The sequence below is a fragment of the Patiria miniata genome, unplaced genomic scaffold (genome assembly GCF_015706575.1).
Source record: "Patiria miniata isolate m_02_andy unplaced genomic scaffold, ASM1570657v1 HiC_scaffold_25, whole genome shotgun sequence".
NCBI classification, from domain to species: domain Eukaryota; kingdom Metazoa; phylum Echinodermata; class Asteroidea; order Valvatida; family Asterinidae; genus Patiria; species Patiria miniata.
In genome coordinates this window covers 14,917,982-14,988,273 of record NW_024037064.1, presented here as the reverse complement: position 1 = coordinate 14,988,273, position 70,292 = coordinate 14,917,982, and the positions used below count along the sequence as shown (strand labels likewise).

At 48.1% G+C, this 70,292-nt stretch overlaps 2 protein-coding genes, 5 non-coding genes and 4 pseudogenes across 7 annotated transcripts in view; 9 read left to right on the top strand and 2 right to left on the bottom strand.

Annotated features, from left to right (window-relative positions):
• Positions 1 to 2,645: 2,645 nt before the first annotated feature.
• Positions 2,646 to 2,834, top strand: LOC119733525. Its single transcript, XR_005271890.1, has one exon. It is a non-coding gene; the product is annotated as a U2 spliceosomal RNA (small nuclear RNA).
• Positions 2,835 to 13,566: 10,732 nt separating this feature from the next.
• LOC119733481 lies at positions 13,567 to 13,759 on the top strand. The gene has a single exon (XR_005271851.1). It is a non-coding gene; the product is annotated as a U2 spliceosomal RNA (small nuclear RNA).
• Positions 13,760 to 19,128: 5,369 nt separating this feature from the next.
• LOC119733553 lies at positions 19,129 to 19,305 on the top strand (annotated as a pseudogene).
• Positions 19,306 to 26,140: 6,835 nt separating this feature from the next.
• Positions 26,141 to 26,333, top strand: LOC119733585. The gene has a single exon (XR_005271924.1). It is a non-coding gene; the product is annotated as a U2 spliceosomal RNA (small nuclear RNA).
• Positions 26,334 to 31,702: 5,369 nt separating this feature from the next.
• On the top strand, positions 31,703 to 31,879 carry LOC119733552 (annotated as a pseudogene).
• Positions 31,880 to 40,638: 8,759 nt separating this feature from the next.
• LOC119733555 lies at positions 40,639 to 40,815 on the top strand (annotated as a pseudogene).
• Positions 40,816 to 47,012: 6,197 nt separating this feature from the next.
• On the top strand, positions 47,013 to 47,204 carry LOC119733578. The gene has a single exon (XR_005271918.1). It is a non-coding gene; the product is annotated as a U2 spliceosomal RNA (small nuclear RNA).
• A 5,367-nt stretch (positions 47,205 to 52,571) lies between these two features.
• LOC119733551 lies at positions 52,572 to 52,748 on the top strand (annotated as a pseudogene).
• A 6,196-nt stretch (positions 52,749 to 58,944) lies between these two features.
• Positions 58,945 to 59,136, top strand: LOC119733576. Its single transcript, XR_005271916.1, has one exon. It is a non-coding gene; the product is annotated as a U2 spliceosomal RNA (small nuclear RNA).
• A 3,300-nt stretch (positions 59,137 to 62,436) lies between these two features.
• LOC119733123 (uncharacterized protein F54H12.2-like) lies at positions 62,437 to 63,744 on the bottom strand. Its single transcript, XM_038206699.1, has one exon. It carries the CDS (start codon positions 63,742 to 63,744, stop codon positions 62,437 to 62,439), a length of 1,308 nt encoding a protein of 435 aa, XP_038062627.1.
• A 5,296-nt stretch (positions 63,745 to 69,040) lies between these two features.
• The window catches only part of LOC119732776, a 4,701-nt gene continuing 3,449 nt past the window's right edge, over positions 69,041 to 70,292 (bottom strand). The window contains exon 3 of the mRNA XM_038206383.1: positions 69,041 to 69,665. Within this exon, the coding sequence (XP_038062311.1) occupies positions 69,173 to 69,665 (493 nt within the window). The 3' untranslated portion in view covers positions 69,041 to 69,172. The remainder of the gene's footprint in view (positions 69,666 to 70,292) is intronic.

Genomic DNA, 70,292 nt, shown 5'->3' with positions numbered 1-70,292 from the left:
CAGCCCACTTGGGCTGCCTGAGCTCGATGTGGCTCTACGTAGTATGGCCAACGGTAAGACTCCTGGTGGGGACGGCCTGCCCAAGGAATTCTACGTGAAGTTCTGGGATTTGGTCGGTCCCGACCTTCTCGGGGTCTTCCGTTGTGCCTTTTCTTTAAATAGTCTAGGTGATTCCCAGCGATTGGGAATCATCACACTTTTAGAGAAGGGTGGGGATCCGCTTGATCCTAGGAACAAGCGTCCTATATCCCTTCTTAATGTTGACTACAAGATCCTGTCGAAGGCCTTGTGCCTCCGCCTTGGTCGGGTGTTGCCCGACATTGTCGGTCAGTTTCAAACTTGTGGCGTCAAGGGGAGGTCCATCCATGATAATATCAGACTCCTTCGGGATCTGGTAGCATTCGTGGATGGGAAGAACCTTGACTGCCTTGTTATTTCCCTAGACCAGCAGAAGGCCTTTGACAGGGTCAATTGGGATTTTCTTTTTAAAGTCCTCGACCGTTTTGGTTTTGGACCTAATTTTAGGCACTGGATAGAGCTGTTGTACACAAACATATCCAGTGCCGTTTTAACTAATGGTTCTCTTTCAGAACCCTTTTTAGTCACGAGGGGAGTGAGGCAGGGTTGCCCCCTCTCCCCTCTTTTATACGTGCTTTTTATCGAGCCTTTTGCTCAGACTGTCATTAAAGATAGCCGTCTTGCCGGTCTGACAATCCCTGGGGCCAGTGGCCTCGAATGCAGGGTTCTGCAGTACGCAGACGATACAACCTGCATAGTTCGGGATTTCAGATCGGTGAGGCGGTTGTTTGGCATCATCGATGCATTTTCTCGTGCGAGCGGGTCTCGCCTTAACTTTGCCAAGTCGAAAGGCTTGGTTTTTGGCTCATGGCCCGACTGCCTTCCCGACGAGGTCCCTATCCAGTGGACCAGAGACCCGATTAAAATCAACGGTGTCTGGGTTGGCGGTGGGGACATGGGCCCTATGAATTGGAGAGAGCGGATCCCCAATCTGCAGTCCACTTTGGACATGTGGAAAGGGAGAATGCTCTCTCTTTTAGGCAAGGTGTTGCTGGTCAACACCTTGATTTTAACTCCGTTGTTTTTCTTGGCCCCGGTTTATCCTCTGCCGGTTTCGGTAGAGAGGGTTATTAACCGGGCCATTTTTTCGTTTATTTGGTCTGGCAAGACTGAACTTGTAAAAAGGTCAGTCCTTGTCCAGACTTTAGCTAATGGTGGCCTTGGGGTCACCAATATTCGTCACAAATGTGACGCTTTCTTTGTCAGTGGGTTTAGGGTTTTGTTGAGTGACGATGGTCCTCCTTGGAGATTTTTTTCTCTGTACTGGGCGGCCTCGTCACTCCTTGGGGTTCTCCCCCGTAACATCTGGAGGAATGATACCCCACACGCCCTCCAACCCACTGGGTTTTATCGCCATTTTTGCAGGCTGGTCCTGCTTGTATCTACAATTTCGCCGGATATTGACTGGGGGCCAATTACGGTCCGACAACTGTATGACCTGTTGTCAGGTCAGCAGCCGGTCCAGTGTCCGGCGGTTAGGTGCGATGATTTTCTTCATCTTTTTAAATTGTGTCACTCCTCCAATTTGAGTAACCGCTTGCGCGACTTGAATTGGAGGGTGATATGGGGAGCCTTGAAAACTTCCCAACGTTTAGGCCATTGGGGCATTGGTGACGGCCAGTGTCCTCGGGTTGGCTGTGCCGCTCCCGAATCACTGGGCCACGTTTTCTGGGACTGCCCTTTTGTTTACATTTTGTGGGCATGGGTCGAACACATTGGTGGTAAAGCCCTGGCCCGCTATTTTTCCCTGACCCGCTCCTGCGTTTTGTATGGGTCAGGGCTAGAGACCAGGCCAGACTCTCTTCTGGTCTGGTATTTGATTAGCACGGTGAAGTGGTTGGTTTGGTGTTCGCGCTGTGAGACATTGTATGATGGCTCACGGCCGGATGCCGACCACGTGCTTCACCGTGTCAAGGCTGCGGTCAAGAACCGCATTCGTTTAGACTTCGTCCGGCTGGACCGGGCCAAGTTCCGCACCATCTGGTGCGTGCGGGGAGCGGTATGTTTCATCAGAGACGACCAACTTGTCTTTAGGTTGTGATTTTGTTTTTTTGCACTATTACAGCCTTAAGACTTTCGCTCCTTGTTTATCTCGGGCCCCTTAGGTCCTTTTTTGTGGGAGCCTTTTGCTCCTTGTTTTTTGGGACCCTTTAGGTCCCCTTTTTGTGGGAGTTCTTTTGCTCCTGGTTTTGGGGCCCCTTAGGCCTTTTTTTACTAAGCTTGGCTTTTTGCTGGCTTTTGTTGTTTAAGGACCGTTTCGGTTCCTTAGGTCGGACCTGTGAGCGTTTTCGCTCTGTTGGTTAGGACCCTTTAGGTCCTTTTTATTGTATGTTTGCTCGCATGAGCGTTGTTGAGTCCGGAAGTTTCATGGTATAGTTTTCTGTTTGTATATTTTCCTGCCAGTCAGTTAGGGTCGTACCCTACCATGGTAATGCGTGGGTAGCGTGGCTACACAGACTGCATGTCTTGTCTTTGTCAAGTGTCTGTTTGTTCTTGATAGTAGGTAAAAGGGTAGGGAGGCTCGTAGCCTCACTTACTAAGGTGTAGTGTGACTACCCTATCCTGGGATCTTCTTTAGGAGGATCCCGAAACCAAAAAATTAGTATCTGTTCTTTTCAGCTTAATATCTGAAACGCTGTTCATTGAACAGCCAGTATATTAAACTGATTTTTGGATTTGGGCCGTGGAATAGAGGCTTTGTCCCGGCCACGGGTTGGCCCGGTATAGCAGTACATCCGGGATTCGGCCCACTCCCTTCGGGGAACATAAATTAATACAAAAACAGGTTCTGACTACGGTGCCCCGTCGTTAAAGGTTCGTTTTCTTTTGACGTTTTGGTGACAGGGCTTTCACATTGAATTACGGTAAATATTAGTAAGTGTGTAAAGTCTTGTTAAATTATGATGTTGGCGTTTCCATTGATTTCCGTTCAAGGTGTAAAAAAAAAAAAAAAAAAAAGGCTTGGCCACGACCCCTCTGTGTCTGGTTATAAATGTATTGTTTGAGTCTCGTTGCAATATGTTTCTAGGCATCTTCTTCCTTTTCTTATTTGTTATCCCTTTTCCCCCTTGTTTTGCTTCTGATTTGTTTGTTTCCCAGGATGAGTGCTCCTGCCACGATTGGTCGCCAGAGGGCGCCGTAACAGTTGATGGCTTCGCATGCTCATATCGCGTCCGCGCATGTCCTATAAGTTGCCTCGCCGGGGCTGGGATGGCCATTGAATCATCTACAACCGACTGAGGAGACACAAACATGTCTGGCCGTGGCAAAGGAGGAAAGGGACTAGGCAAAGGGGGTGCCAAGCGACACCGCAAGGTTCTCCGAGATAACATCCAGGGAATCACTAAACCAGCCATTCGTCGTCAACCTAGGATGCTATGCGCCGGCCTTAAGAGGCGGGGTCCGTTCGCTCAATCTGCACTCAGTTGTGATCACCGTTCATCAAACCATACCCTTGACCATGGCGCGCACCAAGCAGACGGCAAGAAAGAGCACCGGGGGGAAAGCCCCCAGGAAGCAGTTGGCCACCAAGGCGGCCCGCAAGAGCGCACCGGCGACTGGCGGTGTCAAGAAACCCCATCGGTACCGACCGGGAACCGTCGCCCTCCGTGAGATTCGCCGCTACCAGAAGAGCACCGAACTGCTGATCCGAAAGCTGCCATTCCAGAGACTTGTGCGTGAAATTGCACAGGATTTCAAAACTGAACTGCGATTCCAGAGTTCTGCCGTCATGGCATTGCAAGAAGCGAGCGAAGCTTACCTCGTCGGCCTCTTCGAAGACACCAACCTGTGCGCCATTCACGCCAAGAGGGTCACCATCATGCCCAAGGACATCCAGTTGGCCCGCCGAATTCGGGGTGAACGAGCTTGAGCACGTTGTGTGCGCAAAAAGAAATAAAACTAACGGCTCTTTTCAGAGCCACTACTTCTTCAAAGAGAGATTAAGTCCAATCCCTGAGTTTTCCTTCAAATAAAGAATAAAGGGCCGTTGATTTTTTTCCGAATTATTATTGTTGATATTCTGTCCAAATACATTCCACTTTTTGGGTTCTATACGTATGCCTCATCCGAAACGTGTTCCAGGCAAAATTGAATTGTTATGGGCATGGTAATAATGATATATATTTCCTATCTGTTTTGACAATTACAGGTACTCGTTCTCTTATTTTCGTCGGTTTTGCGTTACATTGTATGATTCATTATAAATGGATGGTGCATAAGGGGGAAACAACATTTAAAGAAGTATTGGTGCACTACGACATATTAATTCGCCCTCCGCTGGAGATGACTTTATTATTTCCCAGAAATTCAGTAGACAATAATATTTAAGAAGGACACTTATACACGTGTCAGTCTGAGAAAAAGGCTAAAAATACCCTTGCCGGGGAGGGGGGGGGGGTCGTGCCGTGCGTGCATTGTATAACTATGCACGCATACCGCTTTCTTCACGCATGGGTAAGCGGTCACTGGCGGGAAAGTGGACGATGCATGGGTGGTCAGAATCCAAGCTGTGCACAATAAAAGCCGGCCAAGACGTGCTGGTCTTTCATTCGATCTCACGATCCGATACATTCCAAGTCCTCCAATATGGCTCCCAAAGTTAGCGGAAAAGGTCAGAAGAAGGCCGGAAATACTAAGGGTCCGGTTAGCGCCAACAAAAAGAGGCACCGGCGTCGCAAGGAGAGCTACGGCATCTACATCTACAAAGTGATGAAACAGGTGCACCCCGACACCGGAATCTCGAGCAAGGCAATGAGCATCATGAACAGCTTTGTCAACGACGTGTTTGAGCGCATCGCCAGCGAATCTTCTCGCCTCGCTCTCTACAACAAGAAGTCCACCATCACAAGCCGTGAAGTGCAGACAGCAGTACGCCTACTTCTTCCCGGGGAGCTTGCTAAGCATGCAGTCAGCGAAGGCACCAAGGCCGTCACCAAGTACACGACTTCAAAATAGAAATTTTGAAGGCTTCAAAACCAAACGGCTCTTTTCAGAGCCAACACAGTTTCCAAAAAGAGATTTGCCAGTCAGCTCAGTTCGCCCGATCAGCCCATTTCTTAGGTTTTACAACTAACCTTTTTTTTATTCTGTTGTGTCCCTTTCACTCTCTCTCTCTTTTTTTTAATATTCTTTTACCCTTCGTGAGGCGAGGGGAGGTAATGCGATTAAAGTTAATCCCTGAGTCTTGTCGTCGTCGTAAACACATAATTTAATTTATGCCACAGCCTTTGTCAATTGGTCATTTCTTTCAATCTCCGGACGAGTGCTTGCATTTTGTTGAGTGGGTTACTATTAAAAAATAAATTAGGATTTCGTCTGTGGGATGTTACAAATATCTAGCAAGAAACCGAGGCCAGTTTTAACCGCCGCGTGAGAGCAACGAATCACTGCCATTGTGCGGAGGCTGGTCGAAAGATCATGGGACTTCTTCGGCGGAATAACAATAAAACGTCTTAAAATGGAGGTAAGAATGCTGCATGTTTCTGTGTTTTATCTAGTGATTCCATTACTTTGAACGACGATGACACAGTTGTAATTTTTTGTTCCCTCGTCCCCCGCGTCCAAAATGGATGCGGTGCACCCAACCGTGCGACGGGCACGCCCGTGTCGCGTGATTGGCTACTTGGCACGCTTCAGCCAATCCACCAGAACGCTATAACTAGTGTCGTGTTTTCCAAGTGGGTTCATTCACACACCACCTTTACTGCAGAGTACATTCATCTTCTGTCACTATACTGTCAAGATGACTGGGCGAGGAAAGAGCGGCAAAGCAAGAAGCAAGGCCAAGAGCAGGTCCTCCAGGGCGGGACTCCAGTTCCCCGTGGGTCGTGTTCACAGATTTCTGCGTAAGGGCAACTACGCCCAGCGTGTCGGTGCCGGTGCACCGGTCTACCTTGCGGCAGTGATGGAGTACCTTACCGCGGAGATCTTGGAACTGGCCGGAAACGCTGCACGAGACAACAAGAAGACGAGAATTAATCCCCGCCATCTGCAGCTTGCTATACGCAACGACGAGGAGTTGAACAAGTTGATGAGCGGAGTTACCATCGCGCAGGGTGGTGTCCTTCCCAACATCCAGCAAGTTCTTCTGCCCAAGAAGACCGCCAAAGTGTCAAAGTAAAGAAAAGAACTTACTTTGCATCCACAAACCCAAAAGGCTCTTTTCAGAGCCACCACAATCTTCAAAAAAGAGATTTGTCGCTGCCTGTCTAACTCCACCTCTACCTTCACTCATAGCCGAAATCAATTTCTCTAATTTTTTTTATAAACAATAGAACACTGTTCCAGATAGAATTCCCACTGTGTCCTTTAACTTAAGCATTATGCAAAATTTTACGCACTGCGTATGTGACCGGCCGGCCGGCTGAGTACATTAGCCATACATGTATGTATATGTATTGTCTTAAATGTTGCCTCATGTAGAATGTGAATGACTTATTCACCAAAGGTTACAAAAATGGACAAATAATGGTGCGTTGACATTTGTTTCCCGTTTGTTTCTTTTCTTTCTTTCTCTCTTCAATTAACTCCCCGCGGGACCGCATTGATATTGATACATAAGTATTATAAGCGCAAATGAAAACGGTATGACGAATGTTTTCTTTTCTTTCGAATTTTCTTCTTATAACTTCATGACGAAATAAACAATAAATCAATGAAATAAAATAGTAATTATTACAAAAAGGGGAAATAAGTAAGTGAAAAAATAACAAAACAAAAAACAATAACCAAGCAATTAAAGGAAAGCGGCAGGCTGGGACTCGAACCCACGGTCTATTACTTTCTACATGTGCTCTCTAACCACTCGGCCACGGAGCTTACTGACAAACTGAAGTATTTCCCCGCCCCTAATGTGGGACCCATTGGCAGGGCCTGAGAAATACCCAGATGGGAAACGCCGAGGCGCGATGACCGGGAGTGTTGAAGGGCGCCATCTATTGATATGCTTGTCCCGGTACATCGTACGTACGGCATTTAGTGCCGACGCTCTCGCTCACTGATGCATTGATCCCATTTTTTGTCTGGATTAATTTTTTCAACAAGATTTTGGGTGAAATATGATCGAGGTGTATGAAAATGCATGATAGAAATATTTTTAAGAATGTATATGTCTCTGTTAATCTGAGAAAGCCGGAGATTTCTTGCTCATCTCTCTCTCCCCTGGTTTCGTTGAGTTGCGGTGGACGCGCAGGAGTCTTTTTTTTGTTTTCACACCAGGAAACAAAAAAAGGCAAAAATAAATAATAAGAAGAACAATAGCAAACAGTATTTCAAGACGAATAATCCCTTTCCGCGCTATTGTTTTAATATTAATCGTTATCGCTTCTCGGCCTTTTGGCTAAGATCATCACGACTTCCCGAAGCTCCGTGTTTTCTTGAAGCGTAGTAAATCTTCAGAGCTTTTCTAAAGTTAAATTTTTTACCAGGGGTTTTGGTTATTTCATAGACGAAGTCTGTCTACTTTTCGTTTGAAATTTGTTGGATTTTGGGTGTATTTTTGAGGGTTTTGGGGTGGGTTTTTGTAGCTGGCTGAACACACAGTACAGTATTAGCCAGTGTATTCCTTTGTTCAGCTCTTCTTTTGTTCACGCCGGGCAGTGCACGGCCTTTCCTTTCTTCTGATTCAGTTACCCGTGGTGTTGCGTAACAGCATTCGTGTGCGTAACTCTACGGGATTTTGTGTTCTTGTTGTTTTTTGTCTAAGCGTAAAGGCAAAAAGCCTTGCCTTTTACGCCATTTTGTATATATAGGCTCTGTGCATTTTGCACTTGTATATTTAAATACCTCACTGATCAGCAATTTGCTGACCGTCCCTTTTTTCTTTTTGCTGCAGGGTGGCAGTTGCATCCTGCAGTAATCATTTTGGTAACTGGTCGGTGTTTTACCAGGAGTATTTACCGGCCTGTGCATTTGTTTTCCTTCGTTTTTTGTTTCCTTGTCGGAGATAGGCAAGATGCCATCTCTCCGATATAAAGAGTGCGCCGTCGAGCTGCGGTTCGGCGGCGAAGTTACGCCGAAACTAGTTTTTTCGGAATTTAGTAAGTTGGGAATTGTGGCCAAGGACCACCTGTCGGCTGTCCAGCCTTTGCCAGGGCATCGATTCGATGTTGTGTTCAAGACGCCAGAACTGGCGAAGACGTATCAACCGTCCCTGACATCCATCCCCGGATGTCAGGTGATTGCTTTTGATGGCATTGCCATTGTGACGATGCACTATGTTTGTCTTAGCATCGACGACAATATTGTTCGTCGTTTGCTGAGTGCCTATGGCGAGGTTCTCCAGGGTCGGTTTTGTACCCACGCTGGAGAGCCTACGATCTTCAACGGTACTAGGCAGTACCGTATGAGGATCAAGAAAAACATACCGTCCGTTATGCGGATTGGTAATAGAAATGCCTGGGTGTCCTACATTGGACAGCCCAGGACTTGTGCAAAGTGTGGCCAGCAGGGCCATTTTGCTAATTCCTGTAAGCAGGAAAAGTGCTATAAGTGCCTTGGTGTGGGGCACGTGGCTTCCTCGTGCCCCAACCGAGTTGTCTGTACTGTTTGCGGGGAGGAGGGGCACAACTTTAAGATGTGCCCTAACTCCTTTGCAAACAAAGTAGTTCCTAAACGCACCTGGGCTCAGGTGGTGCGGGAGGAGACGACTTCGTCGACTCCTGCCGAGCCTGAGTCCCAGGCTGCTGCCTCTGATGCATCTCCATCTAGCTCGTCAACCGTAGGGGAGACCCCACCCACTAAGCTTAACAGCACCGCGCCGGAGGACGGCTTGTCTAGCCGTCCGAAGGTGCGGTGTAGTTCCTGCAATACGCAGGTTGGACCCTACGGGGTTGATGCTTTATGTATTTCCTGTGACTGCCCCATCGGTCACAGGAAAATCACTGTTCTTTCTTGTGCTGATTGCACTAATGTTAACGGCCCGCCGCAAATTGTTTGCAGTGAGCCTGAGTGCAACACTTTTCTGCTGGAACGCCAGCGAAAAATCCCAAAGGTTCCTGCTGGTTCCAGCAGGAAAAGACCAAGTAACAGAAAGAGGCGTGTAATTTCTTCCTCATCTTCGGATGAGGAAGTACAACACAAAAAAAGTTCTCCTCCTTCACTGACGCCCGTGCTCCGCATTGCTTCCGAGAAGGAACTTTCCGGCTCGGGCTCTGAGGGCATGGAAACATGTAGCGAGACCCCTGATGCCCCACAGGAGGTTCTTAAAGGACCTACCGTTGCCGTAGTAAGGAAAGCCAGACTTAAACTTAAAAGTCTTAAGCTTCCTGGGATCCAAGAAAATTTGATCCCTTGCAGCGTTCCTGCTTGCAAGGAGGTTTTCCAGGCTTGGTCTGAGCTTAATAGCCACAGGGTGACAGTCCATCAGGATAAGTCCCCTGTGGAATTCAAGTGTCCCCGCTGTGACAAGACCACCCGGTCTTCTTATGACTGGTTTAGCCACCTGATCCAGGAACATGCACATTTCGTTTTGGATGCCGGATCGGCGGACCTTAGGTCCTATTTGAAGTATTGAGTATTTTTTTCTAGGCAAAATGACGCCTTCATCAGTCTGTTTCTTTTCCTTTCTTGTATTTATTTCAATGATTTCCATTATTTCATTGAATGTTAATGGAATGCGTGATTCCCTGAAAAGAAAACGCATTTTTCAGTTTTGTCATCATTATGACATATCCTGCCTGCAGGAATGTCATATCACCCCTGCAGATTTGGCTTTATGGAGTGCAGAATGGAGGGGAGAGATGTTTGCCAGTTTTGGCACATCTTTCTCCTCTGGTACTGTAATTCTTATTCCTAGGCGTAGTCCTTTACGTTTTTTCGATTCTTCAGTGGATACTGAGGGTCGTATTATTAGCGGTACCCTCCAGGGTCACGGGGTAGTGTTAATCTCTGTGTAGTTTACGCTCCCACGGACCCTGGAGCCCGTCGTCTTTTCTTTTCTAATCTGGCCTCTCATTTGAGAGGCAATCATCCAATTATTTTGTGTGGCGATTTTAATTGTGTTTTGGACATCCATTTGGACCGTCGCGGTTCTGCTGCTACTTCGTGTGGTTTGGGAGCCGCGGAGTTGCGGCAGCTTTTGTCCACCTTTTCCCTAAAAGACTGTTGGAGAGATCGTTTTCCTAATGTTCATTCTTTTACCTGGCGAAATGCGGCGAACTCCGCCTCCAGTAGGCTGGACCGTTTTTACGTGTCCCGTCTGCTGGATGTGGAGTCTTGTTCGCACTCGCCCTGTTATTTGTCTGATCATGATGCTATTACTTTGAAATTTACCTTCCCCTCTTCTCCCGGCATCGGGAGCGGTTACTGGAAGTGTAACGTCTCCATCCTTTCTGATGCCGTTTTTAGAGAAGAGTTTACGCAAGCTTATTTAGGTTGGCGTTTGCTCAAGGAGGGGTTTGATAATGAACTCCTCTGGTGGGAGGACGTCAAATTGCGTTCCAAGCAAATGTTGGTCAGCTTTTCTAGCCGCTTAGCCAGGAAACGACGGAAGAAAAGGGAGGACTTAATGTCTTCTCTTAAATCTGTTCTTCTTGATTTGAATAGTGGGGATTCTAACCCCGCGCTTCTAGCCCAGTATGACTCTTTGAAATGGAGATTGGAGACATTGGATGACTTTGAAGCTGAGGGGGCTCGAATACGTTCTCGTGTCCGTGTCCTCAATGATGCGGAGAAGCCATCCAAGTTTTTCTTTCGGCTGGAGTCCGAGCAAGCCAGAAAAAAGTTTATTTCTTCTGTCCGCGGTGCCGACGACGTTGTTGTCGAGACTTCGGCAGAAATTGCCTCTGTTTATCGGTCCTTTTATTCCGATTTGTTTAGCGAGGAGCCGGTAGAGGAGGATCTCCAGTCTCCCTTTCTAGACTCGTTAACCTCCAGAGTCCCTCATGACCTTTTTTTGGATTTCGAGAGTCCACTTGAACTCTCGGAGTTGACCGATGCACTGAAGGGGATGGCCAACTGTAGGACCCCTGGTGGGGACGGACTTCCCAGGGAATTTTACATTTCCTTCTGGGAGTTGTTAGGTCCAGACCTGCTGGGGGTTTTTCGTTGTGCTTATAAGTTGAATTGTTTAGCTGTTTCTCAGCGGTCGGGCATTCTAACTCTATTAGAAAAGCCCGGTGACCCGTTAGATCCCCGTAATAAACGGCCAATTTCTTTGCTGAATGTTGACTACAAAATTTTGTCGAAGGCCTTATGCTTACGTATCAGCAAAGTGCTGCCAGACATCATCAGTCCTTTCCAGACTTGCGGCGTCAAGGGGAGGTCCATCCACGACAACATCAGACTCCTACGGGATCTGGTGGCGTATGTGGATGGAAAGAACCTTGACTGCCTTGTAATCTCTTTAGATCAACAGAAGGCTTTCGACAGAGTTAACTGGAATTTTTTGTTTAAAGTCATGAGTCGTTTTGGGTTCGGCCCTAACTTTTTGCACTGGGTCAAACTTTTGTACACCGACATTTCTAGTCAAGTTTTAGTTAATGGTGTTCTTTCTGATCCGTTTGGTTTGTCGAGGGGAGTGAGGCAGGGATGTCCCCTATCTCCTCTCCTCTACGTTCTTTTTATTGAGCCGTTTGCGGCTACAGTTATCCGTGACGGTCGCATCGGTGGCCTGGTGGTTCCAGGCAGCAGTGGTTTGCAGTGCAAAGTCGTTCAGTACGCTGACGACACCACTTGCATTGTCAGGGATCGCTTGTCGCTGGTGCGACTGTTCGGTATCATTAAACAGTATGAGTTAGCGAGCGGTTCTCGCCTGAATATGGCCAAATCTCAGGGCCTCATTTTCGGGGCCTGGCCTGATGATATGTCTTCTCTGGTTGACATTAAGTGGACCAGAACTCCCATTAAAATTAATGGTATTTTTGTTGGTAAGGGAAACATGGGTGAGAAGAGCTGGAAGGAACGAATTCCAGCTCTGCTCACTTGTCTTACTAAATGGAAAGGGAGAAATCTTTCTCTTCTTGGTAAAGTTTTGGTTGTTAATTCAGTTATTCTTTCGCCTCTGTATTATCTAGCGCCTATTTACCCCCTCCCCGCCTCGGTGGAGAAGGTGGTGAACAAGGCTATTTTTGGTTTCATTTGGTCTAATAAGACCGAGTTGGTTTCGCGCCCAGTCCTTTTTCAACCTGTTGATCAGGGTGGGCTGGGCGTAGTTAATATCAGACATAAATGTGATAGTCTTTTTGTTCGGGGTTTGAGGAGCGTGTTGGATGTTGATGGTCCTCCTTGGAGGTTTTTTGCCCTTTATTGGGTAACATTTTCGTTGCGTAGTATCCTGCCTGTTGGGTTTTGGTCTAACAGCAGGCCGCACGCCTTGAACCTCACTTCTTGGTATGGGTATTTTTGCAAGCTGGTCTTGCTTGTTTTTAAGCTGGCTCCGAATTTTGCCTGGGAAGCGGGTACCTCCCGCCAATTATACCTGATTTTTTTCGGCCAAGATCCTGTTAGGAAACCGGTCTTAGTCCTCCAAGACTTAGCCTTGGTTTTTAAATTTGCTAACTGCTCCGTTTTGGATCACCGTCTCCGGGATCTGAACTGGAGAATCATTTGGCGGGCCGTGAAAACGGCCCAAAAAGTTCTTAATTGGGGTTATGGGGCCGGCAAGTGCCCCCGCGCCGGTTGTGGCCAACCGGAAACTATTAACCATGTTTTTTGGGATTGTGCCTTTGTTTCTATTCCTTGGGGTTGGGTTGAACATGTGGGTGGGAGGATCTTGGGGGAACATTTCTCCCTGACCGCACCTTGTGTATTGTATGCTGATGGTTTGAATAACCGTGCAGATTGTGTTTTGGTTTGGTACTTGATCTGCGTTGTCAAGTGGCTTATTTGGTCTTCGCGTTGCGAGACCTTGTTCGATAAGTCTACTGCCAGCGCAGATATTGTTCTCCATCGGATTAAGCGCGCGGTCAGGGATAGAATTCGTGCTGATTTTGCTAGGCTGACCGAAGACGGCTTCCGTGCTACGTGGTGCGTGCGGGGAATTCTCTGCACAGTCGTCGGAGGTCAGCTAATTCTTCGCCTTTAGGTTTTTGAAACCCTTGGTGTTTGCTGTTTAGACCCTTTAGGTCTCTTCTGTGTGGGAGAATTTTTGCTCCTGGTTTACTGGGACCCTTTTGGTCCCTTTTGTGTGGGAGCTTTCAGCTCCCGGTTTTGGGGCCCTTTAGGCCCTTTTTTAGTAGAATCATGGCATCTCTTTAGAGCCTTGTGTCGAACCTGTGAGAGTCTTCGCTCTCATGTTTTAGACCCTTTAGGTCTTTTTTATCGAAGTTTGGAAGTTTCGTCTGGATGTGTATAGTATGCATTTTGTTTGAATATGGTTTTCGGCAGACAGTTAGGGTCGTACCCTACCATGGTAACGCGTGGGTAGCGTGGCTACACAGTTTGTTTGTCTTGTCCGTGTTAAGTGTTTGTCAGTTTAATTATTAGGCAAAGGGTAGGGAGGCTCGTAGCCTCACTAACTAAGGTGTAGTGTGACTACCCTATCCTGGGATCTTCTTTAGGAGGACCCCGAAACCAAAAAATTAGTATCTGTTCTTTTCAGCTTAATATCTGAAACGCTGTTCATTGAACAGCCAGTATATTAAACTGATTTTTGGATTTGGGCCGTGGAATAGAGGCTTGCCTCGTCCCGGCCACGGGTTGGCCCGGTATAGCAGTACATCCGGGATTCGGCCCACTCCCTTCGGGGAACATCAATTAATACAAAAACAGGTTCTGACTACGGTGCCCCGTCGTTAAAGGTTCGTTTTCTTTTGACGTTTTGGTGACAGGGCTTTCACATTGAATTACGGTAAATATTAGTAAGTGTGTAAAGTCTTGTTAAATTATGATGTTGGCGTTTTCATTGATTTCCGTTCAAGGTGTAAAAAAAAAAAAAAAAAAAAAAAAAGCTTGGCCACGACCCCTCTGTGTCTGGTTATAAATGTATTGTTTGAGTCTCGTTGCAATATGTTTCTAGGCATCTTCTTCCTTTTCTTATTTGTTATCCCTTTTCCCCCTTGTTTTGCTTCTGATTTGTTTGTTTCCCAGGATGAGTGCTCCTGCCACGATTGGTCGCCAGAGGGCGCCGTAACAGTTGATGGCTTCGCATGCTCATATCGCGTCCGCGCATGTCCTATAAGTTGCCTCGCCGGGGCTGGGATGGCCATTGAATCATCTACAACCGACTGAGGAGACACAAACATGTCTGGCCGTGGCAAAGGAGGAAAGGGACTAGGCAAAGGGGGTGCCAAGCGACACCGCAAGGTTCTCCGAGATAACATCCAGGGAATCACTAAACCAGCCATTCGTCGGCTGGCCCGCCGCGGAGGAGTCAAGCGTATCTCCGGGCTCATCTACGAAGAAACCCGCGGAGTCCTCAAGGTTTTCCTGGAGAACGTTATCCGCGATGCAGTCACCTACTGCGAGCACGCCAAGAGGAAGACTGTCACTGCAATGGACGTGGTGTATGCGCTGAAGAGACAGGGACGCACGCTGTACGGCTTCGGCGGCTAGACACCATATCCAAAAATCAAACCGAACGGCTCTTTTCAGAGCCACCACTATTTCAAAAAAGAGATTGAATCTTGATTTTACTCGATTTCACTTGTCCTTGTCATGTGTGTTCTTAGAGTTGCTTTTCCCCTCCCTATTTCCACTGTAAAACATGTCTGGTCTCCATTTTTTTGTCAAAGTCGATTAAGTAATAATTACTGGGTGCTCGTCTCAGGATATAGCGGGGAACGTATAGAGGGATCCGTGACATTTTGTTCGCGAATGGGTGTGTGTGATTATTGTCTTTATTACAAAACAAACATAAACAGCAGCCAGGGAAATCCGTATGTTTGTCACTTTTCTTTTAGGGGTGGGGGAGGGGGTGTTTATTGGGGTTCAATTAATCCCAAGTAGGGGGTGGGAGAAATATTGTAGTCACAACGATCCCAAATGGATTCTGTTGCCGAGGGCTCATAATACTATTAGGCTCGGAAAAGCAGCATTTTCGATTGAAATTTAACGTCTATACTTTTTCAACGTACGGAAATCGTGATCACTGAAGCGTCTCCGCTTGGCCCCCGAAGCACCCAATCGGAAGATAGCCCATTGTTAGGCTTCCAACCTAGGATGCTATGCGCCGGCCTTAAGAGGCGGGGTCCGTTCGCTCAATCTGCACTCAGTTGTGATCACCGTTCATCAAACCATACCCTTGACCATGGCGCGCACCAAGCAGACGGCAAGAAAGAGCACCGGGGGGAAAGCCCCCAGGAAGCAGTTGGCCACCAAGGCGGCCCGCAAGAGCGCACCGGCGACTGGCGGTGTCAAGAAACCCCATCGGTACCGACCGGGAACCGTCGCCCTCCGTGAGATTCGCCGCTACCAGAAGAGCACCGAACTGCTGATCCGAAAGCTGCCATTCCAGAGACTTGTGCGTGAAATTGCACAGGATTTCAAAACTGAACTGCGATTCCAGAGTTCTGCCGTCATGGCATTGCAAGAAGCGAGCGAAGCTTACCTCGTCGGCCTCTTCGAAGACACCAACCTGTGCGCCATTCACGCCAAGAGGGTCACCATCATGCCCAAGGACATCCAGTTGGCCCGCCGAATTCGGGGTGAACGAGCTTGAGCACGTTGTGTGCGCAAAAAGAAATAAAACTAACGGCTCTTTTCAGAGCCACTACTTCTTCAAAGAGAGATTAAGTCCAATCCCTGAGTTTTCCTTCAAATAAAGAATAAAGGGCCGTTGATTTTTTTTCCGAATTATTATTGTTGATATTCTGTCCAAATACATTCCACTTTTTGGGTTCTATACGTATGCCTCATCCGAAACGTGTTCCAGGCAAAATTGAATTGTTATGGGCATGGTAATAATGATATATATTTCCTATCTGTTTTGACAATTACAGGTACTCGTTCTCTTATTTTCGTCGGTTTTGCGTTACATTGTATGATTCATTATAAATGGATGGTGCATAAGGGGGAAACAACATTTAAAGAAGTATTGGTGCACTACGACATATTAATTCGCCCTCCGCTGGAGATGACTTTATTATTTCCCAGAAATTCAGTAGACAATAATATTTAAGAAGGACACTTATACACGTGTCAGTCTGAGAAAAAGGCTAAAAATACCCTTGCCGGGGAGGGGGGGGGGGGTCGTGCCGTGCGTGCATTGTATAACTATGCACGCATACCGCTTTCTTCACGCATGGGTAAGCGGTCACTGGCGGGAAAGTGGACGATGCATGGGTGGTCAGAATCCAAGCTGTGCACAATAAAAGCCGGCCAAGACGTGCTGGTCTTTCATTCGATCTCACGATCCGATACATTCCAAGTCCTCCAATATGGCTCCCAAAGTTAGCGGAAAAGGTCAGAAGAAGGCCGGAAATACTAAGGGTCCGGTTAGCGCCAACAAAAAGAGGCACCGGCGTCGCAAGGAGAGCTACGGCATCTACATCTACAAAGTGATGAAACAGGTGCACCCCGACACCGGAATCTCGAGCAAGGCAATGAGCATCATGAACAGCTTTGTCAACGACGTGTTTGAGCGCATCGCCAGCGAATCTTCTCGCCTCGCTCTCTACAACAAGAAGTCCACCATCACAAGCCGTGAAGTGCAGACAGCAGTACGCCTACTTCTTCCCGGGGAGCTTGCTAAGCATGCAGTCAGCGAAGGCACCAAGGCCGTCACCAAGTACACGACTTCAAAATAGAAATTTTGAAGGCTTCAAAACCAAACGGCTCTTTTCAGAGCCAACACAGTTTCCAAAAAGAGATTTGCCAGTCAGCTCAGTTCGCCCGATCAGCCCATTTCTTAGGTTTTACAACTAACCTTTTTTTTATTCTGTTGTGTCCCTTTCACTCTCTCTCTCTCTTTTTTTTAATATTCTTTTACCCTTCGTGAGGCGAGGGGAGGTAATGCGATTAAAGTTAATCCCTGAGTCTTGTCGTCGTCGTAAACACATAATTTAATTTATGCCACAGCCTTTGTCAATTGGTCATTTCTTTCAATCTCCGGACGAGTGCTTGCATTTTGTTGAGTGGGTTACTATTAAAAAATAAATTAGGATTTCGTCTGTGGGATGTTACAAATATCTAGCAAGAAACCGAGGCCAGTTTTAACCGCCGCGTGAGAGCAACGAATCACTGCCATTGTGCGGAGGCTGGTCGAAAGATCATGGGACTTCTTCGGCGGAATAACAATAAAACGTCTTAAAATGGAGGTAAGAATGCTGCATGTTTCTGTGTTTTATCTAGTGATTCCATTACTTTGAACGACGATGACACAGTTGTAATTTTTTGTTCCCTCGTCCCCCGCGTCCAAAATGGATGCGGTGCACCCAACCGTGCGACGGGCACGCCCGTGTCGCGTGATTGGCTACTTGGCACGCTTCAGCCAATCCACCAGAACGCTATAACTAGTGTCGTGTTTTCCAAGTGGGTTCATTCACACACCACCTTTACTGCAGAGTACATTCATCTTCTGTCACTATACTGTCAAGATGACTGGGCGAGGAAAGAGCGGCAAAGCAAGAAGCAAGGCCAAGAGCAGGTCCTCCAGGGCGGGACTCCAGTTCCCCGTGGGTCGTGTTCACAGATTTCTGCGTAAGGGCAACTACGCCCAGCGTGTCGGTGCCGGTGCACCGGTCTACCTTGCGGCAGTGATGGAGTACCTTACCGCGGAGATCTTGGAACTGGCCGGAAACGCTGCACGAGACAACAAGAAGACGAGAATTAATCCCCGCCATCTGCAGCTTGCTATACGCAACGACGAGGAGTTGAACAAGTTGATGAGCGGAGTTACCATCGCGCAGGGTGGTGTCCTTCCCAACATCCAGCAAGTTCTTCTGCCCAAGAAGACCGCCAAAGTGTCAAAGTAAAGAAAAGAACTTACTTTGCATCCACAAACCCAAAAGGCTCTTTTCAGAGCCACCACAACCTTCAAAAAAGAGATTTGTCGCTGCCTGTCTAACTCCACCTCTACCTTCACTCATAGCCGAAATCAATTTCTCTAATTTTTTTTATAAACAATAGAACACTGTTCCAGATAGAATTCCCACTGTGTCCTTTAACTTAAGCATTATGCAAAATTTTACGCACTGCGTATGTGACCGGCCGGCCGGCTGAGTACATTAGCCATACATGTATGTATATGTATTGTCTTAAATGTTGCCTCATGTAGAATGTGAATGACTTATTCACCAAAGGTTACAAAAATGGACAAATAATGGTGCGTTGACATTTGTTTCCCGTTTGTTTCTTTTCTTTCTTTCTCTCTTCAATTAACTCCCCGCGGGACCGCATTGATATTGATACATAAGTATTATAAGCGCAAATGAAAACGGTATGACGAATGTTTTCTTTTCTTTCGAATTTTCTTCTTATAACTTCATGACGAAATAAACAATAAATCAATGAAATAAAATAGTAATTATTACAAAAAGGGGAAATAAGTAAGTGAAAAAATAACAAAACAAAAAACAATAACCAAGCAATTAAAGGAAAGCGGCAGGCTGGGACTCGAACCCACGGTCTATTACTTTCTACATGTGCTCTCTAACCACTCGGCCACGGAGCTTACTGACAAACTGAAGTATTTCCCCGCCCCTAATGTGGGACCCATTGGCAGGGCCTGAGAAATACCCAGATGGGAAACGCCGAGGCGCGATGACCGGGAGTGTTGAAGGGCGCCATCTATTGATATGCTTGTCCCGGTACATCGTACGTACGGCATTTAGTGCCGACGCTCTCGCTCACTGATGCATTGATCCCATTTTTTGTCTGGATTAATTTTTTCAACAAGATTTTTGGTGAAATATGATCGAGGTGTATGAAAATGCATGATAGAAATATTTTTAAGAATGTATATGTCTCTGTTAATCTGAGAAAGCCGGAGATTTCTTGCTCATCTCTCTCTCCCCGGGTTTCGTTGAGTTGCGGTGGACGCGCAGGAGTCTTTTTTTTGTTTTCACACCAGGAAACAAAAAAAGGCAAAAATAAATAATAAGAAGAACAATAGCAAACAGTATTTCAAGACGAATAATCCCTTTCCGCGCTATTGTTTTAATATTAATCGTTATCGCTTCTCGGCCTTTTGGCTAAGATCATGTGTAGTATCTGTTCTTTTCAGACAGCCACGCCTCCCCGGAGCTCCGGGTTGTCTGCGACTATATTCAAGTTTTTCGATCGCGTGAGAAGATAATTTTTGTATCTTCCTTTTTGTCTTCGTTTATAGACCAAGTAGGTCTAGTTTTTAGAGATTTTCGTTGCATTTTTTGTGATATTTTGGGTGTTTTTGGTGTTGGTTTTTCGTTGCTGGCTGTGTACGCAGTGCTGTACACGCCAGCCTATTCATTTGTACACGTCTTTTGTTTGGGCCGTGGCAGCGTGCACGGCCCATTCGTTTCTACGCGTTTCTTTGTTTAGGCCGTGGCAGCGTGCACGGCCCTATTCATTTGGGTGGGGCTGTGCGTGTGCATAGCCCCGTGAAGTCCTTTGTTGGGGGAATTTTCTCCTTTCTTTAGTGTTTGCGGGGTTGGGACCCGTGTGCTTGTGCTGCGGCTTGTGACCCGTTACGCAGCCGGCTACCGCCGTTACACTAGGTGGTGGGTCGGCAGCGGGGAGCGAGCCGTAGCGCGGGTATTGCGGGCCTGTAGGCTCGGGGTTCTCTGCACTACACCGGTGGGGAATTTCGGGTCTGCGGGGCCTGGCCTCCGCGTTCATTTTTCTTTCTTAATCACAGGTAGGCAGTTGCTACCTGTGATTTATCTTCTTGTTGAGTGAGTCAGCAGTTGTGACTCACTCTCTTTGTATATAATAAATAATTTATTACCGATACAAGTTTGTATCGGTATCTGTATTATATATTTCTGTGGGACTGGTAGGCAGTTTGCTACCATCCCTTAGTTTGGACATCGACACAAGCTAGTTTCGGTGTCCATTCTTTTGTTTTTTCTTTCTTGGTCCTAGTTGGACATTTTATTTTGGGGATTGCTTCAATATGTCTTCCAAGACATACGAAGCTCGGCGCCTCCGCGCCGTTGAAGTCAAATTTGACGGCAAGGGGGCGCCTAGTGACGCGTTTAAGGCGCTCAAAGGCGTGGGGATTTCCCCCGCGGCCCATCTTGAGGCCTTACAGCCGTTGCAGGGTGGCAGATTTGACGTAACGTTCAAGTCTGCCGCCCAAGCCAAGCGGTTTTTACCGCATTTAGACCGGCTTGAAGGGTGCCATGTGCTTTCACACGGCACCCTCAAGCTGGTTTCTGTTAAGTTTGTCGAGGTGGATCTGGACGATAACATCGTCCGATCCATCCTCTCTAGATACGGGAGGGTTCATAAGGGTAGGTTTCAGACCTACCCCGAAGAGCCCTCCGTATTTACGGGCACCCGACAATACCTTATGTCGGGTGTCCAAAACATTCCCTCGGTTCTCCGCATCGGGAACCGCAATGCCTGGGTTGGCTACACTGGCCAGGCCCGGACTTGCGCCCGTTGCGGGGACCAGGCGCACGTAGCATCGGCTACGCAGTTAAATGCTACAAATGTTTAAAGTTGGGGCATCTCTCGTCTGAGTGCCCCAACCGTTACAAGCTTGTAACGGTATTTTTATTTTTGTGAAAGAAATCCAAGTCGGATTTTTCCTTTCCTTTTTCTTTCTTGGCTTAGCATGCCGTCAAACGGTAGCGAAGCCAGGCGTCTCCGAGCCCTCGAACTTAGTTTTGGGGGCAAGGAGACGTCAAGTGATGTGTTCAAGGCCCTCAAGGGGGTCGGGATTATCCCGGCCAATCACCTTGAGGCCTTGCAACCACTACCTGGCGGCCGATTTGACATGACGTTCAAATCGGTCGCACTAGCTCGAAAGTTTGAGCCAGTTTTAGACCGGCTTCCAGGTTGCCGTGTTTCATCATTCGGCCTGAAGCTGGTCACTGTGAAGTACGTTGAGATGGACGTGGACGACAATGTCGTCCGGTCCATCTTGTCTAGGTACGGCAGGGTCGACAAGGGAAGATTCCAAACCTACCCTGAGGAACCTGCCGTATTCACTGGCACCCGACAGTACTTAATGTCGGGTGTCAAATCTATACCGTCGGTTCTCCGCATTGGGAACCGCAACGCCTGGGTCGGCCACTCCGGCCAAACCCGGACGTGCGCCCGGTGCGGGGACCCGACACACTCGGCAAACAAATGTAGTACCGTAAGGTGCTACAAATGTTTGCTTGTAGGCCACCCTTCTGGGGAATGCCCCAACAGGGTGGTTTGTACTTTGTGCGAGGAGGAGGGGCATGGCTTTAAGCTGTGTCCCAAATCCTTCGCCAGGAAAGTTCAGCCCACCAAACGGTGGGCTGATGTAGTAGTGCAGGGGAAGTCTGCTCCGGTACCATCTGTTGGAGCGGAATCCTCTCCTGCCAAATCTAGTGGGTTGGAGTCTTCTCCGTCTTCCCCCGAGTCCACGCCCGTTTTGGACGTGGCGGCGGCGGAGAAGTCCAACCCAGCTGTAACTCCCGGGTCTGATTTGTCAGACTCGGAGAGTTCCGAGTCGTCGAATTTTGAATTGCCTCGAGCATCGTGTATTCAATGCTCGAGGCAGATAGGCCCTCTGAAGTCTCCGGTCGCGTGGGAATGTTTCCATTGCGACCGTGGGATTTCGAGGGCTATGCCCTTTCATGTGGCCGGCTGCGCAGACTGCACGGGTATTAACGCCAAGCCCGTGGTGTCTTGCGACGCCATTGACTGCCAGGCGGCTGCAATAGATAGGGCGGTTGGTTTTTTACCCGTTAGAGGGAAGAGGAAGATGAAGAAGAGGGCTCGTCATCCCTCTTCTGGCTCCGATTCTCCCTCTTCGGGTGCAGTCCCCAAAAAAATCTCGGGGAAATGTCTCTCAGACTCATCTGAGTCTGAGATGAAAGTGGATGAGCCTACAAAGTCATCCAAAACTAGTGCTGTCCCCCGCACAACACCTTTGGGGGACACACAAACTAGCCGGTCCGAGCCCCAGGGCCCGGATACGGACAAGCGGGTGGGGGACAGTAGTTCTCCCCCCGCTGCCACTCTAGACTCGGGTGGTAAACCGAAAGGTGATCCACCCGAGTAATATGTTCACTTCAGCACACCATGGTCAATTTGCTTTCATTGAACGTCAATGGAATGCGTGACCCCGTGAAGAGGAGACGCGTTTTTAGTCTTTGCCGGGAGTATGATATTTCCTGTCTTCAGGAGTGTCATATTTCTGGCAATGACGATTTAGTTTCTTGGCAGGCGGAGTGGAGGGGGAAGATTTTTGCCAGTTTTGGCACATCTTCTTCCTGCGGGACCGTCATCCTTCTGCCTGCCAAAAGTCCTTTTGAATTTTCTGATCTTTCCATCGATTCTGATGGAAGGATCGTTTCTGGAATTTTGCGCGGTCCAGGGGGAGGAAAGGGTGTGCGATTGTGCACAGTTTATGCCCCGACTGACCCCAGGTCGCGTCGTCTCTTCTTCGCGGAGTTGTCTTTTTTCTTGACGGGTAGTTGTCCTGTTATTTTAGCAGGAGACTTCAACTGTGTCCTTGATTTAGAGCTTGACCGCCGTGGTTCAGATTCCACATCTTGTGGGATCGGCGCCGCGGAGCTCGGTCACCTCATTTCCGACTTTTCTTTGAAGGACTGCTGGCGGTCTTTCAACCCGTCCACGCATTCTTTTACATGGCGAAATGCGGCAAACACGATCGCTAGCCGGCTGGATCGTATTTACGCATCCAGTTCGGTGGGTGCCGTGTCTTGCGGGCATTCGCCATGCTATTTCAGTGACCATGACTGTGTTGATTTGAAATTTAATTTCCCGGAGATTGCCGGCGCCGGTCGGGGTTTTTGGAAATGTAATGTTTCCGTCCTGGCCGACGCTGGCTTTCAAACGGATTTCAGAAAGGCTTATGCGGGCTGGCGGACTCTCAAGGAGGGGTACGGAAACGAACTCCTCTGGTGGGAGGACGTCAAGTCCCGCATTAAGCGATTTATTATTTCCTTTTCTTGCCGGTTGGCAAGAAATAGACGACGGCGCAGGGAGTCACTTGTGGCTGCCCTGCGCTCAGTCGTTTCCACTCTCAATTCCGGGCAATGTAACCCTGAGGTTCTTGCTCGGCACGAGGAAATTAGAAACGAGCTTGCTAGACTGGACGACTTTGAAGCGGAGGGGGCTCGGATCCGCGCGCGGGTTCGTGACCTCGAGGAAGGGGAGAAGCCGTCCAGGTATTTTTACCAGCTCGAGACCTCTCAGGCTCGGAAGAAAACTATTTCATCCGTTTATAGTCCTGGAGGGGACATTGTTTCCTCTCCGGAAGAAATCTCGACAGTTTATAGAGATTTTTATCTCGATTTGTTTTCGGCCGAGCCTGTGGAGGTTGAATCGCAGTCTCCGTTTCTAGACTCTCTGTCCAATGTTTTGGACGAAGCTAGCCGCATTGACTTGGACAGCCCACTTGGGCTGCCTGAGCTCGATGTGGCTCTACGTAGTATGGCCAACGGTAAGACTCCTGGTGGGGACGGCCTGCCCAAGGAATTCTACGTGAAGTTCTGGGATTTGGTCGGTCCCGACCTTCTCGGGGTCTTCCGTTGTGCCTTTTCTTTAAATAGTCTAGGTGATTCCCAGCGATTGGGAATCATCACCCTTTTAGAGAAGGGTGGGGATCCGCTTGATCCTAGGAACAAGCGTCCCATATCCCTTCTCAATGTTGACTACAAGATCCTGTCGAAGGCCTTGTGCCTCCGCCTTGGTCGGGTGTTGCCCGACATTGTCGGTCAGTTTCAAACTTGTGGCGTCAAGGGGAGGTCCATCCATGATAATATCAGACTCCTTCGGGATCTGGTAGCATTCGTGGATGGGAAGAACCTTGACTGCCTTGTTATTTCCCTAGACCAGCAAAAGGCCTTTGACAGGGTCAATTGGGATTTTCTTTTTAAGGTCCTTGACCGTTTTGGTTTTGGACCTAATTTTCGGCACTGGATAGAGCTGTTGTACACAAACATATCCAGTGCCGTTTTAACTAATGGTTCTCTTTCAGAACCCTTTTTAGTCACGAGGGGAGTGAGGCAGGGTTGCCCCCTCTCCCCTCTTTTATACGTGCTTTTTATCGAGCCTTTTGCTCAGACCGTTATTAAAGATAGCCGTCTTGCCGGCCTGACAATCCCTGGGGCCAGTGGCCTCGAATGCAGGGTTCTGCAGTACGCAGACGATACAACCTGCATAGTTCGGGATTTCAGATCGGTGAGGCGGTTGTTTGGCATCATTGATGCATTTTCTCGTGCGAGCGGGTCTCGCCTTAACTTTGCCAAGTCGAAAGGCTTGGTTTTTGGCTCATGGCCCGACTGCCTTCCCGACGAGGTCCCTATCCAGTGGACCAGAGACCCGATTAAAATCAACGGTGTCTGGGTTGGCGGTGGGGACATGGGCCCTATGAATTGGAGAGAGCGGATCCCCAATTTGCAGTCCACTTTGGACATGTGGAAAGGGAGGATGCTCTCTCTTTTAGGCAAGGTGTTGCTGGTCAACACCTTGATTTTAACTCCTTTGTTTTTCTTGGCCCCGGTGTACCCTCTGCCGGTTTCGGTAGAGAAGGTTATCAACCGGGCCATTTTTTCGTTTATTTGGTCTGGCAAGACTGAACTTGTAAAAAGGTCAGTCCTTGTCCAGACTTTAGCTAATGGTGGCCTTGGGGTCACCAATATTCGTCACAAATGTGACGCTTTCTTTGTCAGTGGGTTTAAGGTTTTGTTGAGTGACGATGGTCCTCCTTGGAGATTTTTTTCTCTGTACTGGGCGGCCTCGTCACTCCTTGGGGTTCTCCCCCGTAACATCTGGAGGAATGATACCCCACACGCCTTCCAACCCACTGGGTCTTATCGCCATTTTTGCAGGCTGGTCCTGCTTGTATCTACGATTTCGCCGGATATTGACTGGGGGCCAATTACGGTCCGACAACTGTATGACCTGTTGTCAGGTCAGCAGCCGGTCCAGTGTCCGGCGGTTAGGTGCGATGATTTTCTTCATCTTTTTAAATTGTGTCACTCCTCCAATTTGAGTAACCGCTTGCGCGACTTGAATTGGAGGGTGATATGGGGGGCCTTGAAAACTTCCCAACGTTTAGGCCATTGGGGCATTGGTGACGGCCAGTGTCCTCGGGTTGGCTGTGCCGCTCCCGAGTCACTGGGCCACGTTTTCTGGGACTGCCCTTTTGTTTACATTTTGTGGGCATGGGTCGAACACATTGGTGGTAAAGCCCTAGCCCGCTATTTTTCCCTGACCCGCTCCTGCGTTTTGTATGGGTCAGGGCTGGAGACCAGGCCAGACTCTCTTCTGGTCTGGTATTTGATTAGCACGGTGAAGTGGTTGGTTTGGTGTTCGCGCTGTGAGACATTGTATGATGGCTCACGGCCGGATGCCGACCACGTGCTTCACCGTGTCAAGGCTGCGGTCAAGAACCGCATTCGTTTAGACTTTGTCCGGCTGGACCGGGCCAAGTTCCGCACCATCTGGTGCGTGCGGGGAGCGGTATGTTTCATCAGAGACGACCAACTTGTCTTTAGGTTGTGATTTTGTTTTTTTGCACTATTACAGCCTTGAGACTTTCGCTCCTTGTTTATCTCGGGCCCCTTAGGTCCTTTTTTGTGGGAGCCTTTTGCTCCTTGTTTTTTGGGACCCTTTAGGTCCCCTTTTTGTGGGAGTTTCTTTGCTCCTGGTTTTGGGGCCCCTTAGGCCTTTTTTTACTAAGCTTGGCTTTTTGCTGGCTTTTGTTGTTTAAGGACCGTTTCGGTTCCTTAGGTCGGACCTGTGAGCGTTTTCGCTCTGTTGGTTAGGACCCTTTAGGTCCTTTTTATTGTATGTTTGCTCGCATGAGCGTTGTTGAGTCCGGAAGTTTCATGGTATAGTTTTCTGTTTGTATATTTTCCTGCCAGTCAGTTAGGGTCGTACCCTACCATGGTAATGCGTGGGTAGCGTGGCTACACAGACTGCATGTCTTGTCTTTGTCAAGTGTCTGTTTGTTCTTGATAGTAGGTAAAAGGGTAGGGAGGCTCGTAGCCTCACTTACTAAGGTGTAGTGTGACTACCCTATCCTGGGATCTTCTTTAGGAGGATCCCGAAACCAAAAAATTAGTATCTGTTCTTTTCAGCTTAATATCTGAAACGCTGTTCATTGAACAGCCAGTATATTAAACTGATTTTTGGATTTGGGCCGTGGAATAGAGGCTTGCCTCGTCCCGGCCACGGGTTGGCCCGGTATAGCAGTACATCCGGGATTCGGCCCACTCCCTTCGGGGAACATCAATTAATACAAAAACAGGTTCTGACTACGGTGCCCCGTCGTTAAAGGTTCGTTTTCTTTTGACGTTTTGGTGACAGGGCTTTCACATTGAATTACGGTAAATATTAGTAAGTGTGTAAAGTCTTGTTAAATTATGATGTTGGCGTTTTCATTGATTTCCGTTCAAGGTGTAAAAAAAAAAAAAAAAAAAAAAAAGCTTGGCCACGACCCCTCTGTGTCTGGTTATAAATGTATTGTTTGAGTCTCGTTGCAATATGTTTCTAGGCATCTTCTTCCTTTTCTTATTTGTTATCCCTTTTCCCCCTTGTTTTGCTTCTGATTTGTTTGTTTCCCAGGATGAGTGCTCCTGCCACGATTGGTCGCCAGAGGGCGCCGTAACAGTTGATGGCTTCGCATGCTCATATCGCGTCCGCGCATGTCCTATAAGTTGCCTCGCCGGGGCTGGGATGGCCATTGAATCATCTACAACCGACTGAGGAGACACAAACATGTCTGGCCGTGGCAAAGGAGGAAAGGGACTAGGCAAAGGGGGTGCCAAGCGACACCGCAAGGTTCTCCGAGATAACATCCAGGGAATCACTAAACCAGCCATTCGTCGGCTGGCCCGCCGCGGAGGAGTCAAGCGTATCTCCGGGCTCATCTACGAAGAAACCCGCGGAGTCCTCAAGGTTTTCCTGGAGAACGTTATCCGCGATGCAGTCACCTACTGCGAGCACGCCAAGAGGAAGACTGTCACTGCAATGGACGTGGTGTATGCGCTGAAGAGACAGGGACGCACGCTGTACGGCTTCGGCGGCTAGACACCATATCCAAAAATCAAACCGAACGGCTCTTTTCAGAGCCACCACTATTTCAAAAAAGAGATTGAATCTTGATTTTACTCGATTTCACTTGTCCTTGTCATGTGTGTTCTTAGAGTTGCTTTTCCCCTCCCTATTTCCACTGTAAAACATGTCTGGTCTCCATTTTTTTGTCAAAGTCGATTAAGTAATAATTACTGGGTGCTCGTCTCAGGATATAGCGGGGAACGTATAGAGGGATCCGTGACATTTTGTTCGCGAATGGGTGTGTGTGATTATTGTCTTTATTACAAAACAAACATAAACAGCAGCCAGGGAAATCCGTATGTTTGTCACTTTTCTTTTAGGGGTGGGGGAGGGGGTGTTTATTGGGGTTCAATTAATCCCAAGTAGGGGGTGGGAGAAATATTGTAGTCTCAACGATCCCAAATGGATTCTGTTGCCGAGGGCTCATAATACTATTGGCTCGGAAAAGCAGCATTTTCGATTGAAATTTAACGTCTATACTTTTTCAACGTACGGAAATCGTGATCACTGAAGCGTCTCCGCTTGGCCCCCGAAGCACCCAATCGGAAGATAGCCCATTGTTAGGCTTCCAACCTAGGATGCTATGCGCCGGCCTTAAGAGGCGGGGTCCGTTCGCTCAATCTGCACTCAGTTGTGATCACCGTTCATCAAACCATACCCTTGACCATGGCGCGCACCAAGCAGACGGCAAGAAAGAGCACCGGGGGGAAAGCCCCCAGGAAGCAGTTGGCCACCAAGGCGGCCCGCAAGAGCGCACCGGCGACTGGCGGTGTCAAGAAACCCCATCGGTACCGACCGGGAACCGTCGCCCTCCGTGAGATTCGCCGCTACCAGAAGAGCACCGAACTGCTGATCCGAAAGCTGCCATTCCAGAGACTTGTGCGTGAAATTGCACAGGATTTCAAAACTGAACTGCGATTCCAGAGTTCTGCCGTCATGGCATTGCAAGAAGCGAGCGAAGCTTACCTCGTCGGCCTCTTCGAAGACACCAACCTGTGCGCCATTCACGCCAAGAGGGTCACCATCATGCCCAAGGACATCCAGTTGGCCCGCCGAATTCGGGGTGAACGAGCTTGAGCACGTTGTGTGCGCAAAAAGAAATAAAACTAACGGCTCTTTTCAGAGCCACTACTTCTTCAAAGAGAGATTAAGTCCAATCCCTGAGTTTTCCTTCAAATAAAGAATAAAGGGCCGTTGATTTTTTTTCCGAATTATTATTGTTGATATTCTGTCCAAATACATTCCACTTTTTGGGTTCTATACGTATGCCTCATCCGAAACGTGTTCCAGGCAAAATTGAATTGTTATGGGCATGGTAATAATGATATATATTTCCTATCTGTTTTGACAATTACAGGTACTCGTTCTCTTATTTTCGTCGGTTTTGCGTTACATTGTATGATTCATTATAAATGGATGGTGCATAAGGGGGAAACAACATTTAAAGAAGTATTGGTGCACTACGACATATTAATTCGCCCTCCGCTGGAGATGACTTTATTATTTCCCAGAAATTCAGTAGACAATAATATTTAAGAAGGACACTTATACACGTGTCAGTCTGAGAAAAAGGCTAAAAATACCCTTGCCGGGGAGGGGGGGGGGGGGGGTCGTGCCGTGCGTGCATTGTATAACTATGCACGCATACCGCTTTCTTCACGCATGGGTAAGCGGTCACTGGCGGGAAAGTGGACGATGCATGGGTGGTCAGAATCCAAGCTGTGCACAATAAAAGCCGGCCAAGACGTGCTGGTCTTTCATTCGATCTCACGATCCGATACATTCCAAGTCCTCCAATATGGCTCCCAAAGTTAGCGGAAAAGGTCAGAAGAAGGCCGGAAATACTAAGGGTCCGGTTAGCGCCAACAAAAAGAGGCACCGGCGTCGCAAGGAGAGCTACGGCATCTACATCTACAAAGTGATGAAACAGGTGCACCCCGACACCGGAATCTCGAGCAAGGCAATGAGCATCATGAACAGCTTTGTCAACGACGTGTTTGAGCGCATCGCCAGCGAATCTTCTCGCCTCGCTCTCTACAACAAGAAGTCCACCATCACAAGCCGTGAAGTGCAGACAGCAGTACGCCTACTTCTTCCCGGGGAGCTTGCTAAGCATGCAGTCAGCGAAGGCACCAAGGCCGTCACCAAGTACACGACTTCAAAATAGAAATTTTGAAGGCTTCAAAACCAAACGGCTCTTTTCAGAGCCAACACAGTTTCCAAAAAGAGATTTGCCAGTCAGCTCAGTTCGCCCGATCAGCCCATTTCTTAGGTTTTACAACTAACCTTTTTTTTATTCTGTTGTGTCCCTTTCACTCTCTCTCTCTTTTTTTTTAATATTCTTTTACCCTTCGTGAGGCGAGGGGAGGTAATGCGATTAAAGTTAATCCCTGAGTCTTGTCGTCGTCGTAAACACATAATTTAATTTATGCCACAGCCTTTGTCAATTGGTCATTTCTTTCAATCTCCGGACGAGTGCTTGCATTTTGTTGAGTGGGTTACTATTAAAAAATAAATTAGGATTTCGTCTGTGGGATGTTACAAATATCTAGCAAGAAACCGAGGCCAGTTTTAACCGCCGCGTGAGAGCAACGAATCACTGCCATTGTGCGGAGGCTGGTCGAAAGATCATGGGACTTCTTCGGCGGAATAACAATAAAACGTCTTAAAATGGAGGTAAGAATGCTGCATGTTTCTGTGTTTTATCTAGTGATTCCATTACTTTGAACGACGATGACACAGTTGTAATTTTTTGTTCCCTCGTCCCCCGCGTCCAAAATGGATGCGGTGCACCCAACCGTGCGACGGGCACGCCCGTGTCGCGTGATTGGCTACTTGGCACGCTTCAGCCAATCCACCAGAACGCTATAACTAGTGTCGTGTTTTCCAAGTGGGTTCATTCACACACCACCTTTACTGCAGAGTACATTCATCTTCTGTCACTATACTGTCAAGATGACTGGGCGAGGAAAGAGCGGCAAAGCAAGAAGCAAGGCCAAGAGCAGGTCCTCCAGGGCGGGACTCCAGTTCCCCGTGGGTCGTGTTCACAGATTTCTGCGTAAGGGCAACTACGCCCAGCGTGTCGGTGCCGGTGCACCGGTCTACCTTGCGGCAGTGATGGAGTACCTTACCGCGGAGATCTTGGAACTGGCCGGAAACGCTGCACGAGACAACAAGAAGACGAGAATTAATCCCCGCCATCTGCAGCTTGCTATACGCAACGACGAGGAGTTGAACAAGTTGATGAGCGGAGTTACCATCGCGCAGGGTGGTGTCCTTCCCAACATCCAGCAAGTTCTTCTGCCCAAGAAGACCGCCAAAGTGTCAAAGTAAAGAAAAGAACTTACTTTGCATCCACAAACCCAAAAGGCTCTTTTCAGAGCCACCACAATCTTCAAAAAAGAGATTTGTCGCTGCCTGTCTAACTCCACCTCTACCTTCACTCATAGCCGAAATCAATTTCTCTAATTTTTTTTATAAACAATAGAACACTGTTCCAGATAGAATTCCCACTGTGTCCTTTAACTTAAGCATTATGCAAAATTTTACGCACTGCGTATGTGACCGGCCGGCCGGCTGAGTACATTAGCCATACATGTATGTATATGTATTGTCTTAAATGTTGCCTCATGTAGAATGTGAATGACTTATTCACCAAAGGTTACAAAAATGGACAAATAATGGTGCGTTGACATTTGTTTCCCGTTTGTTTCTTTTCTTTCTTTCTCTCTTCAATTAACTCCCCGCGGGACCGCATTGATATTGATACATAAGTATTATAAGCGCAAATGAAAACGGTATGACGAATGTTTTCTTTTCTTTCGAATTTTCTTCTTATAACTTCATGACGAAATAAACAATAAATCAATGAAATAAAATAGTAATTATTACAAAAAGGGGAAATAAGTAAGTGAAAAAATAACAAAACAAAAAACAATAACCAAGCAATTAAAGGAAAGCGGCAGGCTGGGACTCGAACCCACGGTCTATTACTTTCTACATGTGCTCTCTAACCACTCGGCCACGGAGCTTACTGACAAACTGAAGTATTTCCCCGCCCCTAATGTGGGACCCATTGGCAGGGCCTGAGAAATACCCAGATGGGAAACGCCGAGGCGCGATGACCGGGAGTGTTGAAGGGCGCCATCTATTGATATGCTTGTCCCGGTACATCGTACGTACGGCATTTAGTGCCGACGCTCTCGCTCACTGATGCATTGATCCCATTTTTTGTCTGGATTAATTTTTTCAACAAGATTTTTGGTGAAATATGATCGAGGTGTATGAAAATGCATGATAGAAATATTTTTAAGAATGTATATGTCTCTGTTAATCTGAGAAAGCCGGAGATTTCTTGCTCATCTCTCTCTCCCCGGGTTTCGTTGAGTTGCGGTGGACGCGCAGGAGTCTTTTTTTTGTTTTCACACCAGGAAACAAAAAAAGGCAAAAATAAATAATAAGAAGAACAATAGCAAACAGTATTTCAAGACGAATAATCCCTTTCCGCGCTATTGTTTTAATATTAATCGTTATCGCTTCTCGGCCTTTTGGCTAAGATCATGTGTAGTATCTGTTCTTTTCAGACAGCCACGCCTCCCCGGAGCTCCGGGTTGTCTGCGACTATATTCAAGTTTTTCGATCGCGTGAGAAGATAATTTTTGTATCTTCCTTTTTGTCTTCGTTTATAGACCAAGTAGGTCTAGTTTTTAGAGATTTTCGTTGCATTTTTTGTGATATTTTGGGTGTTTTTGGTGTTGGTTTTTCGTTGCTGGCTGTGTACGCAGTGCTGTACACGCCAGCCTATTCATTTGTACACGTCTTTTGTTTGGGCCGTGGCAGCGTGCACGGCCCATTCGTTTCTACGCGTTTCTTTGTTTAGGCCGTGGCAGCGTGCACGGCCCTATTCATTTGGGTGGGGCTGTGCGTGTGCATAGCCCCGTGAAGTCCTTTGTTGGGGGAATTTTCTCCTTTCTTTAGTGTTTGCGGGGTTGGGACCCGTGTGCTTGTGCTGCGGCTTGTGACCCGTTACGCAGCCGGCTACCGCCGTTACACTAGGTGGTGGGTCGGCAGCGGGGAGCGAGCCGTAGCGCGGGTATTGCGGGCCTGTAGGCTCGGGGTTCTCTGCACTACACCGGTGGGGAATTTCGGGTCTGCGGGGCCTGGCCTCCGCGTTCATTTTTCTTTCTTAATCACAGGTAGGCAGTTGCTACCTGTGATTTATCTTCTTGTTGAGTGAGTCAGCAGTTGTGACTCACTCTCTTTGTATATAATAAATAATTTATTACCGATACAAGTTTGTATCGGTATCTGTATTATATATTTCTGTGGGACTGGTAGGCAGTTTGCTACCATCCCTTAGTTTGGACATCGACACAAGCTAGTTTCGGTGTCCATTCTTTTGTTTTTTCTTTCTTGGTCCTAGTTGGACATTTTATTTTGGGGATTGCTTCAATATGTCTTCCAAGACATACGAAGCTCGGCGCCTCCGCGCCGTTGAAGTCAAATTTGACGGCAAGGGGGCGCCTAGTGACGCGTTTAAGGCGCTCAAAGGCGTGGGGATTTCCCCCGCGGCCCATCTTGAGGCCTTACAGCCGTTGCAGGGTGGCAGATTTGACGTAACGTTCAAGTCTGCCGCCCAAGCCAAGCGGTTTTTACCGCATTTAGACCGGCTTGAAGGGTGCCATGTGCTTTCACACGGCACCCTCAAGCTGGTTTCTGTTAAGTTTGTCGAGGTGGATCTGGACGATAACATCGTCCGATCCATCCTCTCTAGATACGGGAGGGTTCATAAGGGTAGGTTTCAGACCTACCCCGAAGAGCCCTCCGTATTTACGGGCACCCGACAATACCTTATGTCGGGTGTCCAAAACATTCCCTCGGTTCTCCGCATCGGGAACCGCAATGCCTGGGTTGGCTACACTGGCCAGGCCCGGACTTGCGCCCGTTGCGGGGACCAGGCGCACGTAGCATCGGCCTGTAAGGCAGTTAAATGCTACAAATGTTTAAAGTTGGGGCATCTCTCGTCTGAGTGCCCCAACCGTGTTAAGTGCACGTTTTGCGGGGACGAGGGGCACAACTTTCAGAAGTGCCCCAAGTCTTTCGCTAACAAAGTGAAGCCCACCAAACGGTGGGCTGACGTAGTTGTGCAGGGGAAATCTGCCCCTGCACAACCTAGCCAGTCGGAGCCTCCTTCGCCTCCTACCGCATCCACAGCTGTGGATGTGACGGGGGTGGAGAGCTCCGACTCGGACGAGTTTGAGTCTTCGAAGTCCGACACTTCGGACTCGGAGGCTCCGACTCTAGCCACCTTTGAACTGCCTCGAGCAGCGTGTTTGCGCTGCGCGAGGGTTTGTGGGTCTCTGGAGGCTCCGACCGCGTGGGCATGTTTCCACTGCGGTCGTGAGATCACCAGAGGCACACTCACGAATCGGGTCGGTTGTGCCGACTGTACTGGCGTCAACGGACCACCAGTGGTGGTCTGTGATGATATCGAATGCCAGGCAGCGGCCATCGAGAAAGCAATTCCTTTTTCCCCAGTAGAGGGGAAGAAGCGAAAATTGAAGAAGAAGAGGGCCAGAAGTACTTCTTCTGGTTCGGACTCGGCCTCTTCGTGTGTGGCCCCGAAAAAGAGCACGGGGCCAGGGTTTTCCTCCGGTTCGGAGATGGAGGAGGGTAAGGCTAAGGCCGCACCCTCCTCTAGTGCCGCGCCATCCATCCCGGGTGGGGCGGCATCAGTTAACCTGTCTGAGTCGTCTTCAGACTCAGACAGAGGGAAGAGGGTTGCAAAACCCCCTCCCTCACCTAGCAAAACAAAGGACGGATCCCCTAAGGGTGATCCGCCCGAGTAATTTTTTATACACTCGGCATGGTCGCCATTCTCACACTAAATGTGAATGGGATGCGTGATCCAGTGAAGAGGAGACGGATTTTTAGTCTTTGCCGGGGGTATGACATTTCTTGTCTTCAGGAGTGTCATATTGCCGGCAATGATGACTTAGCTTCTTGGCGGGCAGAGTGGAAGGGGAAGATGTTTGCCAGTTTTGGCACTTCCTCTTCCCGAGGCACCATCATCCTCCTGCCTGCCAGAAGTCCGTTTGTTTTTTCCGATCCTTCCTTTGATTCCGAAGGGAGGGTCGTTTCTGGTATTTTGCGCGCTCCTGGAGGAGGGAGGGGAGTGCGACTTTGCACTGTTTATGCCCCTACCGACCCCAGGACGCGTCGTCTCTTCTTCACGGAAGTTGCATCCCGTCTGACGGGACATCTTCCCGTAATTCTTACGGGAGATTTTAATTGTGTTTTAAATTTGGACCTAGATCGCCGTGGTTCTGATTCCACATCTTGTGGGATTGGGTCCGGCGAGCTGGGCCATCTCATAGACGATTTTTCTTTGAGCGACTGCTGGCGGTCTCTCAATCCGTCAGAAATTTCTTTTACATGGCGCAATGCGGCGAACACGGTGTCGAGCCGGCTGGATCGTATTTACGCGTCCAGTTCGGTCGACGTGGTGTCTTGCCTGCATTCGCCATGCTACTTTAGCGACCATGACGGTGTTGTTTTGCAATTTAATCTCCCGGAGATTGCTGGCGCCGGTCGGGGTTATTGGAAATGTAATGTTTCCATCCTGGCCGACGCTGGCTTTCAAAGGGAATTTAGAGAAGCTTATGCGGGCTGGCGATCTCTCAAGGAGGGGTACGGAAACGAACTCCTCTGGTGGGAGGACGTCAAGTCCCGCATTAGGCGATTTATTTCCATTTTTTCTTATAGACAAGTTAGAAGTAGACGGAGGCGCAGGGAGTCACTTTTGGCTGCCCTGCGCTCCGTCGTTTCAGAACTTAATGCCGGGCACTCCACTCCTGAAGTTCTTGCTCGGCATGAAAATATTAGGAGTGAAATTTCCGAACTGGACGACTTCGAAGCGGAGGGGGCTCGAGTCCGCTCGCGGGTTCGTGACCTCGATGAAGGGGAGAAGCCGTCCAAATACTTCTACCAAAAAGAGACCTCCCAGGCTCGGAAGAAAATCATTTCTTCCGTTTACAGTCCCGGAGGGGACACTGTTTCCTCTCCAGAGGAGATCGCCGGTGTTTATCGAGATTTTTATCTCGATTTGTTTTCAGACGAGCCTGTGGAGGTCGATTTGCAATCTCCTTTTTTAGACTCTTTGTCAGCGTTTCTAGACGAAGAGAGCCGCATCGATTTGGACAGCCAACTTGAGCTGTCGGAACTTGATGCGGCTTTAAGTAGCATGGCCAACGGTAAGACTCCTGGTGGGGACGGCCTGCCCAAGGAATTCTACTTGAAGTTCTGGGATTTGGTCGGTCCCGACCTTCTGGGGGTCTTCCGTTGCGCCTTTTCTGTAAATAGTCTAGGTGATTCTCAGCGATTGGGAATCATCACACTTTTAGAGAAGGGAGGGGATCCGCTTGATCCTAGGAACAAGCGCCCCATATCCCTTCTCAATGTAGATTACAAGATCCTGTCGAAGGCCTTGTGCCTCCGCCTTGGTCGGGTGTTGCCCGACATTGTCGGTCAGTTTCAAACTTGTGGCGTCAAGGGGAGATCCATCCATGATAATATCAGACTCCTTCGGGATCTGGTAGCATTCGTGGATGGGAAGAACCTTGACTGCCTTGTTATTTCCCTTGACCAGCAGAAGGCCTTTGACAGGGTCAATTGGGATTTTCTTTTTAAGGTCCTTGACCGTTTTGGTTTTGGACCTAATTTCCGGCACTGGATAGAGCTGCTATATACAGACATATCCAGTGTCATTTTTATCAATGGATCTTTGTCGGATCCCTTTTAAGTCACGAGGGGAGTGAGGCAGGGTTGCCCCCTCTCCCCTCTTTTGTATGTGCTTTTTATTGAGCCTTTTGCTCAAACTATTGTTAGAGATTGCCGTCTCACCGGTCTGACAATCCCCGGGGCCAGTGGTCTCGAATGCAGGGTTCTACAGTACGCAGACGATACTACCTGCATAGTTCGGGATTTCAGATCGGTGAGGCGGTTGTTTGGCATCATCGATGCATTTTCTCGTGCGAGCGGGTCTCGCCTTAACTTTGCCAAGTCCAAAGGCTTGATTTTTGGCTCATGGCCCGACTGCCTTCCCGACGAGGTCCCTATCCAGTGGACCAGAGACCCGATTAAAATCAACGGTGTCTGGGTTGGCGGTGGGGACATGGGCCCTATGAATTGGAGAGAGCGGATCCCCAATCTGCAGTCCACTTTGGACATGTGGAAAGGGAGAATGCTCTCTCTTTTAGGCAAGGTGTTGCTGGTCAACACCTTGATTTTAACTCCGTTGTTTTTCTTGGCCCCGGTTTATCCTCTGCCGGTTTCGGTAGAGAGGGTTATTAACCGGGCCATTTTTTCGTTTATTTGGTCTGGCAAGACTGAACTTGTAAAAAGGTCAGTCCTTGTCCAGACTTTAGCTAATGGTGGCCTTGGGGTCACCAATATTCGTCACAAATGTGACGCTTTCTTTGCCAGTGGGTTTAGGGTTTTGTTGAGTGACGATGGTCCTCCTTGGAGATTTTTTTCTCTGTACTGGCCCGGCATAGCAGTACATCCGGGATTCGGCCCACTCCCTTCGGGGAACATCAATTAATACAAAAACAGGTTCTGACTACGGTACCCCGTCGTTAAAGGTTCGTTTTCTTTTGACGTTTTGGAGAACGTTATCCGCGATGCAGTCACCTACTGCGAGCACGCCAAGAGGAAGACTGTCACTGCAATGGACGTGGTGTATGCGCTGAAGAGACAGGGACGCACGCTGTACGGCTTCGGCGGCTAGACACCATATCCAAAAATCAAACCGAACGGCTCTTTTCAGAGCCACCACTATTTCAAAAAAGAGATTGAATCTTGATTTTACTCGATTTCACTTGTCCTTGTCATGTGTGTTCTTAGAGTTGCTTTTCCCCTCCCTATTTCCACTGTAAAACATGTCTGGTCTCCATTTTTTTGTCAAAGTCGATTAAGTAATAATTACTGGGTGCTCGTCTCAGGATATAGCGGGGAACGTATAGAGGGATCCGTGACATTTTGTTCGCGAATGGGTGTGTGTGATTATTGTCTTTATTACAAAACAAACATAAACAGCAGCCAGGGAAATCCGTATGTTTGTCACTTTTCTTTTAGGGGTGGGGGAGGGGGTGTTTATTGGGGTTCAATTAATCCCAAGTAGGGGGTGGGAGAAATATTGTAGTCTCAACGATCCCAAATGGATTCTGTTGCCGAGGGCTCATAATACTATTGGCTCGGAAAAGCAGCATTTTCGATTGAAATTTAACGTCTATACTTTTTCAACGTACGGAAATCGTGATCACTGAAGCGTCTCCGCTTGGCCCCCGAAGCACCCAATCGGAAGATAGCCCATTGTTAGGCTTCCAACCTAGGATGCTATGCGCCGGCCTTAAGAGGCGGGGTCCGTTCGCTCAATCTGCACTCAGTTGTGATCACCGTTCATCAAACCATACCCTTGACCATGGCGCGCACCAAGCAGACGGCAAGAAAGAGCACCGGGGGGAAAGCCCCCAGGAAGCAGTTGGCCACCAAGGCGGCCCGCAAGAGCGCACCGGCGACTGGCGGTGTCAAGAAACCCCATCGGTACCGACCGGGAACCGTCGCCCTCCGTGAGATTCGCCGCTACCAGAAGAGCACCGAACTGCTGATCCGAAAGCTGCCATTCCAGAGACTTGTGCGTGAAATTGCACAGGATTTCAAAACTGAACTGCGATTCCAGAGTTCTGCCGTCATGGCATTGCAAGAAGCGAGCGAAGCTTACCTCGTCGGCCTCTTCGAAGACACCAACCTGTGCGCCATTCACGCCAAGAGGGTCACCATCATGCCCAAGGACATCCAGTTGGCCCGCCGAATTCGGGGTGAACGAGCTTGAGCACGTTGTGTGCGCAAAAAGAAATAAAACTAACGGCTCTTTTCAGAGCCACTACTTCTTCAAAGAGAGATTAAGTCCAATCCCTGAGTTTTCCTTCAAATAAAGAATAAAGGGCCGTTGATTTTTTTTCCGAATTATTATTGTTGATATTCTGTCCAAATACATTCCACTTTTTGGGTTCTATACGTATGCCTCATCCGAAACGTGTTCCAGGCAAAATTGAATTGTTATGGGCATGGTAATAATGATATATATTTCCTATCTGTTTTGACAATTACAGGTACTCGTTCTCTTATTTTCGTCGGTTTTGCGTTACATTGTATGATTCATTATAAATGGATGGTGCATAAGGGGGAAACAACATTTAAAGAAGTATTGGTGCACTACGACATATTAATTCGCCCTCCGCTGGAGATGACTTTATTATTTCCCAGAAATTCAGTAGACAATAATATTTAAGAAGGACACTTATACACGTGTCAGTCTGAGAAAAAGGCTAAAAATACCCTTGCCGGGGAGGGGGGGGGGGGGTCGTGCCGTGCGTGCATTGTATAACTATGCACGCATACCGCTTTCTTCACGCATGGGTAAGCGGTCACTGGCGGGAAAGTGGACGATGCATGGGTGGTCAGAATCCAAGCTGTGCACAATAAATACCGGCCAAGACGTGCTGGTCTTTCATTCGATCTCACGATCCGATACATTCCAAGTCCTCCAATATGGCTCCCAAAGTTAGCGGAAAAGGTCAGAAGAAGGCCGGAAATACTAAGGGTCCGGTTAGCGCCAACAAAAAGAGGCACCGGCGTCGCAAGGAGAGCTACGGCATCTACATCTACAAAGTGATGAAACAGGTGCACCCCGACACCGGAATCTCGAGCAAGGCAATGAGCATCATGAACAGCTTTGTCAACGACGTGTTTGAGCGCATCGCCAGCGAATCTTCATTCACACACCACCTTTACTGCAGAGTACATTCATCTTCTGTCACTATACTGTCAAGATGACTGGGCGAGGAAAGAGCGGCAAAGCAAGAAGCAAGGCCAAGAGCAGGTCCTCCAGGGCGGGACTCCAGTTCCCCGTGGGTCGTGTTCACAGATTTCTGCGTAAGGGCAACTACGCCCAGCGTGTCGGTGCCGGTGCACCGGTCTACCTTGCGGCAGTGATGGAGTACCTTACCGCGGAGATCTTGGAACTGGCCGGAAACGCTGCACGAGACAACAAGAAGACGAGAATTAATCCCCGCCATCTGCAGCTTGCTATACGCAACGACGAGGAGTTGAACAAGTTGATGAGCGGAGTTACCATCGCGCAGGGTGGTGTCCTTCCCAACATCCAGCAAGTTCTTCTGCCCAAGAAGACCGCCAAAGTGTCAAAGTAAAGAAAAGAACTTACTTTGCATCCACAAACCCAAAAGGCTCTTTTCAGAGCCACCACAACCTTCAAAAAAGAGATTTGTCGCTGCCTGTCTAACTCCACCTCTACCTTCACTCATAGCCGAAATCAATTTCTCTATTTTTTTTTATAAACAATAGAACACTGTTCCAGATAGAATTCCCACTGTGTCCTTTAACTTAAGCATTATGCAAAATTTTACGCACTGCGTATGTGACCGGCCGGCCGGCTGAGTACATTAGCCATACATGTATGTATATGTATTGTCTTAAATGTTGCCTCATGTAGAATGTGAATGACTTATTCACCAAAGGTTACAAAAATGGACAAATAATGGTGCGTTGACATTTGTTTCCCGTTTGTTTCTTTTCTTTCTTTCTCTCTTCAATTAACTCCCCGCGGGACCGCATTGATATTGATACATAAGTATTATAAGCGCAAATGAAAACGGTATGACGAATGTTTTCTTTTCTTTCGAATTTTCTTCTTATAACTTCATGACGAAATAAACAATAAATCAATGAAATAAAATAGTAATTATTACAAAAAGGGGAAATAAGTAAGTGAAAAAATAACAAAACAAAAAACAATAACCAAGCAATTAAAGGAAAGCGGCAGGCTGGGACTCGAACCCACGGTCTATTACTTTCTACATGTGCTCTCTAACCACTCGGCCACGGAGCTTACTGACAAACTGAAGTATTTCCCCGCCCCTAATGTGGGACCCATTGGCAGGGCCTGAGAAATACCCAGATGGGAAACGCCGAGGCGCGATGACCGGGAGTGTTGAAGGGCGCCATCTATTGATATGCTTGTCCCGGTACATCGTACGTACGGCATTTAGTGCCGACGCTCTCGCTCACTGATGCATTGATCCCATTTTTTGTCTGGATTAATTTTTTCAACAAGATTTTTGGTGAAATATGATCGAGGTGTATGAAAATGCATGATAGAAATATTTTTAAGAATGTATATGTCTCTGTTAATCTGAGAAAGCCGGAGATTTCTTGCTCATCTCTCTCTCCCCGGGTTTCGTTGAGTTGCGGTGGACGCGCAGGAGTCTTTTTTTTGTTTTCACACCAGGAAACAAAAAAAGGCAAAAATAAATAATAAGAAGAACAATAGCAAACAGTATTTCAAGACGAATAATCCCTTTCCGCGCTATTGTTTTAATATTAATCGTTATCGCTTCTCGGCCTTTTGGCTAAGATCATGTGTAGTATCTGTTCTTTTCAGACAGCCACGCCTCCCCGGAGCTCCGGGTTGTCTGCGACTATATTCAAGTTTTTCGATCGCGTGAGAAGATAATTTTTGTATCTTCCCTTTTGTCTTAGTTTATAGACCAAGTAGGTCTAGTTTTTACAGATTTTTGTTTCATTTTTGGTGATATTTTGGGTGTTTTTCGTGTTGGTTTTTCGTTGCTGGCTGTGTACGCAGTGCTGTACACGCCAGCCTATTCATTTGTACACGTCTTTTGTTTGGGCCGTGGCAGCGTGCACGGCCCATTCGTTTCTACGCGTTTCTTTGTTTAGGCCGTGGCAGCGTGCACGGCCCTATTCATTTGGGTGGGGCTGTGCGTGTGCATAGCCCCGTGAAGTCCTTTGTTGGGGGAATTTTCTCCTTTCTATAGCGTTTGCGGGGTTGGGACCCGTGTGCTTGTGCTGCGGCTTGTGACCCGTTACGCAGCCGACTACCGCCGTTACACTAGGTGGTGGGTCGGCAGCGGGGAGCGAGCCGTAGCGCGGGTATTGCGGGCCTGTAGGCTAGGGGTTCTCTGCACTACACCGGTGGGGAATTTCGGGTCTGCGGGGCCTGGCCTCCGCGTTCATTTTTCTTTCTTAATCACAGGTAGGCAGTTGCTACCTGTGATTTATCTTCTTGTTGAGTGAGTCAGCAGTTGTGACTCACTCTCTTTGTATATAATAAATAATTTATTACCGATACAAGTTTGTATCGGTATCTGTATTATATATTTCTGTGGGACTGGTAGGCAGTTTGCTACCATCCCTTAGTTTGGACATCGACACAAGCTAGTTTCGGTGTCCATTCTTTTGTTTTTTCTTTCTTGGTCCTAGTTGGACATCTTATTTTGGGGATTGCTTCAATATGTCTTCCAAGACATACGAAGCTCGGCGCCTCCGCGCCGTTGAAGTCAAATTTGACGGCAAGGGGGCGCCTAGTGACGCGTTTAAGGCGCTCAAAGGCGTGGGGATTTCCCCCGCGGCCCATCTTGAGGCCTTACAGCCGTTGCAGGGTGGCAGATTTGACGTAACGTTCAAGTCTGCTGCCCAAGCCAAGCGGTTTTTACCGCATTTAGACCGGCTTGAAGGGTGCCATGTGCTTTCACACGGCACCCTCAAGCTGGTTTCTGTTAAGTTTGTCGAGGTGGATCTGGACGATAACATCGTCCGATCCATCCTCTCTAGATACGGGAGGGTTCATAAGGGTAGGTTTCAGACCTACCCCGAAGAGCCCTCCGTATTTACGGGCACCCGACAATACCTTATGTCGGGTGTCCAAAACATTCCCTCGGTTCTCCGCATCGGGAACCGCAATGCCTGGGTTGGCTACACTGGCCAGGCCCGGACTTGCGCCCGTTGCGGGGACCAGGCGCACGTAGCATCGGCCTGTAAGGCAGTTAAATGCTACAAATGTTTAAAGTTGGGGCATCTCTCGTCTGAGTGCCCCAACCGTGTTAAGTGCACGTTTTGCGGGGACGAGGGGCACAACTTTCAGAAGTGCCCCAAGTCTTTCGCTAACAAAGTGAAGCCCACCAAACGGTGGGCTGACGTAGTTGTGCAGGGGAAATCTGCCCCTGCACAACCTAGCCAGTCGGAGCCTCCTTCGCCTCCTACCGCATCCACAGCTGTGGATGTGACGGGGGTGGAGAGCTCTGACTCGGACGAGTTTGAGTCTTCGAAGTCCGACACTTCGGACTCGGAGGCTCCGACTCTAGCCACCTTTGAACTGCCTCGAGCAGCGTGTTTGCGCTGCGCGAGGGTTTGTGGGTCTCTGGAGGCTCCGACCGCTTGGGCATGTTTCCACTGCGGTCGTGAGATCACCAGAGGCACACTCACGAATCGGGTCGGTTGTGCCGACTGTACTGGCGTCAACGGACCACCAGTGGTGGTCTGTGATGACATCGAATGCCAGGCAGCGGCCATCGAGAAAGCAATTCCTTTTTCCCCAGTAGAGGGGAAGAAGCGAAAATTGAAGAAGAAGAGGGCCAGAAGTACTTCTTCTGGTTCGGACTCGGCCTCTTCGTGTGTGGCCCCGAAAAAGAGCACGGGGCCAGGGTTTTCCTCCGGTTCGGAGATGGAGGAGGGTAAGGCTAAGGCCGCACCCTCCTCTAGTGCCGCGCCATCCATCCCGGGTGGGGCGGCATCAGTTAACCTGTCTGAGTCGTCTTCAGACTCAGACAGAGGGAAGAGGGTTGCAAAACCCCCTCCCTCACCTAGCAAAACAAAGGACGGATCCCCTAAGGGTGATCCGCCCGAGTAATTTTTTATACACTCGGCATGGTCGCCATTCTCACACTAAATGTGAATGGGATGCGTGATCCAGTGAAGAGGAGACGGATTTTTAGTCTTTGCCGGGGGTATGACATTTCTTGTCTTCAGGAGTGTCATATTGCCGGCAATGATGACTTAGCTTATTGGCGGGCAGAGTGGAAGGGGAAGATGTTTGCCAGTTTTGGCACTTCCTCTTCCCGAGGCACCATCATCCTCCTGCCTGCCAGAAGTCCGTTTGTTTTTTCCGATCCTTCCTTTGATTCTGAAGGGAGGGTCGTTTCTGGTATTTTGCGCGCTCCTGGAGGAGGGAGGGGAGTGCGACTTTGCACTGTTTATGCCCCTACCGACCCCAGGACGCGTCGTCTCTTCTTCACGGAAGTTGCATCCCGTCTGACGGGACATCTTCCCGTAATTCTTACGGGAGATTTTAATTGTGTTTTAAATTTGGACCTAGATCGCCGTGGTTCTGATTCCACATCTTGTGGGATTGGGTCCGGCGAGCTGGGCCATCTCATAGACGATTTTTTCTTTGAGCGACTGCTGGCGGTCTCTCAATCCGTCAGAAATTTCTTTTACATGGCGCAATGCGGCGAACACGGTGTCGAGCCGGCTGGATCGTATTTACGCGTCCAGTTCGGTCGACGTGGTGTCTTGCCTGCATTCGCCATGCTACTTTAGCGACCATGACGGTGTTGTTTTGCAATTTAATCTCCCGGAGATTGCTGGCGCCGGTCGGGGTTATTGGAAATGTAATGTTTCCATCCTGGCCGACGCTGGCTTTCAAAGGGAATTTAGAGAAGCTTATGCGGGCTGGCGATCTCTCAAGGAGGGGTACGGAAACGAACTCCTCTGGTGGGAGGACGTCAAGTCCCGCATTAGGCGATTTATTTCCATTTTTTCTTATAGACAAGTTAGAAGTAGACGGAGGCGCAGGGAGTCACTTTTGGCTGCCCTGCGCTCCGTCGTTTCAGAACTTAATGCCGGGCACTCCACTCCTGAAGTTCTTGCTCGGCATGAAAATATTAGGAGTGAAATTTCCGAACTGGACGACTTCGAAGCGGAGGGGGCTCGAGTCCGCTCGCGGGTTCGTGACCTCGATGAAGGGGAAAAGCCGTCCAAATACTTCTTCCAAAAAGAGACCTCCCAGGCTCGGAAGAAAATCATTTCTTCCGTTTACAGTCCCGGAGGGGACATTGTTTCCTCTCCAGAGGAGATCGCCGCTGTTTATCGAGATTTTTATCTCGATTTGTTTTCAGACGAGCCTGTGGAGGTCGATTTGCAATCTCCTTTTTTAGACTCTTTGTCGGCTGTTCTAGACGAAGAGAGCCGCATCGATTTGGACAGCCAACTTGAGCTGTCGGAACTTGATGCGGCTTTAAGTAGTATGGCCAACGGTAAGACTCCTGGTGGGGACGGCCTGCCCAAGGAATTCTACGTGAAGTTCTGGGATTTGGTCGGTCCCGACCTTCTGGGGGTCTTCCGTTGCGCCTTTTCTGTAAATAGTCTAGGTGATTCTCAGCGATTGGGAATCATCACCCTTTTAGAGAAGGGAGGGGATCCGCTTGATCCTAGGAACAAGCGTCCCATATCCCTTCTCAATGTAGATTACAAGATCCTGTCGAAGGCCTTGTGCCTCCGCCTTGGTCGGGTGTTGCCCGACATTGTCGGTCAGTTTCAAACTTGTGGCGTCAAGGGGAGGTCCATCCATGATAATATCAGACTCCTTCGGGACCTGGTAGCATTCGTGGATGGAAAGAACCTTGACTGCCTTGTTATTTCCCTTGACCAGCAGAAGGCCTTTGACAGGGTCAATTGGGATTTTCTTTTTAAGGTCCTTGACCGTTTTGGTTTTGGACCTAATTTCCGGCACTGGATAGAGCTGCTATATGCAGACATATCCAGTGCCATTTTTATCAATGGATCTTTGTCGGATCCCTTTTTAGTCACGAGGGGAGTGAGGCAGGGTTGCCCCCTCTCCCCTCTTTTGTATGTGCTTTTTATTGAGCCTTTTGCTCAAACTATTGTTAGAGATTGCCGTCTCACCGGTCTGAAAATCCCCGGGGCCAGTGGTCTCGAATGCAGGGTTCTGCAGTACGCAGACGACACTACCTGCATAGTTCGGGATTTCAGATCGGTGAGGCGGTTGTTTGGCATCATTGATGCATTTTCTCGTGCGAGCGGGTCTCGCCTTAACTTCGCCAAGTCCAAAGGCTTGATTTTTGGCTCATGGCCCGACAGCCTTCCCGACGAGGTCCCTATCCAGTGGACCAGAGACCCGATTAAAATCAACGGTGTCTGGGTGGGCGGTGGGGACATGGGCCCTATGAATTGGAGAGAGCGGATCCCCAATCTGCAGTCCACTTTGGACATGTGGAAAGGGAGAATGCTCTCTCTTTTAGGCAAGGTGTTGCTGGTCAACACCTTGATTTTAACTCCGTTGTTTTTCTTGGCCCCGGTTTATCCTCTGCCGGTTTCGGTAGAGAGGGTTATTAACCGGGCCATTTTTTCGTTTATTTGGTCTGGCAAGACTGAACTTGTAAAAAGGTCAGTCCTTGTCCAGACTTTAGCTAATGGTGGCCTTGGGGTCACCAATATTCGTCACAAATGTGACGCTTTCTTTGCCAGTGGGTTTAGAATTTTGTTGAGTGACGATGGTCCTCCTTGGAGATTTTTTTCTCTGTACTGGGCGGCCTCGTCACTCCTTGGTGTTCTCCCCCGTAACATCTGGAGGAATGATACCCCACACGCCCTCCAACCCACTGGGTTTTACCGTCAATTTTGCAAGCTGGTCTTGCTTATTTCTACCATTACGCCGGACATCGACTGGGGGCCCGTAAGGGTCCGGCAACTTTACGACCTGTTGTCGAGCCGGGAGCCTACCCAGCATCCGGCAATTAATGGGATTGATTTTAAGCATGTTTTTAAACTTTGTCACTCCTCCAATTTGAGTAACCGCTTGCGGGACTTGAATTGGAGGGTAGCATGGGGGGCCTTAAAAACCTCCCAACGTTTAGGCCATTGGGGCATTGGTGATGGCAAGTGTCCTCGGGTCGGCTGTGCCGCTCCAGAGTCACTTAGCCACGTTTTTTGGGACTGCCCTTTCGTTTACATTTTGTGGGCCTGGGTCGAGCACATTGGTTGCAAAGCCCTGGCCCGTTATTTTTCCCTGACCCGTTCCTGCGTTTTGTATGGGTCAGGGCTTGAGACCAGGCCAGACTCTCTTCTGGTCTGGTATTTGATTAGCACGGTGAAGTGGTTGGTTTGGTGTTCGCGCTGTGAGACATTGTATGATGGCTCACGGCCGGATGCTGACCACGTGCTTCACCGTGTCAAGGCTGCGGTCAAGAACCGCTTACATTTGGACTTTGTCCGGCTGGACCGGGCCAAGTTCCGCACCATCTGGTGCGTGCGGGGAGCGGTATGTGTCGTCATTGACGACCATCTTGTCCTCAAGTTCTAAATTTGTTGTTGCATTATTGCAACCTTTTTTCATGTGGGAGATTTTTTTTTCCTCCTTGTTTATCTCGGGCCCTTTAGGTCCTTTGTGTGGGAGCTGTTACTCCCTGCTTTTTGGACCCTTTAGGTCTTTTTTGAGGGAGCCTTTTGCTCCTTGTTTTTTGGGACCCTTTAGGTCCCCTTTTTGTGGGAGTCTTTATTGCTCCTGGTTTTGGGGCCCTTAAGGCCTTTTTTTACTAAGCTTAGCTTTGTGCTGGCTTTTGTTGTCTTAGGACCGTTTCGGATCCTAATGTCGGACCTGTGAGCGTTTTCGCTCTGTTGGTTAGGACCCTTTAGGTCCTTTTTATTGTATGTTTGCTCGTATGAGCGTTGTTGCGTCCGGAAGTTCCATGGTATAGTTTTCTTTTTGTTTATTTTTCCTGTCAGCCAGTTAGGGTCGTACCCTACCATGGTAATGCGTGGGTAGCGTGGCTACACTGACTGCATGTCTTGTCTTTGTCAAGTGTCTGTTGGTTTAAATATTAGGTTAAAAGGGTAGGGAGGCTCGTAGCCTCACGTACTAAGGTGTAGTGGGACTACCCTACCCTGGGATCTTCTTTAGGGGGATCCTAAAATGAAAAATTAGTATCTGTTCTTTTCAGCTTAATATCTGAAACGCTGTTCATTGAACAGCCAGTATATTAAACTGATTTTTGGATTTGGGCCGTGGAATAGAGGCTTGCCTCGTCCCGGCCACGGGTTGGCCCGGTATAGCAGTACATCCGGGATTCGGCCCACTCCCTTCGGGGAACATCAATTAATACAAAAACAGGTTCTGACTACGGTGCCCCGTCGTTAAAGGTTCGTTTTCTTTTGACGTTTTGGTGACAGGGCTTTCACATTGAATTACGGTAAATATTAGTAAGTGTGTAAAGTCTTGTTAAATTATGATGTTGGCGTTTTCATTGATTTCCGTTCAAGGTGTAAAAAAAAAAAAAAAAAAAAAAAAAGCTTGGCCACGACCCCTCTGTGTCTGGTTATAAATGTATTGTTTGAGTCTCGTTGCAATATGTTTCTAGGCATCTTCTTCCTTTTCTTATTTGTTATCCCTTTTCCCCCTTGTTTTGCTTCTGATTTGTTTGTTTCCCAGGATGAGTGCTCCTGCCACGATTGGTCGCCAGAGGGCGCCGTAACAGTTGATGGCTTCGCATGCTCATATCGCGTCCGCGCATGTCCTATAAGTTGCCTCGCCGGGGCTGGGATGGCCATTGAATCATCTACAACCGACTGAGGAGACACAAACATGTCTGGCCGTGGCAAAGGAGGAAAGGGACTAGGCAAAGGGGGTGCCAAGCGACACCGCAAGGTTCTCCGAGATAACATCCAGGGAATCACTAAACCAGCCATTCGTCGGCTGGCCCGCCGCGGAGGAGTCAAGCGTATCTCCGGGCTCATCTACGAAGAAACCCGCGGAGTCCTCAAGGTTTTCCTGGAGAACGTTATCCGCGATGCAGTCACCTACTGCGAGCACGCCAAGAGGAAGACTGTCACTGCAATGGACGTGGTGTATGCGCTGAAGAGACAGGGACGCACGCTGTACGGCTTCGGCGGCTAGACACCATATCCAAAAATCAAACCGAACGGCTCTTTTCAGAGCCACCACTATTTCAAAAAAGAGATTGAATCTTGATTTTACTCGATTTCACTTGTCCTTGTCATGTGTGTTCTTAGAGTTGCTTTTCCCCTCCCTATTTCCACTGTAAAACATGTCTGGTCTCCATTTTTTTGTCAAAGTCGATTAAGTAATAATTACTGGGTGCTCGTCTCAGGATATAGCGGGGAACGTATAGAGGGATCCGTGACATTTTGTTCGCGAATGGGTGTGTGTGATTATTGTCTTTATTACAAAACAAACATAAACAGCAGCCAGGGAAATCCGTATGTTTGTCACTTTTCTTTTAGGGGTGGGGGAGGGGGTGTTTATTGGGGTTCAATTAATCCCAAGTAGGGGGTGGGAGAAATATTGTAGTCTCAACGATCCCAAATGGATTCTGTTGCCGAGGGCTCATAATACTATTGGCTCGGAAAAGCAGCATTTTCGATTGAAATTTAACGTCTATACTTTTTCAACGTACGGAAATCGTGATCACTGAAGCGTCTCCGCTTGGCCCCCGAAGCACCCAATCGGAAGATAGCCCATTGTTAGGCTTCCAACCTAGGATGCTATGCGCCGGCCTTAAGAGGCGGGGTCCGTTCGCTCAATCTGCACTCAGTTGTGATCACCGTTCATCAAACCATACCCTTGACCATGGCGCGCACCAAGCAGACGGCAAGAAAGAGCACCGGGGGGAAAGCCCCCAGGAAGCAGTTGGCCACCAAGGCGGCCCGCAAGAGCGCACCGGCGACTGGCGGTGTCAAGAAACCCCATCGGTACCGACCGGGAACCGTCGCCCTCCGTGAGATTCGCCGCTACCAGAAGAGCACCGAACTGCTGATCCGAAAGCTGCCATTCCAGAGACTTGTGCGTGAAATTGCACAGGATTTCAAAACTGAACTGCGATTCCAGAGTTCTGCCGTCATGGCATTGCAAGAAGCGAGCGAAGCTTACCTCGTCGGCCTCTTCGAAGACACCAACCTGTGCGCCATTCACGCCAAGAGGGTCACCATCATGCCCAAGGACATCCAGTTGGCCCGCCGAATTCGGGGTGAACGAGCTTGAGCACGTTGTGTGCGCAAAAAGAAATAAAACTAACGGCTCTTTTCAGAGCCACTACTTCTTCAAAGAGAGATTAAGTCCAATCCCTGAGTTTTCCTTCAAATAAAGAATAAAGGGCCGTTGATTTTTTTTTCCGAATTATTATTGTTGATATTCTGTCCAAATACATTCCACTTTTTGGGTTCTATACGTATGCCTCATCCGAAACGTGTTCCAGGCAAAATTGAATTGTTATGGGCATGGTAATAATGATATATATTTCCTATCTGTTTTGACAATTACAGGTACTCGTTCTCTTATTTTCGTCGGTTTTGCGTTACATTGTATGATTCATTATAAATGGATGGTGCATAAGGGGGAAACAACATTTAAAGAAGTATTGGTGCACTACGACATATTAATTCGCCCTCCGCTGGAGATGACTTTATTATTTCCCAGAAATTCAGTAGACAATAATATTTAAGAAGGACACTTATACACGTGTCAGTCTGAGAAAAAGGCTAAAAATACCCTTGCCGGGGAGGGGGGGGGGGTCGTGCCGTGCGTGCATTGTATAACTATGCACGCATACCGCTTTCTTCACGCATGGGTAAGCGGTCACTGGCGGGAAAGTGGACGATGCATGGGTGGTCAGAATCCAAGCTGTGCACAATAAAAGCCGGCCAAGACGTGCTGGTCTTTCATTCGATCTCACGATCCGATACATTCCAAGTCCTCCAATATGGCTCCCAAAGTTAGCGGAAAAGGTCAGAAGAAGGCCGGAAATACTAAGGGTCCGGTTAGCGCCAACAAAAAGAGGCACCGGCGTCGCAAGGAGAGCTACGGCATCTACATCTACAAAGTGATGAAACAGGTGCACCCCGACACCGGAATCTCGAGCAAGGCAATGAGCATCATGAACAGCTTTGTCAACGACGTGTTTGAGCGCATCGCCAGCGAATCTTCTCGCCTCGCTCTCTACAACAAGAAGTCCACCATCACAAGCCGTGAAGTGCAGACAGCAGTACGCCTACTTCTTCCCGGGGAGCTTGCTAAGCATGCAGTCAGCGAAGGCACCAAGGCCGTCACCAAGTACACGACTTCAAAATAGAAATTTTGAAGGCTTCAAAACCAAACGGCTCTTTTCAGAGCCAACACAGTTTCCAAAAAGAGATTTGCCAGTCAGCTCAGTTCGCCCGATCAGCCCATTTCTTAGGTTTTACAACTAACCTTTTTTTTATTCTGTTGTGTCCCTTTCACTCTCTCTCTCTTTTTTTTAAATATTCTTTTACCCTTCGTGAGGCGAGGGGAGGTAATGCGATTAAAGTTAATCCCTGAGTCTTGTCGTCGTCGTAAACACATAATTTAATTTATGCCACAGCCTTTGTCAATTGGTCATTTCTTTCAATCTCCGGACGAGTGCTTGCATTTTGTTGAGTGGGTTACTATTAAAAAATAAATTAGGATTTCGTCTGTGGGATGTTACAAATATCTAGCAAGAAACCGAGGCCAGTTTTAACCGCCGCGTGAGAGCAACGAATCACTGCCATTGTGCGGAGGCTGGTCGAAAGATCATGGGACTTCTTCGGCGGAATAACAATAAAACGTCTTAAAATGGAGGTAAGAATGCTGCATGTTTCTGTGTTTTATCTAGTGATTCCATTACTTTGAACGACGATGACACAGTTGTAATTTTTTGTTCCCTCGTCCCCCGCGTCCAAAATGGATGCGGTGCACCCAACCGTGCGACGGGCACGCCCGTGTCGCGTGATTGGCTACTTGGCACGCTTCAGCCAATCCACTAGAACGCTATAACTAGTGTCGTGTTTTCCAAGTGGGTTCATTCACACACCACCTTTACTGCAGAGTACATTCATCTTCTGTCACTATACTGTCAAGATGACTGGGCGAGGAAAGAGCGGCAAAGCAAGAAGCAAGGCCAAGAGCAGGTCCTCCAGGGCGGGACTCCAGTTCCCCGTGGGTCGTGTTCACAGATTTCTGCGTAAGGGCAACTACGCCCAGCGTGTCGGTGCCGGTGCACCGGTCTACCTTGCGGCAGTGATGGAGTACCTTACCGCGGAGATCTTGGAACTGGCCGGAAACGCTGCACGAGACAACAAGAAGACGAGAATTAATCCCCGCCATCTGCAGCTTGCTATACGCAACGACGAGGAGTTGAACAAGTTGATGAGCGGAGTTACCATCGCGCAGGGTGGTGTCCTTCCCAACATCCAGCAAGTTCTTCTGCCCAAGAAGACCGCCAAAGTGTCAAAGTAAAGAAAAGAACTTACTTTGCATCCACAAACCCAAAAGGCTCTTTTCAGAGCCACCACAACCTTCAAAAAAGAGATTTGTCGCTGCCTGTCTAACTCCACCTCTACCTTCACTCATAGCCGAAATCAATTTCTCTAATTTTTTTTATAAACAATAGAACACTGTTCCAGATAGAATTCCCACTGTGTCCTTTAACTTAAGCATTATGCAAAATTTTACGCACTGCGTATGTGACCGGCCGGCCGGCTGAGTACATTAGCCATACATGTATGTATATGTATTGTCTTAAATGTTGCCTCATGTAGAATGTGAATGACTTATTCACCAAAGGTTACAAAAATGGACAAATAATGGTGCGTTGACATTTGTTTCCCGTTTGTTTCTTTTCTTTCTTTCTCTCTTCAATTAACTCCCCGCGGGACCGCATTGATATTGATACATAAGTATTATAAGCGCAAATGAAAACGGTATGACGAATGTTTTCTTTTCTTTCGAATTTTCTTCTTATAACTTCATGACGAAATAAACAATAAATCAATGAAATAAAATAGTAATTATTACAAAAAGGGGAAATAAGTAAGTGAAAAAATAACAAAACAAAAAACAATAACCAAGCAATTAAAGGAAAGCGGCAGGCTGGGACTCGAACCCACGGTCTATTACTTTCTACATGTGCTCTCTAACCACTCGGCCACGGAGCTTACTGACAAACTGAAGTATTTCCCCGCCCCTAATGTGGGACCCATTGGCAGGGCCTGAGAAATACCCAGATGGGAAACGCCGAGGCGCGATGACCGGGAGTGTTGAAGGGCGCCATCTATTGATATGCTTGTCCCGGTACATCGTACGTACGGCATTTAGTGCCGACGCTCTCGCTCACTGATGCATTGATCCCATTTTTTGTCTGGATTAATTTTTTCAACAAGATTTTTGGTGAAATATGATCGAGGTGTATGAAAATGCATGATAGAAATATTTTTAAGAATGTATATGTCTCTGTTAATCTGAGAAAGCCGGAGATTTCTTGCTCATCTCTCTCTCCCCGGGTTTCGTTGAGTTGCGGTGGACGCGCAGGAGTCTTTTTTTTGTTTTCACACCAGGAAACAAAAAAAGGCAAAAATAAATAATAAGAAGAACAATAGCAAACAGTATTTCAAGACGAATAATCCCTTTCCGCGCTATTGTTTTAATATTAATCGTTATCGCTTCTCGGCCTTTTGGCTAAGATCATGTGTAGTATCTGTTCTTTTCAGACAGCCACGCCTCCCCGGAGCTCCGGGTTGTCTGCGACTATATTCAAGTTTTTCGATCGCGTGAGAAGATAATTTTTGTATCTTCCTTTTTGTCTTCGTTTATAGACCAAGTAGGTCTAGTTTTTAGAGATTTTCGTTGCATTTTTTGTGATATTTTGGGTGTTTTTGGTGTTGGTTTTTCGTTGCTGGCTGTGTACGCAGTGCTGTACACGCCAGCCTATTCATTTGTACACGTCTTTTGTTTGGGCCGTGGCAGCGTGCACGGCCCATTCGTTTCTACGCGTTTCTTTGTTTAGGCCGTGGCAGCGTGCACGGCCCTATTCATTTGGGTGGGGCTGTGCGTGTGCATAGCCCCGTGAAGTCCTTTGTTGGGGGAATTTTCTCCTTTCTATAGCGTTTGCGGGGTTGGGACCCGTGTGCTTGTGCTGCGGCTTGTGACCCGTTACGCAGCCGACTACCGCCGTTACACTAGGTGGTGGGTCGGCAGCGGGGAGCGAGCCGTAGCGCGGGTATTGCGGGCCTGTAGGCTCGGGGTTCTCTGCACTACACCGGTGGGGAATTTCGGGTCTGCGGGGCCTGGCCTCCGCGTTCATTTTTCTTTCTTAATCACAGGTAGGCAGTTGCTACCTGTGATTTATCTTCTTGTTGAGTGAGTCAGCAGTTGTGACTCACTCTCTTTGTATATAATAAATAATTTATTACCGATACAAGTTTGTATCGGTATCTGTATTATATATTTCTGTGGGACTGGTAGGCAGTTTGCTACCATCCCTTAGTTTGGACATCGACACAAGCTAGTTTCGGTGTCCATTCTTTTGTTTTTTCTTTCTTGGTCCTAGTTGGACATCTTATTTTGGGGATTGCTTCAATATGTCTTCCAAGACATACGAAGCTCGGCGCCTCCGCGCCGTTGAAGTCAAATTTGACGGCAAGGGGGCGCCTAGTGACGCGTTTAAGGCGCTCAAAGGCGTGGGGATTTCCCCCGCGGCCCATCTTGAGGCCTTACAGCCGTTGCAGGGTGGCAGATTTGACGTAACGTTCAAGTCTGCTGCCCAAGCCAAGCGGTTTTTACCGCATTTAGACCGGCTTGAAGGGTGCCATGTGCTTTCACACGGCACCCTCAAGCTGGTTTCTGTTAAGTTTGTCGAGGTGGATCTGGACGATAACATCGTCCGATCCATCCTCTCTAGATACGGGAGGGTTCATAAGGGTAGGTTTCAGACCTACCCCGAAGAGCCCTCCGTATTTACGGGCACCCGACAATACCTTATGTCGGGTGTCCAAAACATTCCCTCGGTTCTCCGCATCGGGAACCGCAATGCCTGGGTTGGCTACACTGGCCAGGCCCGGACTTGCGCCCGTTGCGGGGACCAGGCGCACGTAGCATCGGCCTGTAAGGCAGTTAAATGCTACAAATGTTTAAAGTTGGGGCATCTCTCGTCTGAGTGCCCCAACCGTGTTAAGTGCACGTTTTGCGGGGACGAGGGGCACAACTTTCAGAAGTGCCCCAAGTCTTTCGCTAACAAAGTGAAGCCCACCAAACGGTGGGCTGACGTAGTTGTGCAGGGGAAATCTGCCCCTGCACAACCTAGCCAGTCGGAGCCTCCTTCGCCTCCTACCGCATCCACAGCTGTGGATGTGACGGGGGTGGAGAGCTCCGACTCGGACGAGTTTGAGTCTTCGAAGTCCGACACTTCGGACTCGGAGGCTCCGACTCTAGCCACCTTTGAACTGCCTCGAGCAGCGTGTTTGCGCTGCGCGAGGGTTTGTGGGTCTCTGGAGGCTCCGACCGCTTGGGCATGTTTCCACTGCGGTCGTGAGATCACCAGAGGCACACTCACGAATCGGGTCGGTTGTGCCGACTGTACTGGCGTCAACGGACCACCAGTGGTGGTCTGTGATGACATCGAATGCCAGGCAGCGGCCATCGAGAAAGCAATTCCTTTTTCCCCAGTAGAGGGGAAGAAGCGAAAATTGAAGAAGAAGAGGGCCAGAAGTACTTCTTCTGGTTCGGACTCGGCCTCTTCGTGTGTGGCCCCGAAAAAGAGCACGGGGCCAGGGTTTTCCTCCGGTTCGGAGATGGAGGAGGGTAAGGCTAAGGCCGCACCCTCCTCTAGTGCCGCGCCATCCATCCCGGGTGGGGCGGCATCAGTTAACCTGTCTGAGTCGTCTTCAGACTCAGACAGAGGGAAGAGGGTTGCAAAACCCCCTCCCTCACCTAGCAAAACAAAGGACGGATCCCCTAAGGGTGATCCGCCCGAGTAATTTTTTATACACTCGGCATGGTCGCCATTCTCACACTAAATGTGAATGGGATGCGTGATCCAGTGAAGAGGAGACGGATTTTTAGTCTTTGCCGGGGGTATGACATTTCTTGTCTTCAGGAGTGTCATATTGCCGGCAATGATGACTTAGCTTCTTGGCGGGCAGAGTGGAAGGGGAAGATGTTTGCCAGTTTTGGCACTTCCTCTTCCCGAGGCACCATCATCCTCCTGCCTGCCAGAAGTCCGTTTGTTTTTTCCGATCCTTCCTTTGATTCTGAAGGGAGGGTCGTTTCTGGTATTTTGCGCGCTCCTGGAGGAGGGAGGGGAGTGCGACTTTGCACTGTTTATGCCCCTACCGACCCCAGGACGCGTCGTCTCTTCTTCACGGAAGTTGCATCCCGTCTGACGGGACATCTTCCCGTAATTCTTACGGGAGATTTTAATTGTGTTTTAAATTTGGACCTAGATCGCCGTGGTTCTGATTCCACATCTTGTGGGATTGGGTCCGGCGAGCTGGGCCATCTCATAGACGATTTTTCTTTGAGCGACTGCTGGCGGTCTCTCAATCCGTCAGAAATTTCTTTTACATGGCGCAATGCGGCGAACACGGTGTCGAGCCGGCTGGATCGTATTTACGCGTCCAGTTCGGTCGACGTGGTGTCTTGCCTGCATTCGCCATGCTACTTTAGCGACCATGACGGTGTTGTTTTGCAATTTAATCTCCCGGAGATTGCTGGCGCCGGTCGGGGTTATTGGAAATGTAATGTTTCCATCCTGGCCGACGCTGGCTTTCAAAGGGAATTTAGAGAAGCTTATGCGGGCTGGCGATCTCTCAAGGAGGGGTACGGAAACGAACTCCTCTGGTGGGAGGACGTCAAGTCCCGCATTAGGCGATTTATTTCCATTTTTTCTTATAGACAAGTTAGAAGTAGACGGAGGCGCAGGGAGTCACTTTTGGCTGCCCTGCGCTCCGTCGTTTCAGAACTTAATGCCGGGCACTCCACTCCTGAAGTTCTTGCTCGGCATGAAAATATTAGGAGTGAAATTTCCGAACTGGACGACTTCGAAGCGGAGGGGGCTCGAGTCCGCTCGCGGGTTCGTGACCTCGATGAAGGGGAAAAGCCGTCCAAATACTTCTTCCAAAAAGAGACCTCCCAGGCTCGGAAGAAAATCATTTCTTCCGTTTACAGTCCCGGAGGGGACATTGTTTCCTCTCCAGAGGAGATCGCCGCTGTTTATCGAGATTTTTATCTCGATTTGTTTTCAGACGAGCCTGTGGAGGTCGATTTGCAATCTCCTTTTTTAGACTCTTTGTCGGCTGTTCTAGACGAAGAGAGCCGCATCGATTTGGACAGCCAACTTGAGCTGTCGGAACTTGATGCGGCTTTAAGTAGTATGGCCAACGGTAAGACTCCTGGTGGGGACGGCCTGCCCAAGGAATTCTACGTGAAGTTCTGGGATTTGGTCGGTCCCGACCTTCTGGGGGTCTTCCGTTGCGCCTTTTCTGTAAATAGTCTAGGTGATTCTCAGCGATTGGGAATCATCACCCTTTTAGAGAAGGGAGGGGATCCGCTTGATCCTAGGAACAAGCGTCCCATATCCCTTCTCAATGTAGATTACAAGATCCTGTCGAAGGCCTTGTGCCTCCGCCTTGGTCGGGTGTTGCCCGACATTGTCGGTCAGTTTCAAACTTGTGGCGTCAAGGGGAGGTCCATCCATGATAATATCAGACTCCTTCGGGACCTGGTAGCATTCGTGGATGGAAAGAACCTTGACTGCCTTGTTATTTCCCTTGACCAGCAGAAGGCCTTTGACAGGGTCAATTGGGATTTTCTTTTTAAGGTCCTTGACCGTTTTGGTTTTGGACCTAATTTCCGGCACTGGATAGAGCTGCTATATGCAGACATATCCAGTGCCATTTTTATCAATGGATCTTTGTCGGATCCCTTTTTAGTCACGAGGGGAGTGAGGCAGGGTTGCCCCCTCTCCCCTCTTTTGTATGTGCTTTTTATTGAGCCTTTTGCTCAAACTATTGTTAGAGATTGCCGTCTCACCGGTCTGAAAATCCCCGGGGCCAGTGGTCTCGAATGCAGGGTTCTGCAGTACGCAGACGACACTACCTGCATAGTTCGGGATTTCAGATCGGTGAGGCGGTTGTTTGGCATCATTGATGCATTTTCTCGTGCGAGCGGGTCTCGCCTTAACTTCGCCAAGTCCAAAGGCTTGATTTTTGGCTCATGGCCCGACAGCCTTCCCGACGAGGTCCCTATCCAGTGGACCAGAGACCCGATTAAAATCAACGGTGTCTGGGTGGGCGGTGGGGACATGGGCCCTATGAATTGGAGAGAGCGGATCCCCAATCTGCAGTCCACTTTGGACATGTGGAAAGGGAGAATGCTCTCTCTTTTAGGCAAGGTGTTGCTGGTCAACACCTTGATTTTAACTCCGTTGTTTTTCTTGGCCCCGGTTTATCCTCTGCCGGTTTCGGTAGAGAGGGTTATTAACCGGGCCATTTTTTCGTTTATTTGGTCTGGCAAGACTGAACTTGTAAAAAGGTCAGTCCTTGTCCAGACTTTAGCTAATGGTGGCCTTGGGGTCACCAATATTCGTCACAAATGTGACGCTTTCTTTGCCAGTGGGTTTAGGGTTTTGTTGAGTGACGATGGTCCTCCTTGGAGATTTTTTTCTCTGTACTGGGCGGCCTCGTCACTCCTTGGTGTTCTCCCCCGTAACATCTGGAGGAATGATACCCCACACGCCCTCCAACCCACTGGGTTTTACCGTCAATTTTGCAAGCTGGTCTTGCTTATTTCTACCATTACGCCGGACATCGACTGGGGGCCCGTAAGGGTCCGGCAACTTTACGACCTGTTGTCGAGCCGGGAGCCTACCCAGCATCCGGCAATTAATGGGATTGATTTTAAGCATGTTTTTAAACTTTGTCACTCCTCCAATTTGAGTAACCGCTTGCGGGACTTGAATTGGAGGGTAGCATGGGGGGCCTTAAAAACCTCCCAACGTTTAGGCCATTGGGGCATTGGTGATGGCAAGTGTCCTCGGGTCGGCTGTGCCGCTCCAGAGTCACTTAGCCACGTTTTTTGGGACTGCCCTTTCGTTTACATTTTGTGGGCCTGGGTCGAGCACATTGGTTGCAAAGCCCTGGCCCGTTATTTTTCCCTGACCCGTTCCTGCGTTTTGTATGGGTCAGGGCTTGAGACCAGGCCAGACTCTCTTCTGGTCTGGTATTTGATTAGCACGGTGAAGTGGTTGGTTTGGTGTTCGCGCTGTGAGACATTGTATGATGGCTCACGGCCGGATGCTGACCACGTGCTTCACCGTGTCAAGGCTGCGGTCAAGAACCGCTTACATTTGGACTTTGTCCGGCTGGACCGGGCCAAGTTCCGCACCATCTGGTGCGTGCGGGGAGCGGTATGTGTCGTCATTGACGACCATCTTGTCCTCAAGTTCTAAATTTGTTGTTGCATTATTGCAACCTTTTTTCATGTGGGAGATTTTTTTTTCCTCCTTGTTTATCTCGGGCCCTTTAGGTCCTTTGTGTGGGAGCTGTTACTCCCTGCTTTTTGGACCCTTTAGGTCTTTTTTGAGGGAGCCTTTTGCTCCTTGTTTTTTGGGACCCTTTAGGTCCCCTTTTTGTGGGAGTCTTTATTGCTCCTGGTTTTGGGGCCCTTAAGGCCTTTTTTTACTAAGCTTAGCTTTGTGCTGGCTTTTGTTGTCTTAGGACCGTTTCGGATCCTAATGTCGGACCTGTGAGCGTTTTCGCTCTGTTGGTTAGGACCCTTTAGGTCCTTTTTATTGTATGTTTGCTCGTATGAGCGTTGTTGCGTCCGGAAGTTCCATGGTATAGTTTTCTTTTTGTTTATTTTTCCTGTCAGCCAGTTAGGGTCGTACCCTACCATGGTAATGCGTGGGTAGCGTGGCTACACTGACTGCATGTCTTGTCTTTGTCAAGTGTCTGTTGGTTTAAATATTAGGTTAAAAGGGTAGGGAGGCTCGTAGCCTCACGTACTAAGGTGTAGTGGGACTACCCTACCCTGGGATCTTCTTTAGGGGGATCCTAAAATGAAAAATTAGTATCTGTTCTTTTCAGCTTAATATCTGAAACGCTGTTCATTGAACAGCCAGTATATTAAACTGATTTTTGGATTTGGGCCGTGGAATAGAGGCTTGCCTCGTCCCGGCCACGGGTTGGCCCGGTATAGCAGTACATCCGGGATTCGGCCCACTCCCTTCGGGGAACATCAATTAATACAAAAACAGGTTCTGACTACGGTGCCCCGTCGTTAAAGGTTCGTTTTCTTTTGACGTTTTGGTGACAGGGCTTTCACATTGAATTACGGTAAATATTAGTAAGTGTGTAAAGTCTTGTTAAATTATGATGTTGGCGTTTTCATTGATTTCCGTTCAAGGTGTAAAAAAAAAAAAAAAAAAAAAAAAAAAGGCTTGGCCACGACCCCTCTGTGTCTGGTTATAAATGTATTGTTTGAGTCTCGTTGCAATATGTTTCTAGGCATCTTCTTCCTTTTCTTATTTGTTATCCCTTTTCCCCCTTGTTTTGCTTCTGATTTGTTTGTTTCCCAGGATGAGTGCTCCTGCCACGATTGGTCGCCAGAGGGCGCCGTAACAGTTGATGGCTTCGCATGCTCATATCGCGTCCGCGCATGTCCTATAAGTTGCCTCGCCGGGGCTGGGATGGCCATTGAATCATCTACAACCGACTGAGGAGACACAAACATGTCTGGCCGTGGCAAAGGAGGAAAGGGACTAGGCAAAGGGGGTGCCAAGCGACACCGCAAGGTTCTCCGAGATAACATCCAGGGAATCACTAAACCAGCCATTCGTCGGCTGGCCCGCCGCGGAGGAGTCAAGCGTATCTTGCACGCCAAGAGGAAGACTGTCACTGCAATGGACGTGGTGTATGCGCTGAAGAGACAGGGACGCACGCTGTACGGCTTCGGCGGCTAGACACCATATCCAAAAATCAAACCGAACGGCTCTTTTCAGAGCCACCACTATTTCAAAAAAGAGATTGAATCTTGATTTTACTCGATTTCACTTGTCCTTGTCATGTGTGTTCTTAGAGTTGCTTTTCCCCTCCCTATTTCCACTGTAAAACATGTCTGGTCTCCATTTTTTTGTCAAAGTCGATTAAGTAATAATTACTGGGTGCTCGTCTCAGGATATAGCGGGGAACGTATAGAGGGATCCGTGACATTTTGTTCGCGAATGGGTGTGTGTGATTATTGTCTTTATTACAAAACAAACATAAACAGCAGCCAGGGAAATCCGTATGTTTGTCACTTTTCTTTTAGGGGTGGGGGAGGGGGTGTTTATTGGGGTTCAATTAATCCCAAGTAGGGGGTGGGAGAAATATTGTAGTCTCAACGATCCCAAATGGATTCTGTTGCCGAGGGCTCATAATACTATTGGCTCGGAAAAGCAGCATTTTCGATTGAAATTTAACGTCTATACTTTTTCAACGTACGGAAATCGTGATCACTGAAGCGTCTCCGCTTGGCCCCCGAAGCACCCAATCGGAAGATAGCCCATTGTTAGGCTTCCAACCTAGGATGCTATGCGCCGGCCTTAAGAGGCGGGGTCCGTTCGCTCAATCTGCACTCAGTTGTGATCACCGTTCATCAAACCATACCCTTGACCATGGCGCGCACCAAGCAGACGGCAAGAAAGAGCACCGGGGGGAAAGCCCCCAGGAAGCAGTTGGCCACCAAGGCGGCCCGCAAGAGCGCACCGGCGACTGGCGGTGTCAAGAAACCCCATCGGTACCGACCGAGAACCGTCGCCCTCCGTGAGATTCGCCGCTACCAGAAGAGCACCGAACTGCTGATCCGAAAGCTGCCATTCCAGAGACTTGTGCGTGAAATTGCACAGGATTTCAAAACTGAACTGCGATTCCAGAGTTCTGCCGTCATGGCATTGCAAGAAGCGAGCGAAGCTTACCTCGTCGGCCTCTTCGAAGACACCAACCTGTGCGCCATTCACGCCAAGAGGGTCACCATCATGCCCAAGGACATCCAGTTGGCCCGCCGAATTCGGGGTGAACGAGCTTGAGCACGTTGTGTGCGCAAAAAGAAATAAAACTAACGGCTCTTTTCAGAGCCACTACTTCTTCAAAGAGAGATTAAGTCCAATCCCTGAGTTTTCCTTCAAATAAAGAATAAAGGGCCGTTGATTTTTTTTCCGAATTATTATTGTTGATATTCTGTCCAAATACATTCCACTTTTTGGGTTCTATACGTATGCCTCATCCGAAACGTGTTCCAGGCAAAATTGAATTGTTATGGGCATGGTAATAATGATATATATTTCCTATCTGTTTTGACAATTACAGGTACTCGTTCTCTTATTTTCGTCGGTTTTGCGTTACATTGTATGATTCATTATAAATGGATGGTGCATAAGGGGGAAACAACATTTAAAGAAGTATTGGTGCACTACGACATATTAATTCGCCCTCCGCTGGAGATGACTTTATTATTTCCCAGAAATTCAGTAGACAATAATATTTAAGAAGGACACTTATACACGTGTCAGTCTGAGAAAAAGGCTAAAAATACCCTTGCCGGGGAGGGGGGGGGGGGTCGTGCCGTGCGTGCATTGTATAACTATGCACGCATACCGCTTTCTTCACGCATGGGTAAGCGGTCACTGGCGGGAAAGTGGACGATGCATGGGTGGTCAGAATCCAAGCTGTGCACAATAAAAGCCGGCCAAGACGTGCTGGTCTTTCATTCGATCTCACGATCCGATACATTCCAAGTCCTCCAATATGGCTCCCAAAGTTAGCGGAAAAGGTCAGAAGAAGGCCGGAAATACTAAGGGTCCGGTTAGCGCCAACAAAAAGAGGCACCGGCGTCGCAAGGAGAGCTACGGCATCTACATCTACAAAGTGATGAAACAGGTGCACCCCGACACCGGAATCTCGAGCAAGGCAATGAGCATCATGAACAGCTTTGTCAACGACGTGTTTGAGCGCATCGCCAGCGAATCTTCTCGCCTCGCTCTCTACAACAAGAAGTCCACCATCACAAGCCGTGAAGTGCAGACAGCAGTACGCCTACTTCTTCCCGGGGAGCTTGCTAAGCATGCAGTCAGCGAAGGCACCAAGGCCGTCACCAAGTACACGACTTCAAAATAGAAATTTTGAAGGCTTCAAAACCAAACGGGACATAATAATAGTAATACCAACAGTAATAATAATGAACATTAGTAGAAGTCTAGTTCTCTAACAAAGCTCTGGCTATTTGCCTTACAAGAAACTGTTCGTCATACACCGATGTATTTACGCGAGGAAAATGTTTTCGTATAAAATCGTTAACGAGTATGTCATTGTCTCGTTTATCTGAAGAAAACAGGAGCGTGATTTTGTACATGGTGAGTCCCCGACAACGCTGTAACAGGAAAAAGATGGAGTATTGTCCACACACGGCTGACAGTGGTCCCTGCAGGGGTTGGTGGTTGTAGCGGGTACACGTCACATTTTTCTTGAGGAATTTCTTGACCCGGGGTATATTCATCGGTTGTCCGTAGGAATCGAAATACTCTCCCTCCCCATCCCGCGTGATGTAAATGGCCACCCAGTGCTGACCGGGTTTCGTGGATGGGTCCGTATTAAAAATGAGGGCGCTCGGTCGGGGCACGTAGTGCTTAGGCAGCTGATCGCAGGCAAAAACGCCTCTGAAGTAATGCTTGGTAAAACCTGGTCAATTTCTATGATGTTGTTGAACTCGGCGTAGATGATGACGTTGATGGTTGCCTCCAGTGGATTGGCAAAGTGGACGTCCAGTCTCAGGTTGCCACGCCTCACGAGATTGAAGTGTCCTCCCACAGATAGGTTGGGGCTCAGATCAAACGCAAACAGTGCGTACCCCGCGGGATAGTCGTCACGAGTGATGGCGACGCCTTCGTCTTGGTACATTTTATCCGCACCGGAGAAGAGGGTCTGGTAGGCTCTGATGTAATTCTTACCCGGTTCTTTAAATTTCGGTTTCAGAGGTGAATAGGGAATTTGTTCCCCGTCCAAGTGAACTGTCAAAAAGTTGATATTCATGTGTTGGAAATTAAAGGGGTTTTTCCCATACCGTCCGTTAAATGCTTCGTTGGTCACACATCCAACTACGATACGGTTTGGAAGTTGACCCAGAAACACGTGGTCCTGCGTGAGGGTTAGATTACCGCGGGGCACAGACACCATCTTGCACAGATTGCGTTTGATGGGGTATTTGGCGGTGCCTTTCTCCAGAGCTTTCATGTATCCCAGCATAACGCCCGAACTGACTTTGACTTTCCTGACAAAAACGGACGCGTTTAGGATGACCACTTTGTAGGTGGGGTTTCCCCCAGCGGCCATGAGACAGAACGCGTTGCTGCTGCGAATCAGTTTCAATTTCAAGTCCACGCCATTCAGCATGTGATTGTCTTGAAAGAAAATGTCGCTGTGAATCGGGCCGATCATGTCCACCTCGCTGCTTCCCTTTGTAAACTGGTATCTCTTCTTCAGCCCATGGTTGACCGCATCGTCTGCCGCTGTAGGGTTTGCGCTGTCCATTTTGCCGGCGGTGTCTTTATAGAACAAAGCGGCAGTCAGCTGAGAGATTTGAGCATCGCTGCCGTAGCTGAGCAGTGTTTCGATTATGGCGCGATAGGGGTAGGTAGGTGTGGAGGGGGAGATCAGACGTTCGTTCAGACTCACATCAATCTGGCTGAATAGGGACTGTAGAAGTAAGTTGACGGGACCCACGTGGTCGGCGTCTGTCAGGTTGGAGCCGTCCGCTTTGGTGATTTTCGCTCTGACGTACAACTGGGTTTGGTTGAGATCCATGTATTCTTCTCCGGATCCCGGTACGAAAAATTCTATCGGTCCTCCATCAGAAATGGTAGAAATCGGGTGAAATTCCTGCCACTGACCACGTTCTATGCTCGTTTGTGTTGGTGGTAAAGAAAAATATCAAGTTCAGATTTAGTGCATTCGCACGAGTTATTGTGTAACAACGACATAATGACTGACTGTGGGTTAGCTTGCAAAACGCTTAATCAAATATGTCTTGTGATCTTTTCACTCTCCTGCTAGAAGAGGAAGTGGCGCGTCTGCCGTTTGCTTTCCTTTTTATACCACGTCGTGGACCTCGTGAGAGTCGGGCATCCACGCCTCGAAGAGCCGAGTGGGCCAGATTACGTCCAGCGTGTCGAAGTCGGTTTTTGGCAGATGATTTGATACTTTTTCCCTCCATCGCATCCTGCGCGATTCCTACACCGGTACGAAGCGCTTCGCGACCCAACGTTTTAGCGCCTTGTTTGATCAGAGGCATGGCCGACCGGAAAAGTCCGCTTAAAATCCCTCCAAGTCCATACCCTCTCTGACTTCTCAGACCAGTGAACACGGGGAGACCGCGCCCCACCTGGCCAACATAATAATCTTCGTAGTGTTTACTATTGGGTAGGTAATGACTCTTCATGATGATTAATAGAAGTAGGACGAGCGCTTCTTTCGAAAGTGAAGTTTCACGATGACTCTCCCGGTAACAAATGGAATAAGTTCACCCGTCCCGTCCCTTATATTGATTTCGATCATGTCCAAAAACTTGTGCTTCAGGGGCATGTAATGAGGACTGTCGTAGATTTTTGTAACGGTTTCTCCATACTTCCCGTCCACATTCACGATGCGTAATAAGGGGGCCCGCGTGTCTCCTACGGTGTGGTACTCCACAATATTAGAGTAGATAAATAACGCATAGAATGGCTGCAGGTCCACCACCCTCGTACTCTTTTTGATACCCGACACAGTTGCACCATCGTCAAAACCGAGTAGGTTCGCTAGACGACCCAGTAATTTAAGCACCACGCTGTCGTTTGTCTTTATGATGACTTTTTGAATGAATTTGTTGTACTTGAATCGGACTTGTCCGTCGTGCTCGATGGGAGGTTCAAAGCTGTCGAATAGTTCTTCAGGTGTTGGGTAGTACCCCTCCGGTACGCGATGAAAGTGAAATCTGGAATCTGTTTCTCCACCCGAGCACGCCACCAGGTTACCTTCGGTCACGTTCAACCAACGGTGAGGGTAAGTTACTTCGGCCAATGCCACTTCCCAGTCTCCCTCAAAAGACAGGGGTGAGGGTAAATTTACAAAAAAATGACTCAAGGTGTTGTTAGGGTGAGTATCCATAGAACTGTTGCTAGGGAGCGTGACGTAAAACGAGTCCGCCATGACGAAGCTTAGCTTTAACTGTGTAGGTAAATACTCGCGTCACGGACGTTTTATAACTTGCGCAGACTTGTCACCCAACTGTTAAACTTGCCTGGGTAGCCCAACCACTTGACAAAATACTCCAATTTTCCCCGCCTTTTCCGCGTCTGGAGTACTTTTTCCACTTGGTACAGGTCGCCCAATTGAACCGCTGGTTGTATTTCGTGTTCGTAGAATGTCCCGTCCAACTCCTCGGAATCGTAATCTTTCAACTTGTACACGGGAGGATTGCGCGGAATACGAGCACTAACGGTGAATAGTTCAGTGGTCCAGTTTGGAAGGTAACCTTTCCTAAATGGTCGTGCAGCCATACTGATGCGCACTGTGTCCCCAACATTGAACTTGTAAGAAATGGGTTTGTCCGCGTTACTGTTCTCGTCGTACAGGTTTCTCCATACAGTTTCGGCATTGTCGCTATTTACCGAGGCCGGGGTGGTCTTTATGCTTCGGTGGTAAGCGTGATTGTACGCCGTCATTAATTTCGGCAAAGCTTTTATGTACACGTGGCTGTTTGTGGCCGTGAAATATTTGTACATTTTTGTCTTGAGCGTTCTGTTGAATCTCTCCACCACGCTGGCTTTTGTTTCATTCTGAGTCGTGAAGAAACCAATTTTATTTTTTTCGAGAAATGACTGGAATGGATGATTGGTGAACTCGGTGCCTTTATCGGTCTGTAGAACTGTGGGTTTCCGTCCGCTTTTCAAGATTGTCTTGAAGCCGTCAATAAGCGAAGAACCGGTCTTATTCTTGATTGGAATTGCCCAGGTGTATTTCGACAATATATCGATACACGTCAACAAATATTTGTAGTTTCCATTAAACCGACTGAGTGATCTCATGTCCACCAGATCCGCCTGCCACTGCTGGTCAATACCACCCACGATGACTCTGTTCCGTTGAAAATGCCTGCGTATGGGTTTGTGTAGTGTGTAAGGCGAGCCATCAGATAACAGACCGTTCGGGTACCGGGTCCGGTATGCTAATTTCTTTCACCCCAATCGGTACGAAGCCAGAAGCCGCCCGGTCACTGAAGCGTGACGCCCCAATCGGTCCAAACTGGTGACTCAGGGTTTCACAATAGGCAACATAAATTGAAGTCTGGCCATTGTTGGAGGATTATTCGGCCCGCTGGGATTCCAGCGGCAACTTCTATGAATCTCATCACGGTCATTGTTGCCTACTGGAGGATTAGCGCGTGGCAAATTGGTTCCTTTGTGATGAGCCAGAGCCATGGTGCTGAAGCCTGGTGGAGTTAATCCAGGCCGATCGGTTCCATGCAAGGTCCCAATCCCTTCAACATACTGGGCGGGCTCAACCCCGAACGGTCTGGGGAGGGATTCTAATTTGAGGGCTCGCCTAAGTCGGTTGCTGACTTAACCAGGTTCTAATTTGACTCCGGTTGGTGTCGACGCCGTCTTTTTGGGCAGCACGGTAGACAGCTTCCACACCACCAAAACCGGCCGGATGTTGGGGGTTGTAGTACACTCGTTTCAGGTACGTTTCGTTCTGCGCCATCACTTAAATCTGTGTTTTGTATAATGACACTACTGCGACAGCAGATGCACCAACAACGAATTTTTTCGCGAGTTGTTTAAATCCACAACCCGGTTTCGGTGGACAGCACTCCATGATGAGGTAGTCTCAAATGATTAAGTCGGGGTAGTGTGTGCGTATTAATAGGGAGTCCATTTGGGTTTCGAACGCGGTGTGCTTGTACTCGCCATTGTTTTCTTTTTCCTCGCTTTGGGTGTAGTTTTCAGATGGGACGCTTCGGCAAACAATCGGGGTAGGTGAAAAGACTCTTCTTCCTCTGGTTCTTCCTTCAAGTGTACTTTTAGTTTAGAGGAATCACCAAAGCTAAGTTCACGCTCCAACTTCGGTGGACCGTGCGGCATCGGCTCCAGTTTGGGTGGTTGATCATCCGTCTTCTTGGTTTCTAAAGTCATAGTCAGCGGTGCCATTCTTTGTTTATTTAAGTTAATGTATCTGTGCAGCGTCTGGTGGTACAGTTTAATTTTATCCTCGTCTGAAAGGTTTTTCCTTTCCAGTAGCTCTCTTATCTCACCATCTAAACTGTGTACCACGCGCGTGGTCGGTGTTTGTTCCAATCGTCTGGTCGATTGAAGTTTTGTCAACGTTTCCTGAGGTACCAGAACCATTTTCTTGGTGTGCTCCATGTTTATTTTAACAATAATCCACCAAGAGCGCCCAATATTGGAGTGAGTAAAGCACCGAGAAAACCTCCTTTCTGACGTAATACTTTCTTTTTCTTTTGAACGCTGAGTTTCTTATTGCTGAGAACTCGCATTTGACGCTTGTATTTGATTAACTTTTTCTTCTGGGATGGTGTGAGGGAAATATTACCGTTGAGAACGTTGAGGGCGCACTCGCACAAACAATGTATCAGTTCCTTGTTGGCTCCTTGTATCACACCCTGTCGTTGCTTGTCGCTTCCCTTAGCCAGCACATGCAGGTAGGGAGCGTTGTGATGCACACGCCTCGACATCTTCAAATGATTGCCGTCCGTTCTAAACACAATCCTTTATACCTTTGGAGTGTAAACGATGGGATATTCGCCGGGAAAAAATTCTGGTTCTGAGACGTACAATTTCGGGGGTTTCTGGCTTTAAATCTACGAAGAGATAGCCGTAGGGGGCGGATGTCGCATCGCGGTAGGCCTCCATCATATACTTGGACTTAGTGGGGTACATTTGGCGCGCTAAATGTGTAATTTGCGAAGCGTCTCTCGGGTTTTTAAACAGAACCATGTAATGAGCGTTCAAACTAATGGTTCGCATTTCCTTCCCCTTGTAAAATAAATTCTGTAGTATGAGAAAAACGGATAGGTTTCTGTGATGACTACCCTTGGTAAATAGTTCAGTGACCTTAACATTGTTCCCGCTTTCGGACATGAGATCGTCTATCACAACCAGGTTTCTTTGACTTCGGTCCAGGGACTCCAATAGATCATCGGGGTAGCCCTCCACAAATCGTATCCGAGGGACCAGACTAGCCAGATGGTCGTAAGCATCTTGATATTCCCCGTAACACCAAATAATATTATCAATAGCAGGTTCAATCAGTGTATTTCCCTCAGCTAGAATAAGACCCTTTACAAACTGTGTTTTCCCGCTTCCAGTTGGACCAGTGATTACGCCAGTAAAAGGATGTTTAAGTCGCGAATCCATTTGATCAAATGAATCTATTTTTGTAATGTAGTTCTTTTTAAAAGCTAAAGTTTTCACTCCTACCCTCCCTCCCCCTTTAGTTTATTATTCCCCCCTTCAATTTATTAAAAAGAAAGTTTTGTTTAACAATAAGCATTACAAAATTGAAAGTGACAGACAACAGTTTATTTTTTTCTTTTCTTATTTCTTTCAATCTCCTTTCTTTCTTTCTTCTTCATTTAACCAAGTAAACAAAATAACATACATAATTCTTTAACTATGAAGGGAAAAATAAATAAATAAATAAAGATGAACGTAAGTAATATCAACATTAAAAATAATTAGAAAATGTACGAATTCTTTCTTAAGAGCAGTTATCAATTTAGTAAACCATCCAAAATTTTAAAAAAGTGGGAAATTTATGGTTTCTTTTCAAAATACCAATAATCATTAACCACAATTTAAAATAAAGTGGGAACCATTCTTTATAAAAAAAAAAAAAAAAAAAAAAAAAAAATTGGTGTAGAATTGGTGTACTTTTAAATAAATTTGGATCATTTTTGAAATATTTTTAATAGTGGTTGGTGAAATTTCAAACGAAGTGGAAACATTTGGGATTATTTTTTAAAAAGCAGTTGGTGAAATTTAAAATGAAGTAGGAGCATTTTCAAGTTATTTTTCAACGGCAGATTGTAACATTTACAATTAAAAAAAAAAAATAAAAAAAAAAAAATAAAAAATAAAAACTTAACGTACTGTTTAAACCACCACCAATTTACCCACCACCAGTTTAAAGAAATTTGCTTGATGTTTTGACGAGCCTAACAGGTTTTTTTTGATCACAAGTCCAGGTAGGTGGTGGAAACTCCATCATCGGCGACTCTCCTTTTTGGGTAGAAGTAAGTAAAGGCAGTCTTGACCTGTTCGTAGGTGTACATACCATCGGAACGCATGCGAAACCCTCTGTTGACTCCTTCACCGGCTCGTTGATTTTCTAGCGCCTCCAGATAGTTCATTTTTGTTATGTCGTTGGTCTTTTTGTTCAGTCCTTTGCATACAGCTTTGTCTTTTTCTCCAAAGCAGTAGTATGTTTTACTACAAAGAGCAACGATGCCGTCCCCCTCCCACTCAACCTTAAAGAGGCCGGGTGTTCGTTTGTCATACGCACGGTGGTCGGGGGTGTCGTCACGCGGAAACCAGGATGATTTCTCCCGCTGGTACTCGTCCCGCAGATGAGGCTTGATGATGTCATCCAGATGTGGTGCAGAGATTGCCATGTATGCGGAATCTGTGTCCATCTCACAGAGCTGGAAGTCCGATGGATCGATGAATCTAAGAAGAAAATCATAGTAAAATTGCAACATCCGCATTTTAGCATATTGGTATACAAAATACCCAATCTGTAGAGGCAGGTTCAGGCGTACAGATTTTTTATTGAGTTCAACCTCGTATAGCTGATTGTCCTCTAGTGTGTGTAAGGCGCGGAAGTGGGGGTTGTTGATCATTTGGGATGCTCCTTCGGTGGTAGTGCAAATCTTAACGTCAAGATGTTTCTCCTGGTTGGTCACGGTTTTGCCATATGCCGAGTTGCCGAGCAACTTCATCGTATCGGCGATAATGGCCTTGGCTGGATCCACGTCACCGTCCCTCCGCGCATTACTGACAGCATCTCCAAAAGGTTTAAAGCAAGGTGAGTCGGCGTACTGTACCACCTGATAGATGCGAGTTACCTCAAGTCCATGGGTCAGATACCATTTTAGAAGCGGTGTTGCAAACAAAAGTCGAGATGCGTGCATGCTACCAATTAGGCTCCGGCGTGGTGTTTTCATGACACCTTCTTCTTCTGCGTATCTTTGCATGTGTTCGCCAATGTCTTGTCTGCTGATTTCTGTGTTCTTAAAGATTGGAGGCATCTCAGCGAAAAAATCTTTCAGTCAGTCGGGTACCCTAAGATCACAT

Bases quoted from the DNA above. Each gene is read 5' to 3' on its own strand.
- LOC119733123 (XM_038206699.1), bottom strand. From the start codon at position 63,744: ATGGATCTCAACCAAACCCAGTTGTACGTCAGAGCGAAAATCACCAAA.